General features: G+C 49.5%; 1 protein-coding gene and 1 non-coding gene across 2 annotated transcripts; one reads left to right on the top strand and one right to left on the bottom strand.

Annotated features, from left to right (window-relative positions):
• Positions 1 to 38,508: 38,508 nt before the first annotated feature.
• Positions 38,509 to 53,657, bottom strand: LOC130018387 (basic proline-rich protein-like). Its single transcript, XM_056109073.1, has 3 exons — positions 53,567 to 53,657; positions 40,106 to 40,569; positions 38,509 to 39,966 (listed from the first exon to the last, which is right to left on the bottom strand). The coding sequence occupies exons 1-3, from the start codon at positions 53,655 to 53,657 to the stop codon at positions 38,509 to 38,511; spliced, it is 2,013 nt and encodes a 670-aa protein (XP_055965048.1).
• Positions 42,027 to 42,096, top strand: LOC130018401 (small nucleolar RNA SNORD123). The gene has a single exon (XR_008791572.1). It is a non-coding gene; the product is annotated as a small nucleolar RNA SNORD123 (small nucleolar RNA).
• Positions 53,658 to 71,563: the final 17,906 nt, after the last annotated feature.

The raw sequence follows: 71,563 nt of genomic DNA, 5'->3' as shown, positions 1-71,563 counted from the left end.
AGGGCCAAAAGCAACAGAATTGAAGAACTGGTGGCAGAACTGATGTTCCCAAGACAGTGGTACGTGCAACGAAGGGTGAGGGGAGCCCAAGACAAAGGGGGTAGAGAGAAACGAACACTCCTGTGTGAGTGGGAATGCTTAAATGCTGTGTCTGCAGCATGCTATCGCGGGCAGCATTGTAGAACTATATATCACAGTGACAAAAATTGAAAAATATATCTCCTGGACATCAAGTCTCTTACATTCCTGTTTCCTTCTCACCCCACATCATCTTTATTGAAAGTGGCAATCATATCGGACATGAAGAAAATCTCCTCAATTAGTACCAGATTGCTGGTCTTCAAGTCCAGCCTTTACACTGCCGAAAGGATGGCTTGGAAGTCTCACACAGAAGAGTGCAGACATGAGCCAACCAGAGATGGTCAGGCTTCTGGCTACCTGGAGATACACAGCAGCCTTCCTACACACACATGCCTCCCCTGAAGCATCCTCCTCCTGCTTGGACGTCCACACCACAGGCCTCTGTAAGATCTTTCCCAGAACCCTCCCCATCTCCCCGACGGCCACCACCCCTGGCTGTGTACTCTGGACACTCTCTTTCCATGGCTGTCCATCTCACTGCACTGTAGTTATTCTGGAACCTTCCACCTCCTTTGGCTCACAATGGAAGCTCCTTCAATTTGTCTCACCAAATGCATCTTGTCCATTACCATGTTCTTGTTCTCTACTACTGATACCTTAAAGGAAAAACTAAGAGACACTGAATGATAGAAGTTCCAGGAAAAATTTCACTAACAGCTGCGATGGATGGATACTTATCAGGCCCTGCATGGATCCAATATTGAAAACAATGCTTGATGCAGAAACCAGTGCCTCAGATAGAGAAGACGGGCCAGGCAATAGCCAACTGCTGACCAATTCTGACCAACCTGGGGGTAAGGCTGAGGCAGAAGGAGAAAACACCCACTGCCACATTCCCATCACTAAAAGGAGGTGCAGGTAACATGGGTGAAGACATAAGGAACAGGAAAAGGTAGCAAATACGGGTCAGTACTTTCTCTCACTTTTGGTGTTTTAAGGGTTTCTGGTGAGACTGGGGGGTGGGGGTTGGGCCACACCCAGTGGTGCTCAGGACTTAACCCTGGCTCTGTGCTCAAATATCAATCCTGGAAATGCTGGAGGCTGAGGGATCAACATCCCATGCAAACATGCATTCTGCGCACTGAACTACCTACCTCTTCAGCCTACACATTTCACTGCAATTCACTAGGTATACACGCCTGCCCTTAGTATCAATTTAATGTAAGACTGTTGAAATAATTTATTTGGATTCTAGAGCACTAAGATTCCTGAAGCAAAGTTGTATGAAAACTCAAGTATTGGGGCAAGAGCCATAGTCCAGCAGGTAGGGCATCAGCTTAATGTGATCAACCTGGGTTCAGTGCTCAGCACCCAGATGGCCCCTAAGTAACACCAGGAGTGACCCCTGAGCACAGAGCAAGGAGTAATCCCTGAGAATCACCAGATGTGCTTCTCCCTCAACACCCCCACCCCGCCAGCATTTGGAACCAACATCTTATTATCCTTCATCTAAATTCTTTAAATCTCAGAACTTCATAAAGCTTATTTTCGGGGTAAGTCTATTACAAATCAACAAGTTTTTCTTCAAATGATCTATTTATTCATTTCAGAAATATTTACTAAGAACCTTCTACATGCTTCTCATTCTTTCTGAAATGACCTAATATTGAACAAGACAAGATACCTTCAATCTTGAGCCTTACTGAAAACAGAAAATAAATAAAATATACATGATGAGTAAGGATGAAGCAAAAGGTAGAGGAAGTTGATTTCTCACAGAGAGAGCAATGGATTACTTCAGACAGAATGTCCTGCAAAGAATATATTACACTGAATTGAACATCCATAGAGCCACAATGATAGAAAATTACTATAGAATCAGGAAAGAAATTTTCCCAGAAAAAGGCCTCATTATTGGAAGCTGTATCAAGTAAGCTGCCCCAACACTTAGCACAATGCCTATTCTCAAATTCATACACATTCAATCACTCAGCTGTCTATTCACTTACTATTTTATTCATTCAACAAAGGATACTGATACTGTAGGCACTATGGCAGAGAATAATGTCGTATAATCTATATTGCATACTTGAAGAAATGAATGCAAATGTAATCACAAACCTCAAATATTTGGTAGATTCTGACCCATATAATGAAAATTCCACATGACTCCAATGAAACTACTTCTACAGGGACATAATTTCACAGGATTGAAAGTAATATATTTACTTCTTTCAGACTTAATTTTTCAAGTCTTTTGCAAATGTTTACTTATATATCATACAAGATATTTTGTATCTTTGTTGCAATAAATTCTCATCTGTGGATTACAGAGTTACTTTTAAATAATTCTTTGTTAAATAGATTGCACTTACAGCTAATAGTTGAAAATGTGCATTCTTTTGCTCTGAAAACAATGTATGCTTCATTAGACCTTTCTTCAGTGTTAATACAAACTTTACAATATTTTGCATATATCCCTAAATAATAGAATTATAATAGAATTCCTTCCATTTACTTGTGAACAAAAATTTAAACCTAAAATTATCTTTCCAGGGGCTAGTGAGATAGCACATGGTGTGAGGTGCTTGTCCTGCACACAGCCAGCCTGGGTTTGGCCCCCAGCAGCACAGATGCTCCTTGGAGCACTGCCAGGAGTGACCCCTGAGCACAGAGCCAGGAACAAACCCTGACAACACTCAAAACAAATTAAAAAGGCTTAACTTTCTTACACTGGAGATAAATATCTTAAAATATAATTTCACATATATTAAATATAGTATATATCACTCATATGTCTCATTCATACTCATGCATATATCATTCATATACCAACCTTATGTATAAATAATTATTTATGTTATGTATATGAAACAGACATGTTTGAAAAGTATTTGGGGTATATATTGTCCATTATGACAATAGCAGTTGGAAATGATCACTCTGGACAATAACTAAGTGCTGAAAGTAGGTAAACTGAGTGCTGAAAGTGGGTATTACATACCTGATAACCTTTCAGTATCTGTATTGCAAACCATAGTGCCCAAAAGGAGGGAGAGAGAGAGAGGGAGAGTGAGAGAGAGAGAGAGAGAGAGAGAGAGAGAGAGAGAGAGAAGGAGAGTGCCTGCCATAGACACAGACTGTGGCTGTGGGAAGTGTGGGAAGGAAACTGGGAACATGGGTGGTGGGAAATATGCACTGGTGAAGGGATGGGTGCTGGGACACTATATGACTGAAACCCAATCATGAACAACTGTATCTCACGGTGATTCAATTTAAGGTAAAGGTAAAGGCCCTCCCGTTGATCGTCGATTTGCTCGAGCGGGCCCAGCAACGTCTCCATTGGAGACTTTGTTGTTACTGTGTCTGGCATATCGAATACTCTCGGTAGCTTGCCGGGCTCTCCGAGAGGGGCGGAGGAATCGAACTCGGGTCGGCCATGTTGGCCGCTTGTAAGGCAAACGCCCTACCCGCTGTGCTATCGCTCTGTTTGGGTCACACCTAGCCATGCACAGGGGTTACTCCTGGCTCTGCACTCAGGAGTTACCCCTGCAGTGCTCAGGGGACCATGTGGGATGCTGGGAATCGAACTCAGGTTGGTTGCATGCAAGCAAATACCCTACCCACTGTGCTATTGCTCCAGCCCCAAAATTTTAAATAAAAAGTTTAAAGTATTAAAAATAATACCATCAAAACACACACATACACACACACACACACACACACACACACTCAGTTGTCCCAATGAACCGAATCCCACAGACTTCACAGAGACCTACTCTGAGACTGCTGCCTCTCTGAACATGCAGAGTTCAGTCTACTTTCATAAGCATCAACTATTTCCTTCCCTGACATCAATCTTAAGCGTTAGGGAAAAAAAATATATATATATAACATATATATGCAATATAATAATATGTCTCTTATCTCCATGACATCTAATCATATAATGTACTATTTTCAGTTTACACCAAACCAAGATTTATTCTCTCCAAAGCACATTCTTACTTCCTAACATGACTAATTCAGGAGAATCAGAGAGGTGAAACTGTCTGGCATTCTAACTCCCTGCACCCTATTACTCCATATTACTTAGAATTCAAGGAAGCCCATGTGATGTGCTAGAGAAAACAACATATTAAAGAATTCAGCAGCAGCTGTCAAAAGATCTTTCTCCAACCTTAAAATCTTTCTTTTTATGTTTTATGTATTTTCTTTTCATAAAAGTACTTCACAATAGTTCATTACAGATAATGTTCAAACACCAATCCCACCATTGAGCACCTTCTCACCACAATAAGAGGGAAGTGTGTGATGGCTGTTGTATTTCATTCTGGAGCCATTTAAGCCCAAATATAAGAGAATACAAGCAAGTATGTTAAAATCAAAGAAATGTGTGCTACTTTTGATAAGTAAGTAAGATAGATTGTAAGAAGTCGTATGGCCACGAATGTGGCCACGGGCTCTAGGAAATTCTACGTTGTTCTCTTCCGGGAGATTTAATTTATAGTCTCTGGGTCTTGGCCGTTGATGAAATTAAATGGCCTCAGGGGCAGTTTGTGGGTGCGACTGGCAAGCAACTGGCAAACTGGGGGCCTGGGGGGAGGAGGCCCAGTCCTGATCCAAGCGGGCTTGGAGATCTCAGTCACGGGTTCCCATGTATCTGAGTTTTCTGCGGGTCCACTCTAGGGTGAGGTATATCCCATCTTGCAACCTTAAAATCTTACAAAGTCAAATAACCCTGTGAATGACCATCAATCAAATAATTTGAGGAGAAATGATGAAAATCATAACACAAATGCAGATAATGCCATCCTCACTGGGTATGAGACTTTGCTCCTCTGTAGCTAGGAATTAACACTGCAGCATCCAGAAACACTCAGGGAATGAATAGAGGCAGAGCTACCAGTGTTAGTCTGGGGTTCCTGGCATCCAGAGTTAGCTGAAGTCACAGTTGCAGCTCGTAGAAAAGCAAGGAGCTCAAACAGCCCCATTGCCCTCCTCTCTAGAAGTCTCCCCGCAAAATAAACAGAGTGGAACCTTGACTTTATTCAGACTTCAGTCATGATCCAAAGTCCTTCAGGAGCATTTTATTCTTATAAAGTGTATTTTATCATTTTCATACCTGTAATATTTAGATTTCCCAAACAATCCTGATTGGGAAGTAGAGCTGATGCTATTTTGCAAATGAAGAAACAGAAGCTCAGTACCATTATCTACCGATGGGGGAAGGAGATGAATAATCCCAAAGCCAAAATCCTGGGCTTCCTACTTATAATCCAGCTAATTCATAATAAGACATTTAATGAAACTGTGAACTAACTTCCTTCCTTTGTGCTCTTTCCTTCCCACTTTCCTTCCATTCATAGCAACTGAGCAATCTCAATGCACACAGGATGGACGTAAAAGTCAACACTTTGTGTTCAATTTTGCGGTTCTGTGTACAGTATTCTGGAAAGGTCTCAAGAAGAGCCTGGTCCCATGCCAGGGGAGCACTATTAGGCATCCAGCTTCTCCTTTTAAGGCATTTTAAGTGAGAAGGGACCTCAGATGCCTTCTCGTTCTCTTCCACTCACAACTAGATCTTTTCAATGAAAGTGCCAATTTGGTCTTGTTGGGGGTTATTTTTATCTATTTTTGAAAGACATAAAAACTTAACCTGAACAAATATGTTCCCCTGTATGTTTTTCCTGAATTTCAGTCAAAGTTTTTAGTAATTAAGCATTTTTTTCCTTAGAGTGTTGTGAACCAAACATGGTCTGTGCCCAAGCAAGGAAAACAGTAATGGAAATTAAGGACAAAATGAAGCAAAATCCAACAAGAACACTCTCCTCGCTTCATCGAAATGAGATGCTAAAGGAAAAATACTCAAAGTGAAGATTAAAGTAAGTTCCATGTTTTTAATGTGCCTTTCCCATTAAAACCTCTGAAGAAAACAAAACTCAAGCACTTAACAAAATACAAGGAAAAGGCAGGGGCGGGAAGAGGGAAAAGGCGAAGTGTGCATAGTCCCAGGGAGAAAAAGTGTGTTTTTCAGGAGATCCCAATTACAACAACCAAACTGAAAAATGGACTTGTCCAGGAGGCTGAAGAGAGGGAGAGAAACTGAGAGCAAGGGTGGAGACAAGTTGACACTGGTGACAGAACTGGTGTTGGAACAGTCTGCCTGAAACTCAACAATGAATATCTATAAATCATGGTTCCTTCACAAAAATAAAAATAAAAAATTCATGTGATTTTGCAAATTTAAGGGATTAAAAGATTTATTCCTATAATGCAACTATATTCACTCTTACATGACTAACTTTCATCTCCTTAGAGTGAAGACATAAGCCAGAAAGAATTCCATCACTCCAATTCACCCGAAGGCATCAGATGTTCTCCAGTCCCTTGAATTTCTTCCCAAACAAAACCATCTCTTTCTTCCTAGGATGTCATATATGCTCATTAAATCACAAAGGCACAGAGCCTAGAAGGAAGTCTCCAAGAAGCTTGGGACCCTGGGGACATGGACTCCCGGCCAGGAGGTACAGGAGGAGGCTGGAGAGATCAGAATGTCCCGGTAAGTAAGGCTGACGGCATTGGTGCTGTGGAGGGCCAGTCACAGCTCAGCCCACAGACAGATGGCACAGCACAGAACTGTCACGAAACGCCAAGAATTGAGAAAGTCCCAGATCCTGCCCACATCCAGGGCTTTTCCAAACCCTCCATACTTGGCATTTTAATCCTCCCCTTGACTGGAGCATATACTTGATCCATTGGTGCCTCTGGCACTGGACCGTGCACTGAGCAATACTGAGAGTGACAGCCCACCCCAGCCCCAGCCCCTAGCCAGGAGTGACCCCCAAACATTAATCCTGTGGTCCATAAACCAACAACAAAATAACTAACTCTCCCCTGTACTGGAATCACTATAATAATCACTATAGTGATTATTACAGTTTCTCTTGAATCATTATACATTTAGCTGTTAGTTTTTTGGGGGGAAAGGGATGGGGGGCAGGGTGCCACACCCTGCAGTGCTCGGGGCTTACTGCTGGCCCCTTGCTCAGGGATTACTGTGGGTGGTGCTCAGAAAAACTCATGCGTGCTAAAGATGGAGCTTGGGGCAGACAGGCATGTGCAAGCTAGTGCCTTACTAGCTATGCATCTCTCAAGTGCCGTGACTGGTAAATGTCTTTAAAACAACAATGGAAGGTTCTGAGCCCACAGGCTTCCTCAGGTAGGCTCTCTGTTCCTTAAACAGTAACCTGCTTCGTGGAACCAACGTCTCTGTCTGAAGGCAAGGCAAGCGCCCTGCCCACTGTCCTATCTCTCTGGCCCCTTGGAGCTTCCTGGTCCTTGTCCAATATCCGTGTCATCCCTTCCGTCCAGCACCTTTAAGTCTCTCTGCATCTTTGTATCTGGAAGTCATCGGAAGTCATCCTCCTCTTCTTTCTCTATGGACTTACAAGGTCACCTTTCCAAACAACACGCATGAACCTGCTTAAGCTCCCATGTCAAGTCCCCTGAATTAATCACATCTGCAAAATTCCTCTTGCCACTTACAGTGACATCCAAAATCTTCAGGGAACTGGGGCCTGGGGTGGGAAGACATCTCTTTGGGGAACTATCATATATATGACCCCCACTTAGTCTCAGTCACTTTGGTGTCTCCCAATCAGGAGACATGCTGCTTTCACAGAGGGATGCTGCTTTCCAAGACTTCCTTCAGGAATACTGGTTTTGCTCAGCACGGATCTCACCCACACTTAACCTGTGAGCGTTAGGAAATTCTGGGAGAAAAATAAATTACAGGATGGGACACTGTGATTCACTCTGCCAAAAGAGAAGTTGGGAAGTTTAACATCAGAGTCTTCCGAGTCTTTTTCTCCCAAAATGAAAATGTATTTTCAAAGAAGGAAAAAAAAGAAATAGTGCCTGTTGGGGCCGGATTGATAACACCGTGAATAGGGAGGGACTTGCCTTACACGCAGCCACCTATGTTCAATCCTCAGCACCCCATATGCGACCTTGAGCCCACCAGGAATGATGAACAGAAGCAACCAGAGCCAGAAGCAACCCCTAAGCACAGAGCAGGAGTAAGCCCTGAGCACCACAGGGTAAGCACCACTGAAAACAAAACAAAAAGTGCCTGTAATAGAAGCAGACTGGACGTCAGAAGGGCACCTGGGAACACTGGTGGAGAAAAGTGGACACTGGTGAAGGGATGAGTGTTGAACATTGGACACCTGAAACTCAATTGTGAATACTTCTGTAACTTTATAATTTGCGATGAGACAATAAGACTTCTAATTTTTTTTTTAATGTATTTTGAGGGGTAGAGTGATAGCACAGTGGGTAGGGCATTTGCCTTGCACACAGCCGACCCGGTTCAATTCCCAGCATCACATATAGTTTCCCTGAGCACTGCCGGGAGTAACTCCTGAGTGCAGAGCCAGGAGTAACCCCTGTGCATCGCCAGGTGTGACACAAAAAGCAAAAAAAAATGTATTTGATAACAGCAATCAGAAGCCAACTTGAAAATGGTCCTGTTGGGGCCGGGGAGATAATCTGAGGGCAGGTCGCTTGCTGTGCACCCAGGTTCCATCTCTCCTCACCACTGGTGGTATTCGGGGAACCACGCACGGGATATGATCAGGGTAGGCTGTGTTGCAGACCACCACCTAACCCCCTACATCATTTCTCCAGTCCCAAACTTAGATTCTTCAATTTTCAATGACCTCAACTCTCTGCAGAGTTCACACCAGACTGTGAGACATGTACAGCCTCAAGCCCCTTACGCGGGGAGAGTCTCGCCCAGAAAGACACAGGACAACTCCAAACTATTTCCTTCCTCCCCTCGGGGTGGGCGGGAGGGGTTGCCTGTACCCCAACTGCTGCCTCTAGAGCTGAGTGCCTCTCCCCTCTGATACACACACCTCCACCCTCTGACTGTGCTCCTTCCCTGATCAACAATTCCCCCACTCCAGGTGTCTCTGCTTGTCCTTGGTGATAGGCTGCCCTGTACCCACATTTCTGGAACAAGCACTCTGTCTCTGCAACGACACTGGCCACTCTGCAGGGCAGGACATAAACTCTGCACCAAGCACCGGCCAGATTCTGCAGTCTGTCTGGGAATGTCGTCTCAGAGCAAGCTTCTCATGGATGCTAAGTCACAAAATGAAAGCAGACAGGGTAGGGAAGAAAGAGCGGGGCAAGAGGAAGTCAGCGAGGTACGCGGGGCTGCCCAGGAACCTGGAGCACCTCGCAGAAAGGACTTGTCTCCTGGGCCCCAATACCGAAAGGCATGTCACAGCCTCGATGTCTCAGAGGGTGAAGAATGTCGCAGTGACAATGATCACTGAACACCAGTGGCTCCACAGGAGGTGCAGCAGACCGGAGTCATCCCACATCTGCTGTTCTGTACTGTCGCAATTCTGTATTAATGTGCGGCTCCCTCCCCAAACTCTTAACAAACAAGTATCATCTTTGCCTCCTGGAGATGAAGACTCAGAACACAGAGATGTTGATTCATTTGTCCCATGTCGCACAGCACTGTGAGAGGCAATTCTATTTGGGCCACTGGTGTTCAGATCAGTATCTTTAGGGTTTTTGTTTGTTTTGTTTATGGGTCATACCCAGCCAGGCTAAGGAGTTACTCCTGACTCAGCGGTAATTACTTCCAGTGATGCTCAGGGACCCAGTCGGGTACCAGGGATGGAACTCAGGTCAGCCGTGTGCAAGGCAAGTGCTCAACCCACTGTCCTCTCTCTGGCCCCTACAAATCAGTGCTTTGGAACACATCATTATTTGGCTCGTTTAATAGTGGCACATAAAAAAAAATTCTAGAAGCATAACACAAAGGAATAAAATATAATCGTTGAATAAACATATGATAGAACAGAAAGGGTAACACCTATTTTAAGGAAAATTACAAATAATAGACTTAGGTTTATATTAATTCCCAATACATAAGATGAAAAATATGAAACTATATGCCAATTCAAAAATTCATTTTTTGAAAAAGGTAACCCTGCAGAATGATCTATTTTAAAAACTGTATTTCCAATTCCACTCCTCTACACCTGTGGGACGATGATTTGATTCCTTATACAACAGGAGGAACCATAAAAATATTTTAAATGCAAATTAACTTTTGGGAGGGGCAGGCCACACCCGGCAATGCTCTGGGGTCACTCCTGGCAGTGATTGGGGGACCAAACACAGATCGGCTGCATGCAAAGCCAGCACCTTCACCCACTGGACAGTCACCCCAGCCCCACAATTTACTTTTCAAAGTACATTTTAAACCCTCTTTAGGAAAACACAGTTCTGGAGCCAGGTGTAACGCCAGGCTGAGTCCCGGTCTACTGCTGACTTAGCAAACTCCAGACTTGCCAAGATTTCCCTAATGGGGCTGGACAATGGATGATTTTCCAGCTGAGTGATAATTCATCGGGATGGAGCAGCAAATGCAAGGGTGCAAATGAATCCCAGGGAATCTGAGCAATCTCCCTCCTTTCAGGACACAGAGGATACCCCGGGGTCCACCCTCAGTTCCTCCTTGACTGCAGCCTTTTCAAGTTCCCAGGAGAGGGAGCACCCCGGAACTCAGGACCAGCTTCTCTCCAGGGAGGAGGGGTGAACACTTCCAAGGCCAGCACAGCCCCAAGACCCAGCCCCCCCTCCTGCCCTCCACCCCACGGAGTGAAGTCTGTCCTCCCTGCCTCCATCTTCCTAAGCTTGGCTATCCAAGCCCACATTACGTGGTGCGTCTAGACACAGGCACATCATATGTGTGAGGCTACAATTTTCCAAACCCACTGATCTCTCGTGCAATTGGCAACTGGGCAGAAACTTCTTAGACGCTGATTGTTACAGGCAGCTTAAGCAACCAGGAGAGTAGGTGGAAACTTTCACTGAGATCCTTGAAGTAATGTCAAATAACTCATGCCTAAATGGTTATGGCAACGGAGGGTTAGCCAAAACCTTGGGGAAACAGGCCAGATTTCCAATTAATCCTCAAACCCAGGGGATGTCCAGCTGCAACCACGCAGCAGACACGCTGCCATCAGCCCTGGCATGACACAGGAATAGTATCTATCACCAGGTGCTGGCAGAGCAGACTGCTCACAGAATCAGCCAGAGAGGAAGAAGGCAATATTTTAATGGCTACACCGAATCTGAAATTGACTGACTCATGGAATATTAATATCTGAACCTCCCACCCCCCCAACCAAAATATGAGAAAAATCTAGCTGTGTTCCCTGAGGCCAGCAGGCAACCTCACCTTCCCATCACCGACATCAGAGTGGGATAAAGGGATAACTGAAATCCTGTCCTCTTATGAATTCGTCATGAATTCTCTCATTTGAGACCATCAAACACAGTGGCAAGCATTCAGTTCAGTCCAACGGATAAGTCCACTAATGATGTGCACAAAGAGTCAGGCAGAACCCAACCAAGGAGGCCAGGCTGGACAGGCTCCCCCTTAAAGAAGCGCACACAGACACATACACACATACACATACATTCATATACACACCCCACATTCACACACACACATTCATACATACTGCCCTTTCACACACATGCACACATTCATATACATACCACATATACACACAATCACACACACATATACACACCACACTTTCACACACATGCACACATTCATATACATACCACAAATACACACAGTCACAATTCATATACACACCGCACTTTCACACACATGCACACATTCATATATATACCACATATACACACATTTGCATGCACACACTAAGCCACCTCGATAACCATCTCTGCATCCACAGGGCTCCCATTCACAGCCCACCATGCACACACACAAATTGTTCCCCGGAGTCCAGTCTGGGGGTAGTGGTGGGGAGAGCAGGCCTCTCATCACCAGATAATCGAACACCCACAAGAAAGCTATCCCGTGGCACCTGCGGCTAATTTCCACATTTTTCTTAATAACGAGCAGTCACATTTGGTTTAAAAGTTGCCTGTTTGGTCCACTAATGTATGCTCAGGAGGAAAGGGGGCTTCACTCGGGTTTTTTAATAGCTCTGGGGTTTTGTGTAGCATAACCGCAGCTATTGCAAGTGGGACCCCAAGACCAAAGGCCCCAACATCTTCTGTGCTTATCAGAAATGCAGAAACCTGGGGCCAATACAGCAGGTATAAAAGGGGCCTGTCTTATGGCTGATCTGGGCTCAATTCCTGCATCCCAGATGGGCCCACAAGCCCACCACGAGTGACCCCTGAGTGAAGAGACAGGAGTAAATCCTGAGCACTGCTGGGTGTGGCCCTCAATTTAAAAAAAAATTTTTAAGCCAAATTCGATGCAGAATCTGGGTCAGTTCCACATTTTGACCGGCTCCTCAGACATTCTTGAGCAGATGAGTCGCTGGAAGCAACTTCAGGTGAGAAATCAAGATGTAAACAGACAAAAACACTTGTCCTAGTTCACTTTTTCAAACTGTTGCTATCAATAGTTCCTGGGATTAAAGATATTAGGGACGTCAGAATTAATTCTGTGGCTCATAGAAAGGATTGCATGCAATTAATCTGTGAAACGGCAAATTCTGGACATCCTTCAGCCTTCAAAGTTGACAAAGATAGTTTCCACTAGTGATTATGAAGAAAATGATGTCACGGACGAATTTTCACCAATGGGTTGGGTCCCTCCAACCAGGGTTCCACATGTAACCATAGCAACCACAAGTTTCAAAGAAAAAAATTACAGCTATAAATTTAAAAAAAAAAAGCAACTAACACAAAGGAGTTTTCCCTCTGCTCTGGTTTATGGGTGTAACCAGGAAAAAAGTCGGGAGAAACAATGATTTGTATCATCATGTGAAAAAGTAAAAGCAGTAACTATGGACTGGGGAGTAACTGCAAAAGTGGCTTGCAATTTACAAAGGGCAGAACAACTTTATTTCACTCAAAATAAGAAATTAACTATAGGCATATCCACTGAAACCTTTCCCAGAAAGAGCTGAATTTGCAAAAGACAGACAAACGTGTTACTCACACACTACCACAGAGTGAGTTGCTTTGGAATTGTCAAATTATATGTTTTTACAATTGGGTGTGACTCCACTTAAAATAGATGTTCATGCATTCTGCAGATAAAATTGGTCCTGACTCGAGTCAGCTGTGTCCTTAAGTAAAAGGCCTATTCTTGAATTAACCCTTCACAGTTCATCTAACGGACTGAACAAAAAGGGGAAATAGGTGTAATTTCCAAAGTGCCTAAAGAAGGTGAATGGTCTCAAGAATTCTGCCCATTCTCCATTCAGCAGGTTGGCCCTCTAGAGACTTCCTGGCGAAAAGTAAGTAGGAATCTGCATGTTGTCCTCAGAGAGAAAATAAAGCAAGGCAACTTAAACCACTAACGCCAACCCACTAACTGCAGGAATCTTGCAGGCAGCTCCAGGCCCATAAACAATTCCCTGTGTCTTCCTGGAGATGTGCCTATCTGCCTGCTGCTCACATTAAGGATCGTTTACTCCCTTCTCAGACCAGCCCATGCAGTGGCCCCTACCTACTGGAGGGCCACAAGGGAAAATTACTCCATTAAACAGAGAAGAAGGGGGCTGGAGCAATAGCACAGTGGGTACGGCGTTTGCCTTGCACGAAGCCAACCCAGGTTCAATTCTCAGCATCCCATATGGTCCCCTGAGCACCGCCAGGGGTAATTCCTGAGTGCAAAGCCAGGAGTAACCCCTGTGCATCGCCAGATGTAACCCAAAAAGCAAAAAAAAAAAAAAAACAGAAGAAGGAAAAAAGCTACAGAATCACAACAGAGGGGCTAGGGAGAATGAGGTCAGACTTTTCTAAACCAGAAGAAGAAGTTGGTCTCCCACCTATTATGTTTGCCCCATGCTAAAGTGGAGGATATTTTTGAACTTGATGACAGTCATTTGTGAAGACTGGTGATGGCTCAGCCGGAGAGGGGCTGCTCTATGGCCATCTGTTAGAGTGGGTGGCCTCAGAAATCTTTTAAAGGAAGGAAAAGTCCCCCCCCCATCTTGCCATTGTTCAATTCTCTTCAACAGGATTTACAAAGCAAGGAAAAAAGGCATTTTCAAAATTCAAAGTCCACCCATTACCTTCAAGGGCCACTGTAGGCTCCCCTAAGTGGGTGTGAACTCTCTAAGGTGCCCATTTGTTTTCTTTCTTTTTTCTTTTTGGGTCATACCCAGAGATGCACAGGGGTTGCTCCTGGTTCTGCACTCAGGAATTACTCCTGGCAGTGCTCGGGGGACCATATGGGATGCTGGGGATTGAACCCGGGTTAGCAGCGTGCACGGCAAACACTCTCCCCGCTGTACCATCGCTCCAGCCCCACCCCATTTGTTTTCTGACTGGAGAATTAGTACTGAAAGCACCTTGGGGTGGGGCTAGGGGTTACCACTGAGTACCCCACATCTTCAAACTAAGACACTGTGAGGCTCCGATTCAAATCCCGACTGAGAACGAGCTGCTTCTCGGAGGCTGTCACACGTAAGGTACTCCAAAGTTCGGCAAACAGCCCGCCAAGTCTACGCCATGCCCTATCTGCTTGCTGCCGCTTACGTTCCTCTGATGAGTGACACGGCTCTTAGCAGGCATATATTGAACTCCTGTTTCATGGTCGAGAGAGGCTCAGGACCACAGAGACTGACAGCTGACTTGTTTTGTTTCCTTCTATCTTTTCCCTGGGACTGTATCGACTGCCTCGTCTTGATTCAGAAGCAAACCTTGAGAAACCTACAAGAATTATTGTTCTGTGGGTTTCCTAGGGATAATATGAAAATACTGCTACTATTTTTGGTGAAGAAAATCAATTTCATATAGTTTATTTCCATCTAAGTGTGAATTTCCTTTAAAATAATAATAAAAATAACAACTTACAATTCGCACAATACTAGCATGCAAGGATTCCAAAAGACCCCAAGCTTCTTGGGCTTGCAGGAAAGGTCGGCCCACCCTGCACCTCCCCCCACCCCCACCAGTGCCGGAACCCAGGTCTCCATGCTGTGACTCTTTTTATTCACTGATGTATTCGATCAGTCATGAATTCGATTAGTTCAGTATATTTAAACATCCACTGTGCTTGGAGGCACAGTCGGAGGCTACCTCCTTTCCAGAGAAGGGTCATTATGCACAGCGGCCAATGTCCAGGGAGCGGAATGACAATTCTGGGTGAGGAACAAACACAAAAACTAAGCAGGCCTGGGGAGCAGTGGGGAGCATGAAATTTGCTATGCAATACAGAGGGCAAACTTTATAGCAAGTCCTATTTGGATGAAGGTAAAGGTAAAGGTAAAGGCCCTCCCGTTGATCGTCGATTTGCTCGAGCGGGCCCAGTAACGTCTCCATTGGAGACTTTGTTGTTACTGTGTCTGGCATATCGAATACTCTCGGTAGCTTGCCGGGCTCTCCGAGAGGGGCGGAGGAATCGAACTCGGGTCGGCCATGTTGGCTGCATGCAAGGCAGACGCTCTACCGCTGTGCTATCGCTCCAGCGCACGTGACCATATTCTGAGTTTACTCCTAGCTTTGTGCTCAGGGATCATTCTCTTTTTTTTTATTATTTAAAAAATTATTGCTGAGTTTTTTTTTAAGGAACACTAGGAGGAAGATGGAGACTTGTGAAAATGGACTGACCCCCTTTTAGAGCTTATCCAAAAAAAGTAACTCCGAAATAATGGTGAGCAACATTAACTTTGAAATTAAGCTAGAAAACCAAGTGGGATTGTGTGTGTGTGTATGTGTGTGTGTGTCTGTCTGTGCACGTGTGTGCGCACATGCACACATGTACACTTGAGGAACAATAAGTGTACGTGATTTGCCTGTTGATATGCCTGAGATCAAAGGAGCCTGAGCTTACCGGCCTGGGAACTGCCTACTGCAATGCAGTTGCCTGAATTCATCCAACGCACAGGCAATATCCACCAGCTCTGCCAGCCAGATGCACAGTGCCCAGTGAGGGCATCTATAAAGACGACCTAACTTAGAGAGAATGCCCTCGAACAGAATCACTCCCAACTTTTTGTTTCTTTCTTTTGGTTTGAGGTCAGACCTGGCAGTTCTCAGGGCTTCCTCCTGCCTCTGTGCTCAGGGGTCACTCCTGGTGAGGTTCCCTCAGCCCTGTGGGATGAGGGGGTCAAACCCATGCTGGTTTATTAATAATAAGTATATCAGGCCAGCACCCCAGTTTCTATGCTGTGATAACGCTCTTGCCCCCAGCTTTTCCATGGAAAACGCTCTCCCTCCAGAGGTGATTTTCTGCTGCACAGTCACAGAAGGAGAAGTCAGAGTGCCCCTGGCAGGGTGACACCAGCTGCGAGTTCACAGTCCTTGGTCCCCCCGTCTGTGGCTTCCTCAGGGAGCACCTACTCCCAGTCCCAAGGTCTGCTTTCCCCTCTAGAGTATAGTAAAAGCCTTCAAGTAAGGGGACAGCTGCCCAAAGATACAGTGACTTCAACAAGGCTCGCATATACCCACAAAATGCTCCCTAAGCTTTAGTCAAAGAGCCTGGACCATCCCATCCTCCCATCTGTAGTCTATACAGGGCAAGTTGTCCCCTGGGCTGGAGGGTAGGGGTAGCCCTGCACCAGGTGAGCACTCAGGAACCTCCCCCGGTCTGCTCCCCGCAAGGAGGTGGAAGTGTTTTCCAGGCCCAGGGCACCTAGAGGGACGATGAGCCCAAGAAGACCCCTTAAGGCACGAGCCCTCCTTCCTCAGTCCCCTCCTGCTCTTCCCCGGAGGGAAACCAGGCAGAAGCCAAGGCCAGCACAATTCCAGAGAATCAACACAATAACCTTCACCACCGCCCCCGCACCTGGAACCTCAAAAAAATTCCAGAGAATCTGCAGGGACAAGCAGAGCTCCGGCACAAACAGATACCAGCGTTCCGCCTGCATTTTCCCCCAACCAAGAAACGTTTCCTTTCATGCGAGTCAACAATCCTCAGGCACATTTTTATTTTTAGCAACGCCCACCTGGCCCTCCCACCTCCCACCCACCTGTGGGCATTCCTGCACAGGTGACCTCACAGGAACTCTGGTCCCAGGGCCCTGTGCGGTGCGCTGAGAGGAGAGGCATTGTGGAACCACACCAGGGCTGTGCAGAATCTTCTCACTGACTCATCCTAACAGGAACGCGTGCAGCAGTACAGACTCGCAGCGGCAATTAACCGCCACTAACTCACTTCAGACTACTCTCCCCGTTTAGAATGATTCCTCCAGGTTTTATACTGAACTGAACCACGAAGACGGCCGCCTCCACCCGGAACTGCGTCTCGCATGCATTACCTTGACACTGCCTCTTCGTCATCTTGAAAAGATCTGAAGGCTTTGGAGTTTTCCCTGCAACGAATGCTCCTCACAGAGGAAAAAGAAAGCCCACTTTCCCGAAGGGATGCCCGATCTGTACTCTACACGGGCAAGTTGTCGTGGCGCTATTCCTACAGTGTCCACATGCGTGCTGAGAAGTACAAGGTGACTGAGATGAGCAGGTGAGCCCACACAGACGCCGCCAGGGCTAGAGACTGCACATGAGGCGGCAGGGCAGGTGGGTTTCTCCGCCCTGTGCTCTGAGCATTCTCCCACGCAGCATTGTCCAGCATCTCCCAAGCAGACACCCTGCTACCTCCCCCACCCCACGACCCTAGCTGGGCACAGCTGTGTGAGGTCCAGAAAAACTTTCATCTTGAGTCTCTTCAAGGGGGGGGAGGGGAGAGGAAGAGGAGAAGGAAGAGGAGGAGGAGGAGGAGGAGGAGGAGGAGGAAGAGGAGGAGCACCTACGAGGAGCGGGGGGGGGAGGGTGTCACTAACCAGGAGCCAGGAGCCACAGGAGGCAGACCCATGAGCGACACCAAAGCGAACAAGCAGCTCTGGGAACTGCTGATGAGGGACCCACGGGTGTGAAAAAACCAGTAGGTCCCTCCCAGGAGGCATGGGCACGAGAGACCCACGAGAAACCAGCAGCAGATCCAGCCCTCACCGAAGGAAGGTGATGGTTACTCTGAAGCTACTCTGAGATTCTCGCCACCTGGTCATCCTCACAGAAACACGCACAGGCGTGGACAGAATATGGTTTCTAGGAAGAAGAGTGAGCGGATGAGAAAAGCCCAGGCTTGACATAAGAGAACGACATCGTTGACCCATAAGCCCAAGGAGAAAAACCCTCAAATAAGAGGTTGGGTGCCTGCCAGCCCGAGTTCTCAGGGCCCGTTCAGAGGAGGTGGCCTTGCTCATGTGGAGCAGAAGTTTGTCCTCCGCTTTCTTCACTCAGACCATTCTCTGGATCAACTTCAGGCTGCTGGCGCTTTTGAGCACTGTGTTCCTTCTGAGTCGGGGAACATCCCTGCAGTATCTGTCTCTGACTCATTTGATTCAGTTCTGATACCTTCAAGATCCTAGCTGCAAATGGACAGTTCCCTTCATTTTCACAGCTGAATATAGGTGTACTGCCGGATAATACATAGATGGTTCATATTCAAATATGCATGTCTCTATATAGATGGGTGACAAGAGATGGCTTAGAGGACGTAACAGGTGAGGCAGCAAGCTCCGTGACAGACACGGAGGTCCCTGTTGGTTGCTTCCATGACTCAGCTACTACAAAACTGCTGTAGTGACTACGGGGGTGCAGATATCTTCTGGAGCCAGTGTTTGCATCACTAAATAAACAAACAGAAGTAGGACAGTGGCTCCTACGGTCGTCCTGCTTTTACTGTTCTGAGTTGTCTTCATGCTGCGTCTCACACACTCTCACCAGCTGGGCCCTGGGCGCCCTTAGCTGCACAGCCTCACGAACCCTGTGTCCTCTTCCACTCCGAGTCATCCTAACCAGCATGTGTGTCCCTGCTGGTCAGTGCCCAGGGACACCTTTCCTGTCCTTGGTGACTGGGCCTAAGACTTCTTTAGAAATATTTGGTTCTATAATATGAGACTGACACCCAAGGACAGTAGACACAAGGGCCAGGAATACTGCACCGTAGTTGGTAGCCTGCCTCATGAGCTGGGGGAGAAGGCATCTGGGATAGAGAAGGGATCACTAAGACAATGATGGTTGGAGGGATCGCTCGGGATGGGAGATGTGTGCTGAAAGTAGATAAAGGACCAAACATGATGGCCTCTCAGTATCTGTATTGCAAATTATGATGCCCAAAAGTAGAGAGAGAGTATGGGGGGAATTGTCTGCCATGGAGGCAGAGGGAAGGCTGGAAAGCTGGGGTATACTGGGGACATTGGTGGCGAAAAATGTGCCCTGGTGGAGGGATGGGTGTTCAATCATTGTATGACTGAAACTCAAACATGATGGTTTGTAAGTGTAGCTCACAGTGATTCAATAAAAAAAAAAGTAATAAAAATTAAAATTAAAAAAAAAAGAAAGATTTGGTTCTTCTGCTGCTTTTCAGGTCGATGGTTCACTTCTGGGTTCTGTTCTGAGTCCTTCCCGGACTTCAGGTACACCTCTTTGCAAATACCTCCCTCCCTGCCCCAGGCGGCCTGTGCTGCGGGGTCTCCCCTGCTAAGAAGCACCCGACGCTGCTTCCCGGTCCGATGCTGCCCCCCTGGCCTCCTCAGGCCCGTGGAGCCCCCCAGCCTTCGGGAAGGGCAATGATGGAGACGGACAGAGTGCAGCCTTGGGGGATGAGTGTAGTAGAGTCCACCACGGCCCGGGATCCAAACGGCTCCTTGCATCTTCGAAAGTGACACCAGCTGTGGGCAACAGCTGGGGCTGAGGAACGACATGTGGATGGCAGCCAGGTCGGGAGAAAGAAGCCTCCCAGGGCACCCACCCATCAGCACCTTGCAGGAGGGTCAGATACCCCCAGGCTGGCACCAGCCGCTGCTGCCTCTGCCAGGGAGCTGAGAGCTGGACTCAGCCACAAGCCCAACAGCCTCAGGAGGGGACCTGGGACCTCCAGTTCAGGTTCAGCTTCTGGGTTAAAAGGAAGTAAATCACGAATACTCTCCTTGTGGGTGGAGTGATAGCACAGCGGTAGGGCGTTCGCCTTACAAGCGGCCAACATGGCCGACCCGAGTTCGATTCCTCCGCCCCTCTCGGAGAGCCCGGCAAGCTACCGAGAGTATTCGATATGCCAGACACAGTAACAACAAAGTCCAATGGAGACGTTACTGGGCCCGCTCGAGCAAATCGACGATCAACGGGAGGGCCTTTACCTTTACCTTACCTCCTTGTGGGTGCTCTGTTCACATGAACACATGGGATTGGGCAACAAACGAGTGTGAGTCTCGCGTTATAAAGGAGGAACAGGCATTCACACAGCACCTCCTCTTTCTACTGGGACCCATTTAAAAGTCAAAGGCAGGGGGACCAGAGTGATAGCACAGTGGGTAGGGTGTTTGCCTTGCACAGGACCAACCTGAGTTCTAATCCCGGGCATCCCATATGGTCCCCCAAGCACCACCAGGAGTAATTCCTGAGAATCTTTGGGTGTGACCCAAAAAGAAAAAAAAAAGCCAGAGGCAGTCTGGAAGTCACTGCAAAGTCAGCCCGTAATTAGCACATTCACTCAGTGTAAAGCTATTCATGATGGGGGGTGGGGGGCAGTGGGCAGCCCCGTTGGCAGGACACCGCTGCGTCCACTGCCAGAAGCCCCATCCTCGCGTGCCGTGCAGTCACTGGCACGGAGCCTTCAGAACAGGGATCTGAAGCTTAAGCTCTGTGAAATCCAAATGATCTCATGTTCAGAGACCCAGGACACTCCATATTCAATGGAACCCAGCTCAGCTGAGCGACCTCAGTGGAGGCAGCAGAGGTGCAGAGGGCTGGAGGCAGCTAGGTGGCCCCTGCATGGACAGTACCCCCTGCCCACCCTCAGAACCCAACACAGGCGACTCTGCCATCCTGGGGCCCCATGAGAAGATGGAGTCAAGTGTGCAAAGGGGCTCGGACGGGGACACAGGGAACAAGCAGAACACAGATCCCTAGGGGTTTTTTCTTTTGATTTTTTTGGGGGGTCATGCCCAGTGGTGCTCAGGGCTCACTCCTGGCAGACTCATGGGCTCCTGGGGATCAAACCTGAATCGGCCACATGCAAGGCGAATGCCCTGTCGCAGTACTCTCTCCAGCCCCAAATACTGGATAATTGGGGTTATACCTGGCAACACTCAGGGTTCACCCCTGGCTGGGGCCTCAGGGGACCTGATAGCAGGGGAGCTGGGGCTCAAACCCAGGTTGGTGCAAGGCAACGGCCTTCTGATGCTGCACAATGGCTCCAGCCCTGACCCTAGAATTTGTTTGTTGGGCTGGTCGACTCGGGGAACTGGGAGCATTATCCAGTGGTGCTCAGGGCTTGCTCCTAGCTTGGTGCTCAGAGGTCACTCCTGGCAGCGCTCAGGGGACCATATGGGCTGCTGCAAATCAAACCCACATCTGGGCACACGAGATAAGCACTTGACTCACTGGATTATCTTGCCAGTCAGCCCCATTCCCGTTTTTTAATGTGTAGAGTCTCACACAACAGCATGTGACTATTGATTCTAACAGTTGATTCTAACCTCATTGAAACATAAACACAGGCCAAGCTTCACTGCCCCACATGTGGCTGGCCCTGCCTCAGTCCCCAGCACTGAGCATCACCAGCCAGGAGTAATTTCTGAGCACAGAGTCAGGACTTAGCTCTGAGAACTCCTGGGTGTGGCCCCTGACCAAACATAGCTGTAACCTCCTGCCCACATCCAACCCCCCCAAACACCCTTTCATCTCTCTCTTTCGTATATCTCTTCATCTCCAAAATATCCAAAACGTGCCCCCAAACAAGGCTGATATGAAAAGGCGGTAGATCGTTCTTCAGGCTCGGACACCTATGGCACGAGAAATTAGTCTGTGCAGCCAACTAGAGAACTGAAGTGTCTCCCTGAGGTGCTGGCATTTGCACACTGACCCGGGGCTCAGGCCAGCGGGGCTGCCTCTATCTTCCCCAGTAGGAGACTCTGAGAAGAGGCAGGCGCTGTCACCAGCAGCTCCCCAAGCACCTCAGCCAAAGTTGCTAGCAGCTGCGATGCTTCGGCAAAAGAAGCTCAGACCAGCCTCCAGCGGTGCGGATGCCAGGCAGGAAGGATGCTAGGGTGCAGGAAGGATGCTGGAAGGGCAGAGGGATTGCTGGAGGTTCAGGAAGAATGCTGGAGGGGGCAGGAAGGATGCTAGAGGTACAGGAAGGATGCTGGAGGGGCAGGAAGGATGCTGAAGAAGCAGAGAGGATGCTGGAGGTGCAGGAAGGATGCTGGGGGTGCAAGAAGGATGTTGGGGTGCAGGAAGGATGCTGAAGAAGCAGAGAGGATGCTGGAGGTGCAGGAAGGATGCTGGAGATGCATTGGAAGCAGCTTAGTGATGCTCTGGACTGTCTGCGAGGTCCCTTTGCAGCCTCATTACAGTCCATGCAGGACAGCAGAGAACACAGACCAATGGCAACAGTGACTGGGATTTTGCACCCCGAAAAACACCTCAAGACCCAGGAGAGGTCGGAGACACGGGGCTCACCTAGGAGAGCCGGGACAGGCCCCAGGGGACTGTGAGTTCCCTTCCCGGAGCTGAAGGCTCTTTTCCTTAGGAATTCGGAATTCAGGTCTGGTTTGAGGCTCAGCCTGCTGGCACAGACAAAATCCTAGGGGCCTGTCCTGGACATTCCATGCTTGGACCTAGCACACACCTTTCAGACTCTACCTGCAGCTCCCGTAATCACGGAAGGCACCCAAAGTTCCCAAGCCCGACTCTCCTTCTACCTGTGGCCCTACCAAGCTCACCTGGGTCTGAGGAAACCCTCCGGGGTGGTCGCCGGAGCACTGGTTCGTGTTCCTGGGAAACACTGGAGCAAGGCCAGAGAGATGAAAACAGCAGGTCAGGTGCTGTTCAATAATTGGCACCCCCGGATGGTCCCCTGAGCCCCACCAGGAGTGATACCTGAGCACAGAGCCCCGAGCATCCCCTGCTGTGGCCCCAAAACAAAATAAGAAATGCCAGGGCAAGCCTGGTTCTGTGCCAGGACAAAGGGCATCTTATGGAATGGACCAGAGTCCCCCAAAAAAGTAGGGCCTGGGCCAGGGGGCAATCCGCTGGCCACTCTGTGGCTAATGCTTCACCCTCCTGCTTCTCTCGAAGCCGAACAACAGTAAAAGCAAAGGCCCATGTTCCCAGCCAGGCCTCACAGGGGAGCATCAGAGAACGCGGCCTCTCTCAGGGGCTCCAGAGAAAGGGAAGGCCAGGCGATCAGCCGTGTCTTGCAAAATCTGCGTGCAAGGGCTCACCTCACCTCATTAGAAGGCAGACAACAGCGGACAAAGGGAACACGACTATTCAACCCAAAGGGCTTGCCAGAACCAAGCGATTAAAAATTAGTCCAACTATGTGAAAGCTGTGGATTACTCCACAAACAAATAGAAAAACAAAAATTCTTAGGGGAAGTTGGCGATCAATGAGCAGGAGAGAGGACAAGCACCAGCCCAGCTGAGAACTAACAGCCATGTGTTTCCTCTGGTCCTGGGGACACGTAACTACAAACACGAGTGTCTGCAAGGAGAAAGGTCGTTTCTCCCTGGGGTGGAGCAACAAGGAGGGAATTTTCAGAGGTTTCACTCCAATTCCCCATATTTTCTCCACCCACAAACGATTCCCGCCTGCCTTAAGCTTTTGACACATTTTTCCCCCCATGTAAACCGAACAGTAGAGAAAAAAAATCTTAGCTGCTTTCTCTCTGCCCTTACCAAGACAATAAACAATAGTGTCCCTGCTGCTCAACCGTCCCCATCACGCCAGTCCACCTGCACCATGTAAGCTGTGTAAGCAGCGCCAGGCTAGCCTCCAGAGGCCCCACACCTGCCGGTGCGACATGGGAGACTGTCCTCTTGTTTCTGGGAAGAATGATAGACTGTTTATCACGGGAGATTTAGGCTGACAATTCAAAGGCTGCTGGAGCCCTCGCCACTACCGTCCAAGATCCCAGGACTAATTTTGGGTCACTGGAAATGAGCCACCACACGATACTTCTGAACTCGTTAAAAATAGCCCAGCCGTCTCTTGGCCACTTCAGCCTCACTGTGACACCAGGAGCAACAAGTCTGGGGGTCAGACAGCCTCGCTCCTCTGGAACTCGGGAAAGGGGGAAGGTCTCCAGGAGGGGGCGGGGGGTGTCTGTGAGGCTGTCCTGTGGATTTTTAAAATGGACTTAACACCTGAGGACAAGGAGTTGAGTCATTTTCAGAAGACTGCAAATGTGACACTGAATATCACCTCATGAAGTCCAAAAAAGTCAAGATACATTTCTGCAGCTCAATCCAGGGCAACTGATACTTCTTCCAGAAAAGTCCCAGGATCTCCCTCCATTTAAATGCTGGGCATTTAATTAAATGACTCCAAAGGAATCATTTGGAAGCTAAGACAGGGGTAGGAAACAGCTAACAGCCTCCCAATTGCTCAGAAAAGCAGCAAGAGTACAGCGGGGAAAGCACTCTCCTGGCATGCAGACCACTCAGGTTTGACCCCGGGCATCCCAGATGGTCCCCAGAGGCCTGCCAGAAGTGATCCCTGAGCACAGAGCCAGGAGTAAGCCCTGTGCACCATCGGATGTGCCCCTCACCAAAAAAATTTTTAAAAATTAAAAAACCAAAGAAGAAAAAGAAAAGCACGGTCATTTCCAAAAGGGAGATTCTACAAGCTTCGTCGATGCCCCCTAATTATGCCTTTACATGTGGCCTCTTCTTAAAAGTCTATCACCAGGGGCTGGAGCAATAGCATAACAGGTAGGGTATTTGCCTTGCACACAGCCAACCCGGGTTCGATCCCAAGCATACCATATGATCCCCTGAAGTAACTCCTGAGTACAGAGCTAGGAGTAAGCCCTGTGCACTGCTGGTGTGACCCCCCCCCCAAAAAAATTCTTAACACTAAACTCCTCAAAGTTATCCACAAAGGTCTTTTAGGAGAGCCACGAGAGCCAGCTGGCCCAGAGTGTGCCGAGGGGATCCGTCACCAGGGAGTTATCAAACATGTAATGTGGAACACTATGGGACCAAGCTGTCTCTGTGTCCATCCCAGTGTTGGGGAGGGGGGGTGTAAAGAGACCCCTGACCTGCAGAGGCATTGATACCTTCCGGTCCCAACAGGCTTTGGAATGATTCCCATCAGTTTCCCAGTGGGCTTAATTAAACCCTGCAGACAATCCATGTAAACCCCAAAGAGCAATTAAAAGAGAACCCTCAGAGGGTGCTTGGCCTGGGGCTCCCCCATCAGCTCCCACCCTCACCACTCACTAATTGCGCCCTTTGTTCAGGCCACTTAATAACCATTTTGTCAAACTCCCCCAGCTCACAGCCTTCTCCCCGCGCCCCCCCCCCCCCCCTTAGCTCATGGCCAACACCTCAGGGCAGAGATCTGGGCCACAAAGCCTGTACTTCAGGGAACAGATAATGTTAATTAAAAAATAAATAAAAGCCACTGAAAGGTCCTTAGCAGTAAATACAAAACGCCAATAAAGTTCATGCACAATTAATCACAGACACTGGATTCAGATTCGTAAGGGGGCAGGATGCCCAGTGCTCCGCCCAGAGGCCCCTGTGCCCGGTTGGTCAGAACTCATCCCTGTGCTCTGTGGGCAGGCTCTTTGCCCATGAAACTCCAGGGAGACAGGAACAGTTGCTGTCTGCACAGAAAGGGAAAGAAGAAAGCCAGGGAGATGTGGTGACACGGAACACGGACCCTACTAGAAACACACTCCTGGAAGTCCCTTGGGTGACTGTGACCGCCGGCGGGCCTGGCCTCTCTCTCCTGATTCTTGGCATGAACTGCCAAGCAACTTGCAGATGGAGCCACCTGTCCTGGGGCAGGGAAAGGACCTGAGGTGACCCAGGAGAGGACAGTCGCTGGAGACCTAGGAAACAGGACCTGAGTCCCCTGGGCTTCTCCCTCACCAAACTCTCCTACAGAGAACAAGGATGGTTTCTAGGCTCAAGAGGAAGGAGCCTGCTGGCCCCTGGAAGGAAGCTACGATGTTCTCGGAAGATTATCAAGGACCCCAGAGTGGCAAAGCTCAAGTGAAAGACGTCTCCCTTCTCTTGCCCAAACTCACTCTGAAGCCTCGACATCAGACAAAATGAAGGACCCAAATAGACTTCTGAATGAAGCTGGAGGGGTAACCTTTCCTGCTTCAATGTCCGTTGAATAAGAAAGTTTCCTCTTTGGGTGGAGAGTGGGAAAGACCCTGATTGTCTGTCCCAAGCCCCGAGTGTGGACGCAGCCTTTTCTCCCCAAAGCTCTCCTACCTCCAGCCTTGGCCCAATCCAATGCATTCCTCCCCCGGAGCCTGCCTCAGTAAATACCGTAGGCATTAGTAGACAGGCTCGGAAGCACGGCCTGAAGGTGTTGCAATGACAGACATCTCTGCTCCGGGCCTCCCAACTGTGTTCACTCCGTCACGTTCCAGGGACCTCACTGCAGAGCTTCGTGGACAGAGGCGCGTGAAGATGGTGTGTCCAGGCGCCGTCTGGCTGCCCGCATCTGGAATGTGTCCCTAAGCCCCGTGCTGGGCTTCACTGCACTCCTTCATGGGCTTTCCCTCGGACAGGAGACAGGGGGAAAGTGAACATTTGCACACGCAAGCTTTCGAGTGAATGCATCTTTGCGATTCATCCTTGTCAGCTTGCAGTTTCCTGAATGACTTCTTTTCACAAGCTGGTGAGAGAACCTAGGAATTCCGTCGCTGCTGGCAGACAGAATGCCTGCTTGGCTCCGGGCCTGATTCTGGAGTCTGCTTGGAAGCCTCAACTGCCAAAACACCCAAACTCTGCTGCCTGAACTTGCAGAACTTGACCCCGGGCTGAGCAGCCACCAGCACCCTGTGTCTCCATTCCCTTCCCCTCACCCCTGCACAACTGACCTCCAAGTAGCATTCACAGAAGAAAACGATGACTTTCTCTAAAGATTATCAAGTGAGAGAGAAAGAGAACAAGATGGGATCTGCAAAAGAAAAATAAAGAAAAGGGAATAGGAACGAAAGGGGGTGTTAGAAATACTTTCAACTCAGAGGGTATGCAGGATGGAGAAGGAGCTCCAGGTGGCCTGGTTCATTTCACTGGTATTTTAAACCTCACACGCTGAAAAGGGCCCGTCACAAGAGATAAAGAAAGGGCTGGAGAGATGGGACAGTGGGGAGGGCGATTGTCTGGCACACGGCTGACCCAGGTTCCATTCCTGGCACCCCATATGGTCCCCGGGGCACTGTCAGGAGTGATTCCTGAGTGCAGAAATAGAAGCCCTGAACACAGTGTGACCCAGGAAACAAAACAACAACAACAAAATCAACAAAATAGCTAATGGGGTGAATGCCTTGCCAGAAACACCCTGAGCAGACGCAGAACGGCGGGACTCACCCACCTGTGGCCGCAGAAAGAAGAAAAGCTGAAGGGAGAGAGAGTTGCCAGTCACGGCAGCCACATGCCCAAGGGCAGGTGGGTCCAGATAGTTCCTCGGTGGTGGGTCCCAGACACAGAGCTCCCAGCCAGAGGCCAGATGCTGGGCCGAGATCAGCATAGGCAGAGCAGGCCAATGGACACTGCCTGGGGTGGAACCAGGAACTCACGCTGTGGAACAGGACGAGTGATGGCGTGCCTAGTGAAAGAGAGACCTGGGCACTGGACAAGGGCCTCAGAGCATCTACTTCACCTGCCCATGACACTTGGCGCTTCAACGGGTCTGGCACCCTGCACACATGTGCTTCCCTTCCTCCTCCAGGAGCTGCGAGGGTCCTGACCAAGAGATCTGTTCTCTGGTGGCCTGAGCACTGGCTCAGCCCTGCGCGAGGCTGGGCCAGGTACTGGGCATCAGCACCAGTGGGCAACTGGGAGGCACCGCCCTGAGAAATCCTCCTGCTTTTCTAACACGCCAACACCCTGGGCACCAGGCAGGCGCTGGTCGCTGGCCCCAGAGAGTTCTCCGGAACGTCGATGCACATTCCTCAAAGGGATGCAACGAAAGGGCAGTTCAGATAGAGAAGGGAGCACCAAATAAAGGATGTTTGGAGGATCCTCCCAGGAGGGGAGATGCATGTCGAAAGTAGACTATGGACTGAACATGTTTGCCACTCAATGCCTCTTTTGCAGACCACAACACCCAAAAGGAGAGAGAGAACACAGGGGATTGCCCTGCCACAGAGACAGGGGGGATGGGGGGATGGGGGTGGGAGGGATATTATCCATGGTGGTGGAAAATGGGCACTGGTGGAGGGATGGGTATCTGATCATTGTATAATTGAAACCAAAGCACAAAAAATTGTAAATCTACAACTTTAAAAAAAAATAAAATACAATAAAGGGAAAAAAAAAAGGGATGCAACGAAGGTCGGGGTGCCAGGAAACAGCCTGGAAGGGCATTCCTGCCCATAGAACTGTCTGGAGGAGCAGACTCAGGGCAAAGGAACACGAGAAGGAACTCAGTGCTGGGTCAGAGCACCCAGTCCACTCCCTCCCTCCGCCCAGCGGAGGCCTCAGCACAAACAAAGGGTAGTGAGAAGCTATTTAGTGGGCCAAAGCGATACCATAGCAGGGAGGGCATTTGCCTTCCACGCAGCTGACCCAGGTTCAATCCTCAGCATCTAATATGGTCCCCCAAGCACTGCCAGGAGTAATTCCTGAGTGCAGAACCAGGAGTAACCCCTGAGCATTGCTGGGTATGACCACCCCGCCCCCCCCAAAAAAAAAGAAGAAGAAGAAGCTACTTAGCACTCACCTTGGTCCAAAACATTCAGGGGAAGGAGAAACACAAAGAAAAGGCATTTGTGTAAGTGCCAAGTGCCGTGCGCAGCTAGAGAGTGGTACAGCGGAAGGTGTTTGTCTGGCACACACCCAGCCGGGTTCTGTCCCCCTGGGCATCCTGTGGCCCCCTGAACCTGGCAGTAGTAATTCCTGGGTGCAGAGCCAGGAGTAACCTCTAAGCATCACCAGGAGTGATGCCAAACAAAAACAAAAACAAAAAAAAAGGGAAAGAAAAGATGGCCAGCATAGAGAGAGGAAGTAGAAGGAGAATCCCTCTGATGGCAGAGGGTCATAGAAGGGTGCCAGAGGAGCTGCCCAGCTTCCTCCTTTTTCCCAGACGCCGGGTTACCATCTCTTGGTTCCCAGCTTCGGCTCTGAGCACCCAAGCTACTCTCTAAAGTATGAAGCACACTCTGCCTTTCCCAGGAACAGCCCAGAAGGACAAAACTTAAATACACAGAACCACCACCTTTAGCTCCAAGTTGAGACACTAATGAAGTCGTCCTCCGTGACAGGCTGCCAAGGCCTTACCATGGTCTACCTCAGAACAAGGAGGCAGGAGGAGGTGCAGAGATGGCCAGCAAGGTGGCCCTGAGCGGTCAGCATGCAAGACTCCTGCCGGACTCCTCCAGAGGGGACCCGCGCACCACCAACATCCAAAGTCAATATATGATGCTAATAGCTGGATGCTTTCCAAAAGAGGAAATGCTTGGGGAAAAAGTGAAAATCATCCAAAATAATGGTCTCATGCATTTTCTCCACTTAGGACACTGTCATCCTAATAGTGCAGTAATGCTCTGTGTTGCTTTAATTATGACCAACTCAAGCCATCAGATTCAATACAAATCAACAATTACGCCAGAGGAGATCGTGAAACGGGAGAAAATTGCATCATTTTCTTAATCCTTGGGTTTCAAAACTGAGTATCTGTCCTGCCAGCCTGGTTATTTCTCTAATCATGTAATCAGTCAATCTGTTGAATAAAATGCCTAACTTGTTATCTTTGAAATCTGGAGAACATCAATTAGCTCATTGAAAAGGAAAGCAAACAAACAAAACCACAAAAATTACCACCTAAACAGTACTTTATTGACCAATTAAAGCCATCAAAAGTGACATTAAAAAAACTGCCACCCACTCCGTTGCTCTCTAATAAGCAGAAAGAATTATTAATGCTATCTCATGAATAACTCCTAACCAGTCATCACGGGTGAGTAATAATATAGGATTGGAAATAGAAAAACCTGGCCATTTTATAAATTCCACACAATTCATGTCTCAGGTTGCAAATTTGGGAAGAGGGAATTCAGGACGAGACAGCCAGCAATGACCTTGGGAAGAGGTCAACAAAAATGTAGTTTGGGGAATTTCCAGCTCTGCCCACTGTAATGTTTGCTGGTTGGGAGGGAACACACCTGGCAGACAGGGCTTACTCCTGGCTCTGTACTAGGAATCACTCCTGCCAGTGCTCAGGGGGCCACACGGGATGCCGAGGATGGAACCCAGGTTGGCCACATGCAAGGCAAATGCCCTCCCCGCTGTTCCATGGCTGTGGCCCAATCCAAGCTCTACATTCAAAGGACTCTATGCAGGGCTGGTTACAGGCAAGGCAAGTGCCAAAAGCCCGGGACTAGCTCTCCAGGCCCGGCTATGTCTACTGCATTCTCTGTCCACAATATTCAAACAACGACGAGGATGGAAGACCTTGTTTAAAAGGCTTCCCGAGAGACAGTGCAAGGGACACTGCTTTCCACCCAGAACCCACGCTCCCTGGAGCCCCGGGCACTCCAAGAGATGTGGGTGACCCCCTGCATGCACACCATAGCCCAGGCCCTTACACTGAATCACCCTCCAGCCTCCTACGCACTGCGGGGAGGCCCCAAAGCATAAAAACCCAAATAAAAGGCCATCCTGAGACATCACAGGGCAAGGTGACGATTCTCTCTTACTACTGGGAAGTTGTACGAGCTCCAAATGGAGACAGGCTCAAGCAGGTCCCTGCCAGGGGGTGCTACAGCACGGTCCAGCCATGCCAAGGTAAATATGCCCACAGGAAGTGACCGCAAGAGGACAGCCAAGTGCCCAAGAGGGCCTTGAGGCTTCCCAGGCAGGAGGCAGCAAGGACTGTGATGCATTCAACAGGTGGAAGTGACGGTGGACAGAGCCCAGAGGGCTGCCGGCAGAGTGGGCACAGAGCACTGTGGGCTGTGTTTGCACCCGCAGTTCCTCCCAGCAGAGCAGCTGAGAGAGAAAACAAGCGCACCAGAGGCTGACCTGAGTGAGTCCTGGGGCTCTGGCTACCAGGGCCTGGCGGAGAGAAGGAGCCTGCCAGCTAGCTACCCCCAAGTCCTCGGAGGAAAGAAAGATGGACAGGGCCATGGCATCGGCCCCACCCCAGCCAGAGAGAGCAGCAGCACCAGGGAATGCAGACTGTCTGCACCAAAGTCAAGAGTGCTGTCACGGCACCCCGCCCCCAGGGACGGTTAAATCACCCTGGAGCGGGTGGAGGCCAAGGACTGACGCTCCGGCCAGCCCCTGGAAGTGGAGGTGCAGAGCCATCGGAGCTGGCTGGGTGCCTGGGTTTAATTGGCTGAATGAGCAGCTGTGGGTCTCATCTGGACACAACCTAGAGGCGTGCTTTTCACCATGGAGCTTGGCTCTACCCCACGCAAGTCTCAACAAGTACACAGGACTGCTCCCCCATGCACACGGGGTGCTCCCCATGTACACAGGGGGCTCCCTCATGCACACAGGGCGGCTCCTCCATGCACACAGGGGGCTTTCCCATGCACAAAGGGTGCTCCCATGCGCACACAGGGCAGCTCCCCCATGTACATAGGGGGCTCCCCATGCACACAGGGTGCTCCCTGTGCACACAGGGTACTCCACCAGTGCAGCCAGCAGCACCTGCACCCAGGGTTGTGTCAGAAGACAATTCAACACCACAGGCTCTGTCCGGTCCTGGGGCTGGCTGGTGGCACTCTGACTTTGGAAATGCTGCCCCAGATTCTGCTTCCTTCCGGCTGACACTTGTATTGAGACCTCAGTTACCTGCCATAAAGAAGGGACCTCTATGACAATGATGTTTGGAGGGATGCTGCGGGATGGGAGATGTGTGCTTAAAGCAGGTAAAGACCAGATGTGATGCCCCCTCAGTATCTGTATTGCAAACCATGATGCCCAAAAGGAGAGAGCGAGAGGAAGGAAAGTGCCTGCCATAGAGGCAGACAATGGTGGGCAGGTGGGGTAGGGTGGGGATATCTTGATGGCCAGAGGGAAACTGGGGACACTGGTAGTGGGAAATGTACACTGGTGGTGGGGTGGGTGTGACTGAAACCCGAACATGAAAGTTTGTAACTGTGAATCACACACACACACACACACACACACACACACACACACACACACACATGCTTATCCTCAGAGCACAGCAAACGAGCAGAGGCTGAGGCCACCTCCATGAACCTGTTCCAGGCTATGTCCCTCATCCCCTACATCCCACCCGCCCACCCTCTGTCTCAGGGGCTCAGTGTCGAGACATTCATACTATGACTCATGACAAGTGATCTTCATGGCGACCCGCATCCTCCCAGAGCAGGATGTCTCCAGCCTCATAGACGGACGCGTAGACCAGGAGCCCATTTGCTTTACGACCGGCTGGTCGCACGGCGTGGCTCGCCACATTCCTCTTTAGCCACTCATCTGCTTCAGCTTATTAAATCTATAAATCCAACTAAGTGGCAAGAGTTATTGGCCTAATCTCAGCCATAAAATAAGAAAGCTGGCCATATTTCTAAAATATTCTCAGATTTCTAAAAGGTCGGCAATGTGTGAAAAGATGTCCCGAGGATACAATCTGGTTGGTGGGAATGTGTGCCGGGGTGGGGGGAGGGGGACACCCCTGAGCCCCCACCCCCATCCCCACACCTATACATACACACCCCTGCAATGCCAGGAAGGGCTTCCATGCTCATTTCCGAGACAATCAGCCATTGATTCACAAAGCAAGTAGTGACTTTTTTTTTTCTTTTTGGGCCAGATCCAAAAAAGGTCTACTCCTGGATCACTCCTGGAGGTGCTCAGGGGACCACCTGGGGTGCTGCGTGCAAGGCAAGCACCCTACCTGCTTTACTCTCTCTTTCGCCCAGAGGTGACAAATTTTTGGCACATTCTGTGATTGTGTCAGGTTCCATGAAATGCAGGGTCACTGGCTGGCAAAGGTGGCAGAACTGTGCTCAGCAGTCAGCATTGGGGCACCCCAAGCATGGGTCTCCAGACGAAGCACACATGCTTCACCTCCTTGGATACCCCAAAGTGTTGTTGAAGCCACAGCTCTGGCCTATACCACGCCCCGTACACACTCTAGAAAGTCACTTACGGTTCCAATAACTCAGGACAGACACCAGGCACAGGACATGGGAGATGATCATGAAAAAGCCTGTCCTCCAGATTCCTTTCTTACTGGCTAGAGGCCCATTGCTGGGAGGTCGGGGGTAGAGAGGTGCCCTCCAGAGAAATCTGCAGCAGAAGACCTCAGACATTCGGGTCCTGAGCCAGAATCACGTGGGTGCCCCCACCACCCACAGGCACAGAAAACTGGAAGAAGATTCTCCTCTGTGTCCCCATGGGGACATGGAGACCCCCTACCAAGTCCTTATGCAAACAGACTGAGAAGCGCCAACACCACACGCACACACTGTGCGTGCAAGGAGCCCCATATATCCCCACTGCAGACACATTGAGTGTACATACGAGCCCCAGTGTCCCCATTGCAGATGCACACACTGAGTGTACACAGGAGCCCCACATGTCCCACTGCAGACACACACACTGAGTGTACACAGAAGCCCCCTGGGTCCCCAACTCTGTAAACCCCCTGGCCCCATAGCTGACCCCAGTCCAATTTACAGCACCCAAGCATGGCCACACATGATCCTGGAGGCCAATGAGCACTGCTAGGCTGGCCCCGGTGCCTCCGGGCACCCAGGGCTCAAGCAGCCCTGTGCCCTGGCATCAATCAGACTCCTGCCCAGTTGGCCAAGCATCACTGGAAAGGGCACAAGGGCCTTCTGGGCACCACTTAGGAGGTCCAAAAAACAAAAACAAACAAACAAACAAAAAGAAAGAAACAAACCAAGTTCAATGCCATTTCCGAAGCAAATCCTTATTCCGTGTGACTATGCCAACTGGCAAGCACAGTGGCTTCATTACACTATCTGCCGGACAGGGGGGTTCAACACCCAGAGCGGCAAACGCTGCTTTATGCCCATCACAAACAATGTTCTCAGCTTTACAACCGGTAAACTTTTACAGCAGAGCTAAATCTCACTCCTATAAAAGGCATCGCAGAAGCCAGCTGTGCTGCAGAAACCCACTGGGTTGCAGGATGCCCAACCACAAGTAGCCATCTCCCATGCTCCGCCACGCTGCTGGCTCCCTGGGGGCTGGCCAGGGCTGGCTGGGGCAGCGCTGGAGACCCCCGCAGAACCGGGCCCCCTCTCTGCTTCCTGCTGACATGTCTTTTACAGAACGGAAATTCTCAGTGCACTCTTTAACTTGGAATCAAGTTGTATTGACATCTCTCACAGACATCTCAGTAAAGCGCGAGACATAGTATGCTGACGGCTAACTCACGGGAAAGTGCTCAGGAGAGGGATTCTTTGACTGACTCTTTTGTTGTTGTTGTTTCTTTTTGGTTTTGTTTTTGCCTCAGTCCATCCCGCCCGGATACCAAATGTTGGGTGAATTTGCACCGCTGGAGAGGGGTTATTTCCCATGAGCCATTTGTCCTTGCTCAGTCCTGATTGTCACTTGCCTAGATCTTATTTAATTTCACACATCTCAGCAAATACAGTCCTATTTCTCCAGGAGAGCTGGCGTCCGATAGCATCGCTCTCCTGGTGATAGATCATACATATCGGTAATTGAATTACCTATTGCAGTAATGGGATGTACATAAAAAGGCAACATAAAATAAAATTGTTTCATTGTCGACTCCCCATCATTCTACGTGAACTCCAGGCTAGCCAATTCCACAGGAGCCCCGTGCAGGCAAATGAGTGAGAGATGGACAGACGCCGGATTAGTGAGTCAGTGGCCTTTCAGAAATTGAAGATACTCATCCCCAGGAAAATCTTTGGAAGTCGTGGGTTTTTCAGCCCCAAGAGGTGAAAAGATTTTATGTTTTCCAAACATCACCACCTTGTTATAAGCAGCTGATTTATGTACAAATTCAGAGATGAGATACCAAGTGGGCTCACCTTTGTTCTTGTCAAACAACCCTTAGTCTTGGACAGAAAAAGAAGGGAGGGGAGGAAACAAGGGAAAATGCTTTCTTCAGCCCACTGTTGGGCTCATCCTATTGATAGGGCATGCCCGGGTAAACTCTTTAACTTTTCTTTGAAGTTGCCTGGCTTCAAAATACTTTGTAAAACTCAGAGCCAAAGATTCATTGTTTCAACACCACTACATTATAATAAATTACTTATTACATAGTAGTTTCCTCCAGACCAAGACCTCATTTGCTTTGTTCTGTCTGGCTTAAGTTCTAAATTAAAACAAATTTGGAGCTGGTCCACTGAAAATAAAAGGTGTGTCTAGGTATAGGCCAGCTTATTTTAATTTTTTCCCTTTTGTTTCTTGTCAGAAATTAATTTAAGGGGTAGCCAGTACCAGAAAAATTCATCGAAGAAAGAAACGATATATTTAACAAGCTTCAACATCACCTGTTGAATTTACTTTACAACGCTGTCCTTTTGGGTGGATTACCACAGAGACTGCACTATATGCAGTGCAGATCTGCAGGGGATCAAGCAGAACAATAAAATCCAGCCATTTTCAACAAGATTTATGTCTCAGTCTTCTGAGAACATATGTAAAATGCCTGTGTAGCCAACAACAGTACCCAGGACAGTAAAAACAACATGAAACTATCCTACGTGCTCTTTTTAGAAGTAAATTAACTTTCTCTGCATAAATCTGCAAACAGATGACAGTGAGCATAGACTATACAGTTCCCAATTTTGCACTTTGGTGTAATCCAATTTGTTGGACACTGTAATTTACCTTTTAAAAATTATTGAACACTACCCAGAAAAATGCATCACCTTCATATGATAATTATACTCTAAGCAATCTGTCAGGGTAACTATAGCAACAATTTCAGAAGCATTTTTCAATACAAACTTAGTCTAATTTTAAAAACAAAGAAGTACAGAGTATTGAATGCAGAACGTAAGTGCTCTGTTTTTTTTCCAGCATGTGAACTTTTACCATGATGAAAATGGATTCCTTGACTCATATATTATAAACAAATTAATCTCTTCTATCCTGTCAAACGTTGTGATTGAAACCCAACCCCTGCTTTGGGTTTAGTTTCTATCTGAGCTAAGTGTATGTGTAGCAAATGCAGAGCCTTAATGTCAAAGATTTCCTAATTAAAGAAAAAAAACTTTGGAATCGTGAACAAACATCACTGAATTAATAAGCACTCTATAGCACCAAGTTAATAAGCACTCTACCGGCTCCGGTAAGCAGGTCTCTCTCAGGCACCCCCGAGGAGGCAGTGGGACCTGGTTCCCATTACACTGAGCACCGCCAAAACACTCCATGCAAAGTTTGTTGGTTTTCCATGTCCCTTTGGAGCCTAAAGTGACTCTGAAGCAAGATTTCTTCCTGAAAACCCAAGGATGGAGCCTCCAAAGTTCCAGAAACTCGCTCACCACTCAGGAAACTGTGTGAACAAGAAGCCTAACTAGAGCCCCACAGCTGTAAAAGCTGGTGCTTTGTGTGCTCCTGCGTTTCCCCCCACCGAGAAGCAGGAGAGACATCATTGTAAAAAGCAGTGACAGTGAAGAACACACAGTTGTTTGCTTTCTTCTTTTCTTCTTTCTCCACCATATTTAAGAACTTTCAAACACTCCTTTTGAGACAAGCTTTGCCACCCAGGAGACCAAAGTCTTTGCTCTCGGCAGGGATCTGGCAGCTGTTTGCCATTAAAACAACCAAATAAATTAGTGTAATTCTTAAAAGCCATAGGAGGATCAGCATCGTCCATCTCCGCCCTGTTAAGGAAGGACTCATAGGCACAAAGCACGTGGAGTCAGACAGATGCCGGGGCGTCCCGGTACCTTCCTTGCCCAGAGCGTACAGTCAGCAGGGATGCGCTCTTGCCCCCAAAGTTTTTATAAGACACTCAAGAAAAAGGAAACCTAGGTTTCACAGGGCCCAAATAATTACAGTTCTAATCGCATTTTCATTTAAAACTAACTGGGGGCAGTGGTGGCAATCTTTGGGGGAGGAAGGAGGCAAGAGAGGGCTATTTTCCTTTGGGTAAACAGAGGCACAGTGCTGATAGTAGACATGATATATCTCTATTGGAACTCAGAGGGAGGAGCTGGGGAACTGGTCTCTTGAAAATAAAAATAGGGGATCATAAACTTGACCCTATCTTCTGCAATAATGAAATAAGCGTGAGTGACCTATTCAGCGAGCAATCCAAAGTAGGTGTTCAAAATCCTCCTGAGTAAGACATGCTGTTGCCCGCTGGTCTCTGTCGGAAAGATCAACTTCACAATGCAGAATACACTTTGCTCCCAAACTTGGCCACTGGGCCAAGCAAGCTCTCTGGGTAAGCGAAACATGACATTCATTTCTTGAACTTAAAAATAAGATGTGACCATCATGTTTAGCTCCTGGAGGTCAAATGCACGTGCTCCTGAGGAGCAGAACCTGATGGCAGTAACGGCCATGGTCTTCACTCCATTTCTGCTTCTTTCTTCACTCCATTTCTGCTTCTTTCTGAGTCAACACAAGTGTCACAGGAGGATGGCAGATGGCAGACAGAAGTTTGCTGGGGTGCAAAAACCTTTCTAGCAGGAGGGCTTGGATTTGGCAACCCAGCTCCCTCCAATCAACAGACCCTCTCCCTCGACCTGCCGCGCTTAGGAAACCATTGCACTAGCCGCAATAAAGGTCCCTCTGTTGGCTGCCCGGGACCCCAGCGCCCCCCACCAACACCCACTCAGCCCAGTCCCTGCTCCCGGCTACCCGGCGGAGCGCTCGCTCTCAGCGCCCCCTGCCGGGCAGCTCCGGGACGCCGCGGCGCAGGAAAGTTAAAGCCCAAGTCGCGGCATCCGCAGCCAGGTACAAAGCGAGCCGGGGGCGCCGAGGGGGTCGCGCTTCCCGCCAAAGCCCCGGCCCCCGGGTCCGGCCCGGGTTGGGAGGGAGCAGCCGCCTGCGCGGCGGTGCCCCCGCAGACCCGGGGTCCGGGATCGCTCCCTCCGGGGCCCGGCTGCACCCCCGGCCCCGAATCCCCGCCGAGGCGCATTCCCGGAGATGCCCGCGCAAAGGGGTCGGCGGGGGACGCGGGTCTCGGCCTCGATCTACCCGGCACCAGGCGGCCGGCAGGGTCGAGCTCGTCCCCAAGTGACCCCCGGCTCGGCTCTGCGCCGCAGAGACTCCCCCTCCTCAACGGCCGCGCGCCCAGCCCCCCGGGACGCACCTCCCGGGGCACAGGGGAGGCCGGACCCCGCGCGCCCCATCCCCGCACGCCCAAACTTCCAGCGCTCGCGACCCCCGCGCGCGCCACCAGGTGCCCGCCAAGACCGGCCCGCGGGTGACACCGCCGCCCCCGGCCCCCGCGGCCACGCGGACACCCCCCGGGGGTCACTCACCAGGTGCGACTCGCCGCGCTCCGGCCGCTCCTCCGGCTCCGGGGGTCCTCTCCCGCGCCCGCGGGGGAAGTCGAGGCAGCCGCCGCGGCGCTCCCAGGTCCCTCTCCGAAGGGGCTGCGCTCCGAGCTGGGGTGGCCGCTCGGGGTCCGGTTCGCGCGCACCGGGGGCGAGGAGGCAAAGTTGGGGGTCGCAGCCGGCGGCGCCCCGGAGTTGTGGGGTGGGGGAGCGGGAAGCCCCCCGGGCCGGGCCACAAGGCCGGGCGGCGCGCCCCGGCGGGGGAGGTGCGGGCCGGGCTGCGGGCTGGGGGGCCCGCGGCGGGCCGGGGGGCTGCAGAGGCGCCCGCTGCGAGCGCCGGGCACGCGAGTGGACGCAGCCCGAGCAGCCGCCGCCGGCGCCGCCTTCCCGGCGAGTAGAGCCGCGCGGGGCCGCCTCGCCCCGCCCCGGCCCGCCCCCCCGCGCCCCGCCTCCTCCCCGCGGGGGGCCACCCCGCCCCACCCCGCGCGCACCCCCGGGGCCCGCCCCCGGCGCCGCCCCCCGCCCGGGCCCGCCGCCCCGGGACCCCCCGCGCCCCACCCGGGGCCCGGGTCGTCCGAGCGTTGGGTGTCGGGGTCCCCGCGCCTCCGGGCTCCGCGGCCGCCCTCATCCCGCGGGCTCGTCCCGCCGCTCGGCCGCGGCTCCCGGAGGGGCGCGGGGCGGAGGGGCGGGGAGGGGTGCGGTATAAAGGGCCCGGGGCGGCGCGCCCGGCCCGCGACGTGGCGCACCCGCTCTGCCCGCCGGGGCTGCAGGTACGGGGTCCGAGGCGCGGGCGGGGGGCGCGGGGACCCGGGACGTGGGCGCGTGGGCGCTCGGGGCCAGGGCGCGGATCGGGGCTCGGGGGGCTCGGGGGCACGGAGGGGGCCGCGGGGCGCGGTTTGGAGACCCCTCGGGCAGCTCGGGGGCGTCCGCCTGCACCCCGGCGGAGTTGCAGGTCGGCGCCTCCCGGCTGGCCAAGTTGGGGTGAAGCTCAGCGGAGTGGGCGCGGGGCTCGGGGGTCCCGGGAGGTGTCGTGGGGGCGGCGCCCGCGGGCCGGGCCGGGCCCTGCCACTTGTTGCGCTCCGGGAACCGGTCCCGGTGCTCGCGTGGCGGCGCAAAGTTTGGGGACCCGAAAGCCGAGCGGGCCGCGCCCGACGCGGCGAGTCTGGGACCCGGCGGCGCTGTCCTGCTCCCGAGTCCTCCCGGCCGGCGGCCCGCGGAGAGGGGACGGGGGAGACCCGGCGGGGTGGCCTCCCGGCGCCGGACACTGTCCCTGCGCCCTTTGCGCCATCTTGGCTCCCGGAGGTGACAAGTTTCTCTGGCCACTCGGGGCGCGGGGACAGTCCCCCGCGGTCCGCCCGCGCGCGGGGACCAGGCGGACCCGGTGGTCCCGCGCTCGCATGACCAGGCACGGGGCCGGGGGGTCCCCGGTCACCCAGGCCCTGGTGGGGGCCCCGATGGTGCCCAGGGTTCGCCCGTCAAACAAAGCCCCTCGCCGGCCCCGTGTGACCGGGGCCTCCCCCCGAGGACACGCGGGTCCCCGAGGATACAGCAAAGCCGCGACAACGGGGTTTTCTCCACGTGTTTGTTGCTTTCCAGAATCGAGGGGACGCGGCGGCTCCCGAAAGCTGCCCCCAAAGCGCGGACGCGGCCCGGGATCGCGGCGCCCCCCGTGCCCGGGCTGCAGGCTTTGCGCCCCGGCGTGCCCGGCCGCGCTCGGATTTCCTGCACGACTTCCGGGAGGAAATGCGGGGCGCTAGGGGCCGCCGGGGGTCGGGGGGAGTCTGCCGGGGGCCGCACCCCCCGGACCTTGCTGGGGAGCCCCCGCCGCCCCTCCTGGCCCGGCCCGCGGCCGCCCGCCCAGACCCGACTACGTGGCACGCAGGCCCGAGCGCCCCTGCCGCGGGCGGAGCAAAGGCTGCAGGCGGCCTGGACCTGGCCACCTTGCCGGGCTGCAGCGCTGACCGCGCCCCGGTCCCCCCAGGCAGGGCTGGAGAAGTTGGGTCGCAGAGCCACTGAGCTCACCCCGGCTGTGGCCCAGAGCACTGCATTACAGCGAGAGGCGTAATGGGACACTTAGATCAGTCTTGGCGGAGTTCAGCTGCGGGTGGAGACCAGTTTTCTATCCGACCCAGAACTGCTGATCACAGAACCTTACCCCTCCCCTCCCCTTTTTTTTTCTTTTTCTATTTTTTCTTTTCTTCTTTTTTTTTTTTAATTGGTTTCTGGTTTTCTTACCCCTGGCCCTGCGCTCAGGAATCACCAAACTGACCATGTATAAGCATATTTAAAATCGGGGATGTTTAGAGCCAGCAAGATAGTACTGGGTGGGCACTTGCCTTGCCTGCGTTTGACCCCTGACCTCAGCGTCAGGAGTAAGCTGAGTACTGCCAGGAATACCACCCACCCACCCCCCCAGAAGAAAATTATTGGTAATTAAGGACAGATTAGTAAGCGTGAGTATATCCTTAGCTCTTTCAGTGAAGAGGATTCAGTGGACTACTACTCAACGACTGTCCCTTGGGATCTGTGGGAAGTTCCGTAATTCTTCAGAACTCCAGCCAGGGTCACTTGGAGCTTAGGCCACCCCCACCCCCCACCCCCAGGCAGTCATTCCCTTGGGAACATAGAAGCTGAAATCTGCAGGAGGTGACACTTGCACCCAGGGCCCAGCCCAGACGTTCACTCTAAAAGCAAAGTTTAAGGGGTTGGCTTTATTGGGGTTTTCAGGGGCCCTTCCTGGCTGTGCTCAGGGGTGATTCCTGGCAGTGCATATGGGGGCCATATGCAGTCATAGAGATCAGATACAGAGCAAGCCCTTTTTTTTTTTTGTTTTTTGTTAGTTTGTTTTAGAAGGGTTGGAGGGAGTTTGGTTTTTGTTTTGTTTGGGGGCCATACCCAGTGGTGCTCAGGGCTTACTCCCGGCTCTGTGCTCAGGGATCACCCCAGGCTGGCACGAGGAACCATATGGGGTGCTGGGGTTCGAACTCGCATGCAAGGCAAGCACCTTACCTGCCATGTTATCTGTCCAACCCCAAGGCAAACACCTTAATGCTTGCATTAAGTCTTAATTAATTGCATTTAAGTCTTAAATGCACCATGTCTGTGGTTTCAAAACAAAATTATTTTGAAAAATCCACAGGTGTTCTTCCATATGACATGTCGGGATATTTTTTTTGAAACATGAAGCACCCATGAAGTGTTTCCCATATGAAGGTCTTCCCATTATAAAAGTTGGCATTACGGTTGCAATGCAGAGCTGCCTCTTTCTCTTCCATTGGGTGGGGGATGCTGGGGGCAAGACCCTCAGTCAGGTGTGTGCCCTTATAGTGCTCAGGAGACCAGAGGCCATGCTGGGGAAGAAACCGGGGTCCTCTGCATGCAAGATGGGCTCTGGATCTCCTGTTTTATCTCTCCAGCCTCTTGATTTTCTTCTTTCTAAAACAAAATGATAGCGCTCCCTGAGGGGGTTCGGGTGAGCCCTGCCCGTAATGTAAAAGAAGGTGAATATGATGAATTTTGGGGCGCTGATTCGTGTGACTTGAAAAATGCCATCCATTTCCTGATTCACCTCGATTTCTGTGTGGGAATGCAGAAGTCTCGGGAATGATTAACCAGCTGAGCCTTCTCTTCCCTCCCTCCCTGTGCTTGAACTTCAGCTGCGTCACCAACTGCCTAGGCCAAGCCCAGGAGCAGGAGGGGCTGACCTGCACTAGAGGAGCTGCCGCTGTGTGAGGACGTCACCTGCACAAGAGGAGGTGCCGCTGTGTTCGGGGGAGCCCTGAGGTCTGTGTTCTCCAAGGCGAGTCCAAGGCCACAGGATTGCACTCATCTTCTGCAGACCGGGGGGTCAGGAAGCACACTCTGGCCACGGCTTTTCACTGGTCATTCCTGCCCCTGACCAGAGGCACTGTCCTCCTCCCTTTGACCTGCTGTGTTCCTTCTGTCAGAGCCAGGGCACCTCAGGGCTGAAGAAATCCGTGTCCTCGGAGAGATAGGACAGTTGTAGGGCACTTGCCTTGGGAGCCACTGACCCTGGCTCAATGCCTGGCACCATATGTGGGCATTCAAGTATTGCCAAGGGTCACTCCTGACTACAGAGCCAGGGCTAGCCCCTGGGCACCATCAAATGTGGACCAAAATTCAAACAACAAAAAAAGGGGGAACGGAGCCACAGAGAAAGAGGTGGGGGAGGGAGAGAGGGGGAGAGAGAGAGAGAGAGAGAGAGAGAGAGAGAGCCCCCTTGCTTTGCACACAGGCATCCCAGTCCCAGTCTCTGACACCTGATATGGTCTCCTGAGCCCCACCAGCAGTGATCCCTGAACGCAGAGCCAGGAATAATTCCTGAGCACCATTGGATGTTCCCAAAAAATGAAACAGAGCCAAAACAGTACCAAAGAAGCTGCTTGCTGATCTGATCAAACCCACCAGGTTTGTTTTCTTAGGCCAAACACTGGTATAAAGCTTTGCCGTTGTCAAACTCATTGTCATTGCCTAAGACTCTCACTTGTTTGTGCATTTTGACTATTTGGGGGGCCTGTGACTCTGCGCCCTGGTGGGCACTGACAGGTGGCATCTCCCCAGGAGGGGCGTTCAGGGAGCTCTCAGCCCCAACTCAGTGCTTGAAGCATCCCCAGAAGATCTCTGGGCTTCCTTTCCCTGAGAAACCCTCGCTCCCTGCCGGGGAAGCAGTTTCTTCCCTGGGCCAGGCCAGCAGACCGGTCTGGAGCAATAGCTCAGTGGGTCGGGCATTTGCTTTGCATGCGGCCAACCAGGGTTCGATTCCCAGCATCCCATATGGTCCCCCAAGTACCACCAGAAGTAATTCCTGAGTGCAGAGCCAAGAGTGACCCCTGAACATCACCAGGTGTGACCCAAAAAGGAACAAAAATACCTCTGAGAATTGGCAGCCAAGTGGGGGACCCCAGGCGCTACACAGGCCAGGCAGGTCAGGCCCCTGGCACCCTCCCTCCAGCCCTTCTCTGGGCACAGAGCTCTGCTCAGATGCTCTTTTCTGAAGGCCAGGTTCACCCAAGTCTTCTGGCTCAGCAGCTTCCTGTGTGCTCGGCTGACGATGACTTGGAGGCTGACATGGGGGTCTCTTGCCCCCATGCTTCCAGCCCTTGGTCCACTCATGTCTAAAGCTCACCGCATAGGGAAGACTGTTACACACAAGCAGACACACACACACACACACACATACACACACACATACACACACACCCCAAAGGCCACTGAAGGCAGGAGCGTGCTTGGAGTGATGTACCAAGGGCCTATGAGAACATAGAGTACAGCCAGAGTTTCTGTTCAACAAGTGCTTGCCTCTTTTTTTCTTTGCTTTTTTGGGGTTTTTTTTTTTGGAGGGAAAGGGTCTGGGGCTCTTAGGGGGCCAACCCCAGCAATCATTAAAACAGGGTTTACTCCTGACTCAGTGCTCAGAGATCACTCTTGGCAGTGCTCACAAGACCAAAGATGGTACCAGGGGTCCAGCCTGGTTTGACCAGGCAAGTGCCTCACCCACTGTACTGTCTCTCTAGCCCAATGCTTTTCTTGATTTAGCAGTTTAGCGATTCATCCTCCTCTCAGGAACAACCTATTACTAAAGGACATTGTATTTTACTGCTGGTAGGTATTGAGAAGACCACAGGGTTCTAGAAATCTGTAACTAGTATGCCTTATCTTTATGGTTCCATGTCTGGATATATTCAATGCAGTTTCTTTACAATAAAATCAGTGTGCTTGAAACACCTCAAGTCATCTTATTAGTATGGTGAAAAGAAAAGAGGCTAAGTTTCAAAGACTTTTTGGAATACCTAGAGGAAATGCAAATGCTTTGTGGCATGGAAAGAAAGCGTCTGCCGGGGTCCCCGACTTTTCCCGTGTTATTTTTTCTGACTCTGTGCCCTATATATCTTGAGTATCTGTAAGCAAAGAGTAGCTGGGCCCTTGAAAGACGAGTGTGTGGAGCTTAATAACCAGTGTCCTCTGCGCTCCCCTCTCTCTCTGGAAATAGAACTTTGGTGGAAAATAAGTACCTTTGAAAATGTATTTTCAGTCATAATGTTCAGCCTACATGGATGCCGAAGGAGAAGCACTTTCTGTAATTTATCCCATCACTTACCAGGGACCACAGCTCTTGGTGAGCTTGAACTCAGTGAAAATCATATCTGCTACATGAATTGAAAGCCATAGCTCTGTGATCCCAACACAGACCCCAGGACAAGGAGCTGCGCAGGGCTGTCAGCCGCTGTCCGGCTTCATGTCACACCCTCCTGTCGTGCCCGTGGTGATACGCTTAACTCAGAGTGTCCTTGTCTCGCACCTCGAGCACAATGCTGCTTCTCACAGATTTCCCTACATAGCCCCCGTCTCCAGCAGCGGACCCCGTTCTCTGTCATCTTGAGTATGACAGATTTCCTGCTTTATTATACGCATTGTGATCTCAAGGGAAAGTCTTTTCAGCAGCTTGGGAAGCCCTGGAACTGAGCTGTGGCAAGTGAGGTCCAGTCCCCAGGGCGCCAGAGTGGCCGGCTGGGCACGCCTCTTCTCGCCCTCCTGCTCTGCCTCCAGACCATCATTGCTCAAGATTTTCCCCACTGTGGCCCTTTTCCACCAGATCTCCAGGGTGGATCCCTTAACACCCTTCTGCCTGCACTACTCCCCACACCCCCCCCACACATGTACACACACACACACACACACACACACACACACACACAGCCCTGCTCTGCTCCCGGCAGATGTTTTTGAGCACTAAGACCATCCCTGCCCTGGTAGGGGAATTATAGTTGAAACCAAAACCCTGCACCCCCATGTATCCTCGTCAGAACAAAGATGGGCTCACTAGACTTGATAAAGAAACCTGGAACCCGCAGAGACTGCTAGAGGAGGTGGCTGCCCCATTTCTGAAGCAGCTGTGCAGCTGCAGTCCTGATCGTGGACAGAATGGTATTTTGGTCTCTGTAAGGCTCCAAGTCCTAGACTGGACATAACTCGTCAGTGGAGGTTACAGAGCATAGGGAGCAACCTGCTAGACGCAGCGTTCAACATGACCACCAACTGTGTGGCTTTCCCCAGACCGGTTGTTCAGTTTATGCTCTCGTCAGTTATAGCTAGACATGTTATTAACATGGCACAACATACAATGGACTCTTTGTTCCTTTAAGCTCCCCAGATACAGAAGGCAGGATCAGCACGCAACATTTGCTCAGTGTGAGGTTCCACAGAGCCAGTCCATGGAGGGGGAATTCACCAGATGCTTCTGGGGTCAGAGTCTGGTTCAGCTCCAGGAGGAATGGTCCCCTGACACCTGAGGACATTGGAAAGGCATGAAGTATCCCGCAGACTCTATGGTCTGGGTCCTTCCTCTGTCACACAGTTTTGTTGTGTATGGAAGGTGCTGGGTTGCTTCTTTCCCTTCCTGATTGGTGGAAATTTTACTCTCCTGCCTGATTGGTGGAAATCGTTTGCTTTCATTCCTGATTGGTTACTCCCTTGGGATGCAGTGACTTCACCTTGAGTGGGTGTGGATCCTCACTCTGAAACCGTTTTACATCTCAGTGAGATACTCTCTAAGGGAGCTCAGTGAGCAAGAGTCCTTCCATGTGCTTTAGACTGGTCACATGCTTTCATCACATAGAAAGGCCTCCAGGGCTGACCGCGATCTTTCCTCTCATGACCACATCAAAACACACACTCTTGATGATGTTTCGCCATAGTTTTCTACAATGTCATAAGTGATTATGCACAGTGCAATCAACAGCTCTCCTTCCTGTCCACATATTCTACGTGTCCAAAGCTCACCCTCATAAATACACAAGATTTGCCTTGAGAACTCCTAAACACATACCATAAGAATGTGACAAATATACAAATATAAATATACTTTATATACAGGCTGGAGCTATAGCACAGCGGGTAGGGCATTTGCCTTGCTTACGGCCAACCCAGTCAGCCTGAGTTCGATTCCTTTGCCCCTCTCGGAGAGCCCAGCAAGCTACCAAGAATATCTTGCCAGCTTGGCAAAGCCTGGCAAGCTATCCGTGACATAGTCAGTATGCCAAGCACAATAACAACAAGTCTCACAATGGAGACATTACTGGACCCACTCGAGCAAATCGGTGAACAACAGGAGGACAATGCTACAGTGCTACTTTATATATATATAAATATATGTGTGTGTGTGTGTGTGTGTACATATAGTTACACACATATTTTATCGAGAGAGACCCCTCTACTCTTCAAAATGACATATACTCCCCTTCCCAAAATTTGTTCTATAGCCTGTTAAGGTGAGACTCACTTCCCGACTTACAATCTGTCTACTTGCCAATAAGACTCCTTTTTTTCTATCCATAACACAGTCCACTGAGGGGAGCTCAGATCAATGACTTGCCTGAAAGTATGTAATCATAAATTCAGGGGAAGAGGGTGAGACTCCAGGGAACAGTAGACAGATTGATAAAGTTTATATATTAAAATGTCGTGGATGGCAATGATAATCACAAAAGGACAGTAATAGATAAAAATCTTCTAAAATAGCAGGGAGAGAAATATTAAATGTGGGTCAAAGAGATGATACAGCAGTTCAGGCACTTTCCTTGCACGTGGCTTGACCCAAGTTTCTTCCCGACCACCCAGTATGGAATAATATGGCTATAGATATCCTAGAAAAGTGATTGGCAATGTTATTCGAATGGCTGTATTAAGTGCTCATGCAAGATTTACAAAAATTAAGATCTAGAACCACAGAGCAAACATCGATCATCAATTTGCTCGAGCGGGCCCAGTAACGCCTCCATTGGAGACTTTGTTGTTACTGTGTCTGGCATATCGAATACTCTCGGTAGCTTGCCGGGCTCTCCGAGAGGGGCGGAGGAATCGAACTCGGGTCGGCCATGTTGGCTGCGTGCAAGGCAGACGCCCTACCCGCTGTGCTATCGCTCCAGCCAAACATCAATTAATTAAAAAATCAATCCCATACATTTAGGTTACAAATCAATAATTTTTTAAAAAAACTTTATATGTAAGGGGCAGAGACTGCACAGTGGGTGATGCAGTTGCCTTGTATGTGGCCTACCCCAGTTTGATCCCTGGTGCCGCATATGAATTTTCTGAGCACTGTCAGGAGTGATCACTGAGTGCAGAGCCAGAAGGAGGTGCAGAGTTTCACCATCTGTGGCCCAAAACACAAGAACAAAAAGAAAGCTTCACGTTTGAGGGACCAGAGACTTTGTAAGGGGTCAAGTCATTCGCTTTGTATCCTGCTGACTGCAGTTGAAATCTTCAAACCGCTGCACCAGATATGGGCCCCCAAGCGTGACCAGTGTCGCTCCTGAGCACTGAGCCAGGAGCAGTCCCTGGGAACCCCTGGAGTAGCCCAAATACCTTCCTCCACCCAAAACAGTTAAACTCCACATTTATAAATTGTAAATTACACTTTTAGTAACTCATGTGACAATGAAGACATGATGGAAATCAGAATAATTCATGTGTTTGTATGAAAATACAACATATAAAAGTTAATGTGATACCAACTAGAATTTTCAGAGAAAAAAAGCCATAAAATAGAGTAAGGAAAAACAGCAGAGTTAATATCACATATTATAGAGAGGCTGGAGCGATAGCACAGCGGTAGGGCGTTTGCCTTGCACGCAGCCAACATGGCCAACCCAAGTTCGATTGCTCCGCCCCTCTCGGAGAGCCCAGCAAACTACCGAGAGTATCTTGCCCACACGGCAGAGCCTGGCAAGCCACCCGTGACGTATTCGATATGCCAAACACAGTAACAACAAAGTCTCCAATGGAGACGTTACTGGGCCTGCTCAAGTAAATCGACGATCAACGGGAGGGCCTTTACTTACTTACTTTACTTATAGAGACAAATTTATAAAGCTAGATTAGAGAGACTCAACAATACCAGAGCTATTAAAGATAATTAGGGATTGATAAAATAGACAAATACTGAGCAAGAAAACTTAACTGAGAATGTTAGTATTAGGGAAGATATGAAAATCCATATATATTAATGTCAATATTAATACCTAGCCAAACAGACAGTGAGGTCCAGGTCCAGATGCTTTTCTAGGAAAAGTCAGCCTAATAGTAAAGGCAAGTTAAACTCTATGTCATGAAGGATAGTTTAATAAATTAAAAACTTCACAGACCGGAGTCCTCAAAATCCAAAGGTTTTATTTTAAAATAGGTTAGGGGCGAGAGCAATTGTACAGTGGGTAGGGCGCTTGTCTTGCATATGGCCAGCCCGGGTTTAATTCCCAGCATCCCATATGGTCCCGCAAGCACTGCCAGGAGTAACTCCTGAGTGCAGAGCCAGGAGTAACCCCTAAGCATTGCTGAGTGTCACCCCCCTTAAAAAGCCCTCCCCCAAAAAAAGGAAGAAAAGAGGCTAACCAAGATAAGTACCAGGAAGTTTACTCCATGGCTTGGAGGCCAGCCACACATGCTAGGGGGAAAAACAGCTCAGATAGAGAAGGGAGCACCAAATAAAGGGTGTTGTGAGGATCCTCCCAGGATGGGAGATGCATGCTGAAAGTAGACTACAGACTGAACGTGATTGCCACTCAATGCCTCTTTTACAAACCATAGCACCCAAAAGGAGAGAGACAGAGAGAGAGAGAGAGAGAGAGAGAGAGAGAGAGAGAGAGAGAGAGAGAGAACAAAAGGGAATGCTCTGCCACAGAGGCAGGGTGGGATGGGGGAGGGGGGGTTGGAGGGATACTGGGATCAGTGGTGGTGGAGAATGGGCACTGGTGGAGGGATGGGAACTCAATCATTGTATAACTGAAACCCAAGCACAAAAATTTTAAGTCTGCAACTGTACCTCATGGTGTTTCAGTAATAAAAATTTAAAAAAAAAAAGACTAACATAAACCCCTCATCCACAGAATAAGGAAGAAACCCCATTTCAGGGCAATGTAATATGCTTTGACAAAATTCAGCATGTACTTTTTATCTATTTAAAAATCTCTTGGCTATTAGACTAATAACAGCAGAGGTTTTACCTAGTTTGATAGCTAGCTGTGAAGAAGTTAATGAAAATCAACATTCAATAATAAAAAGTCAGCAACATTCATTTGACAGAGATGACAAGATAGACATATGCATAACACTTGTATTCAACACTGAAACAATGATCTTGAAAAGAAGAAAAACAATTTAATCGCAGAAGATATAATTGTCTTCAGTAAAACCACTTAAGAACATCTACAGAAAAATAATTAGACTAAAGAGAACTTCTGCAAGTTTGCTAGACAGAATCTCAATGCGTGAATCAATTGTGTTCCCATAAACCAGCAGCAAATATAAGAAGATACACCTTGGAAAAAAATACCTAACACAAAAATTATCGATGTTGCCTAAAAATAATTTTAGCCAAAGACCTTTGTGGAAAACTTCTAAGACTAAGTACAGATCCTAAAAAGACCTGAGTGATTTCTATCCACGTGTATGTCTGAAACAATTCAGTATATGTATAAAATATTCATGCAGAAATGTCCACACACCCTAATTTATCCTTAAGTATAAGGCACATGCAAATCCAATCACAATCTCAGACTAATGGAAATTAAGGAAATCTTCAAGTGTGTAACAAGAAGAAAGCAAATGTCTTGAGAATGGTAGCAAAAACCTGTAGAAGTAGGGATCCTACAATGCCAATATTGCTAATAAAAGTAGAAATCAGACATTAAGATGTTGGCAGAGGGCTGGCGAGATAGTACAGCAGTTGGGTTCTGGCACTGAACTTAGCCAACCCAGGTTTAATCCCTGGCACCATGTATGGTTCCCTGAGTCCTGCCAGGAACGATCCCTGGGGGCAAAGGCAAGAGAAAACCCTGAGAACGGCTGGGCGTGGCCCCAAAACAAAACAAAACAAAAGATGTTGGCAGGAGATAAGCCAAGAGAACAGTCCAGCTGAAGGGCTCTCACAGACCCATATAAGCCATCTTTTTATATATATTTATTTTTGCTTACATCTTCCACTTTTTTTTCACATTTTTTCAAAGCACCATGGTTTGCAACGTTATTCGTAGTTGAGTTTTAGACATACTTTATTGCAACATCAATCCCACCTCCAGTGTCAACTTCCCTCCACCAGTGTTCCCAGGTTCCCTCCTGTATTCACACCCCATCTCTCGCCAGCCTGCTCTTTTCACAGGCAACTTTCTAAGCTTGGTTGTTAGAGTTTGGGTCTCTAGATTTCAGTGTTGTTGACTGTGTGGCCTGATATTTGGCTCTGTCATTCCTTCACACCACCTTTGTACCTGACCTAGCCCCCGTTACTTCTCATCTGTCTCTTCTTCCCCTCCCCTCCACTCTTTCTTGCCTTTTACTCTGGGCCAAGGTTGATCAGGACATCCCCCTTTGAAACTTTGCATTCCCTCATACAGTTTTTCTAAATCTCACATACAAATGAGGTCATCCCATGTTTATCCTTCTGGCTTATTTCATTTAACATGATCATCCAGTTCCATTCATGTTGCCACCATTTGCCTGATTTCACATTCCTCGCAGCTGTGTGTTATTCCATTGTGTTCATATGCCACAACTCCAAAATCCACTTACTGTCGTTGGACATCGAGGGTGATTCCAAATCTTAGCTATTGTACTGAGTGCTGCAGTGGATAATGGTGTGTACATGTTATTTTGAGTTATCTTTTTCTGTTCCTGGGATAGATGCCCCGAAGTGGAATTGCTGAGTGATACAGGAACTCAATTCTGAGTTTATTGAGAGCTCTCCACACTGTTTTCCATAGGGGTCAAACCAGAGACCATCCCCACCAGCAGCGGATGAAGGTACCACTTTCACCATATCCTTGCCAACACACATTGTTCCCCATATTACTGATATGTCCCATTCTCGCTGCCATCTTTGATGGTGACAAGGTTCAAGGGGATAGAGGCAGGACTTAATAAATGGGTGGAAGACGACGGATGATGCACAGGTAGAAATACTGAATCAGATACCTCCCTCCCACCCTCCCAGGCCATTCACGAGTTCACTTCAAAGTAGATTAACGCCAAAGTGAGAAGCAAAACATTAAAACATTTAGGAAAACAGAAGAAATACCTATATGACCTCTGGGTGTGAAAGAGTGTTTCTCAAAATAAGACACAGAGTTCAGCCATAAAGAAAGAAAAATCAATACAGGAAACAATATTAAAGCCTAGAACTTTCATATGACAAAGTGCCACTGAAAAAGCAGCCACAGCCCGGGAGAATGTTCACTGCACTGAGCAGTGGAGAACACCAACTAGAAATATGCCCACACTCCTGCCCCCGCAGGCGAAGGAACACGTGCCATGGGACACAAAGTCCAGTGGCCTGGATGTGGTCAGCATGGGATACGGGGTTGTGGGGGGAGATGATGTGAGGGTTAAGGCGCTCGCCTTGCACATGGCCGACCCAAGTTCTCTCCTAAAGCACCCCTAGGTGATCCCTGAACTCATAGAGGGAAGGAAGCCCTGAGCACGGCTGGGTAGGACCATAAAATCCAAACAAAAGAGGAATGAGGAGCTGGGGGAGAGTGTGCACATGAGTTGGGATTAATTCCCCGACACCATCAGGGTGATCCCCTGGATTCCCAGAGCCCTATACCAGCACAGCCTAGGCCCCTGCAGTGAACTGTCAGCCAGTCCCCCCAAGGCCCCTGAACACCATTGGGAGCCCCCCGCCTCCCAACCAGGAATAGAGTTTGTCCTTCCTAATCATCACGGAACTTTAGTCAGAACACAAGGACAGGGGCTGGAGCAATAGTAAGGTGTTTGCCTTGCATGCGGCATGGGTTTGATCCCCAGCATCTGAGATGGTCCCCTGAGCACCACCAGTAGTAATTCCTGAGTGCAGAGCCAGAGTAACTCCTAAGCATCGCCGGGTGTGACCCCCTCAAAAAAAAAATACACAAGGACAGCTGTCACATGGAGGAGCGACAGGAACGAGCCAGCCCAGTGAAGTGTCCGTGCCTACTCAATGCTGGCAGGAAGGAGTTTTGATTTTGTGTCTAAGAAAGGTATTTAGGTCACGCTAAGGAAAAGACACATTCTGTCCCATGCATTCCGATGGCCGCATTATGCAGGACACGGAATGGACGTGCAGTTTACGTGAAATGCAAAGCCTAGAGCGCCAGGCCGGGGAGATGCTTAGAGACCTGGGGACATGTCTTGCATACACAGACCCCCAAATTCCTCCAGGTGCCATGGAGGATGACAAGTGGAGGCCTCCAGTATGGCCAGGCCTCAACGCTGCTGAGTTTCACCAAGTATGGCCCCCAGGTCTGCTGAGCACTGCTTATGAGCAACGCCCTCCCTCCAAAACAAACTTTGCTTCTGCAGACAGACATCCACCAGCACCAAGGTAAATAGAGTAAATACGGAATTCAGGTTGCTTATCTCTGGGGAGGGAGGGAGAAGGGAGATGGCGGAAAGATAAACAGAGGCGGCAGGCTTCCTCTGTGTTAGCAAAAATAAGATGGGAAGCAAATATTGGGAGAGGAGGAAAAGGGGGAGAGCTGGTTCAGGGGGCGTTCATTTGACGATCGCCCTTTGCTGCGTGCTCACAAATTTTCGTAACTCGGTAAAGAAGGTTAATGGGAAGAACGGGGGTGGGTAGAGGGAGCCCATTAGAGGGGTTTCATGGGAAAGGAAACACAGAGGGGGCAGCGGCTGAGGGAGGGACATGAGCACACAGGTGGCATTAAAGTGGGTCAGCCGAAGCAGTTTCGACATTGATTGCAATTCCTTCACGGACTGAGGGAAACAGTACATAGCCGAGGAACAAGATAATCCTGGAACAAAGGCCTTGGCAAGGGCATAAGTTTTCAGAGAATGCAGGGTTATCCCGACGGTCTTAGATTGGACCGGAGCAGGGGTTTCGGCCAACACCCACCCCACAGAGGACTTCTGTTTTCCTTAGGAAATAGGAGGTGAGTTTCCCATGGGCGCAGAGACAGGGCGCGAAGCCGAGAGAGCGACTGCTTTAAAATGCACATCTTGACCAGGAAACCAATGGGGCCCCCATCCGGGCACCTGCCTGAAGTTTGGAGGGCTGAGTGGCCGCCTGGGCGATGTTTCTGCCGAGGTTGCCCAGGTGCCGGTGCACGGATGCCAAAGTCACCATCTCCCAGGCACTCAGTCTCCCTGGGAAACAGACCGAAGTCTGTGGGGAAGCTGAGGATGCTCAAAGACTGTGATGTTCAAGGTGCTGCCCTAGGAAGCTGGACCAGGTGGTTGAAGGAGCTACATGGTGAGGAGACACAGGTAGATGGGATTAAAGAGAAGACCTAGGATCTTGGGCTACAGCAAAAGAACTGGGAGAGGTCAGTGTGGGGGACGCCAAGGTGTGTCCGGGCCAGCAGGGGCTCAAGTGGAGAAGTGAGTGGTGACGGTTGGAGAGGCGGGATGGCAGCTCCCTAGGGATCCAGGTGGTGCTAACTTTTCCATGGTCAATGTCAGAACAGTAGAGCAACGGACAACCAACGGGCCCGACTCAATGTAGAGGCTCTGAAGATGGGGCTCCCAGAAAGATGTCCCGAGCAAGGCTCTTGCAGATCAGAGCAAGAGAATCTTCTGACTCTTTTCTCAGAACCAACCTGAGTGTCCAAGGAGCAGCACAGAAACTTGAATCATTCCTCGGGGGAGTGGACAGTGCTCCATGTTCTCTGGACCGAGCTGCCCTCGTCCCCTAAGCAGTATGACGATATCATGTCCACATCTGGAGAGTGCTTGAGGTGTGCCAGGGCTGGGCTGGAGCTGTGTCCCGCCTGCGACTTTGCAAGAAGCCCCAAGGGGAGTTGGCCACGTGGCCCAGTAACAGCCATGAACCATGCGACAGTGAGGCACTGAAGCTCACCCAGGGGTAGTGCTGGGGGGTGCACCTAGCTCTATAGGGTGGGGGAGCTTGCCTCACTCTGCCAGGGACCCAACTGAGGTGGCCTGCAGCAAGGCAGGCTCTGTCACCCTGGCCCACCTTTCCAGCCCCAGACAGTTTACTCTGTAGGTCCCACTCAACTCGGTGCTCGGCGACTACCAGGTACTGGGGATTAAACCCTGGACCCCCACATGCAAAGCAGGCACTCCAGCCCCCCGCCGTCTTCTGTGGAAGCTTTTCAGCATGCAGGTCCCTGAGAAGTAACCCTGAGGCCTGTCTATGTGTTCCCATCTGCTCCAGGGGCCTTGGACTTAGAAGTCCACACCAGGCTGTCTTTGCTTTTGTGCTTTTTGTTTGTTTGTTTTCTGGGCCACGCCATGCAGTGCTCAGAGCTTCCTACTGGCTCTGTGCTCAGGGATTACTTCTGGTAGGGCTCAGGGGACCATGTGGGGGTCCTAGAACCAAACCTGGGCTGGCCACGTACAAGGCAAGTGCCCTACCTGCTGCACCATCTCTCCAACCCCGCACACTGGGTTTTCTTTGAGTTCTTCTCTTTTTTTCTTCCATTAAAAAAATTTTTATTATCATTTGGATTATTACAATAGCGTTAACGTTTATGGTATAAGGATACAAGATAACTACACCCCCCTCCCAACCACCAAGGGGTCCAAACCCTCCCCTCTTCTTCTGATCTAAATCTCTAATATTCTGGGCTTCTGCACCCTCGCCATCTCCCTGCTCTGTTTGGTGATTAGTTCTGCACTGCAGTGCCCAGGGTCTGCATGTTTGTGCTGTCAGTTCTCTGAGGTGACTCACTATCTCCTGTTCTTATGTAATCACACAAGATTAACATCTGCTTCACTTGCTCAAAGAATCAAGGAAAAAGCAACTTTTATCTATTGATCTCTAAAAAAGATTATTTGGTAACCAAATTTTAAAAGGTTAGCAAATTGACCATTTGGGGGAATTATCTGATTTATGAGTCTCTCTCTCTCTCTCCCTCTCTCTCTCTCTCTGTTCTATCTCTCTGTCTCTCTGCTTCTGTCTCTGTTTCTCCCTGTCTTTGTCTCTGTCTCTGTTTCTGTATCTCTCTCTGTCTCTGTCTTTCCCTGTCTCATACTCTGTCTCTCTGTCTCTTTCTGTCTCTGTCTGTTCCTCTTTGTCTCTGACTCTCTGTCTCTGTGTCTCTCTGTCTCTCTATGTCTCTCTTTCTCTCTCTGTCTCTGTCTCTCCCTGTCTGTGACTCTGTCTCTCCCTGTCTATGACTGTCTCTCTCTGTCTCTGTCTCTCTCTTTCTCTCTCTTTCTCTCTCTGTCTCTCTCTCCCTGTTTCTGACTCTGTCTCTATCTCTGTCTCTGTCTCTCTCTGTCTCTCTGTCTCTGTCTCTCACACACAGATACAGACACACACACACACACACACACAGACCCTTTATGTACTGCTAGACTGATTTCACCCCTGGTGCCTGGTGCAAGAGGCGTTTGGTGGGGAAGGCAGTAAGCAGGCCCCTAGAGCAGTGGGTGGGGAGGCAGTAAGAAGGACCCCTAGAGCCATGGGCCCACGGCTGGCACCTCTCACTCAGCCTCAAGCAGCAGCTACAACGATCCTGACTTCTCCTGCCCTGGCCCCAAGAGACAAGGCCATTGCCCACTCGGGGAAGCATGTGGGCTCTGGGCCGGCTGGGGAGGAGAGAGCCCATAGGTACCTTGCTCCCTGGAAGCCTCCATGTCCTGCTGTGGATGGGCTCGGCCTCCCCTCCCTGAACCCATCACCTGTGTGGGGTGGAGCGTGGGACTGGTCTCTCAGGCACACAGCAGGAGGAAGTCACGCGTGGCTGTAGTCAGTGAAGTGACCAGCCATGTGTCCTTCATCGTGGACAGGTGACAGATTTGAATACGGTCTGCTTGCCAGTCTGGGCCTTCCTCGGAGGGCAACTCATGCAGGTCATGAGGCACTGACACGGTGAGCCCAGAGGAACAGAGAAGGAGAGAATTAGACAGTGAGGCCATCAAGGGCACTCAGCAGCCATCACTGCTGGTGTCAGAAGCAGGATGCCCACCGCAGCCTCTGGTGGGCAGGGAAGGCGAAGTCTGGTCAACTGCCCCTGTGTTGGGGAACAGCTTTCCCAAATAAGCCCGGACTCATTGTGCACTGGGTCCAAGCAGATGTGGGGTGAAAGATGACAGGCGCGTGGAGAAACACCCTCCAGGAGCAGCCAATGGCTGTTCACTTTATTACCAAGTACACACATATTTTGTAGAGGACCTTGGCTTACAAGAAAGTCCAATCCCTTAAAATTCAGCAAAATTGGCCTATTCCCTCTCCTACTCTGTTTTGCCCCGGTCCAATCCCAATCAAAGCTACATTTTGCGGTCTTTGGTGCATATGAGTAGGAGGTTGAGTGAGGCTCAAAGCTGAACACCTGGTGCTGACACCCTGTTCTTGCCAACTTTACCCAGAAACTCCCGCTTGTGAGGCTTCGTTTCTGGGCCACTTTGCAAGGTCGGGTCTTATCTGCTCCAGTGCCAGTTGCCATGCTTCACACTCCTGTCTAGGTCAGATCCTCCATAGTTAGGTTTGGGGAGTCATGGAGTCTGTTAACTGGATGTAACTGTTGAGTACAGACAAATGCCATGTTCCGATAAAACTTCGTTAACAACAACAACAACAAAAACTTATGGCAGGCCATGTTTGGTCCACGGGTGGTGGGTACATGTCCTAGACCAGCAGAGCTCAAAACAAAATGGATCTCTACGTCACCAGGAAGGGCTTATTCTAATCAGATGGGTTCTGATCCAGTAGGTGTTGGGGCTAGAGACCAAGACCCTTTGTACAGTGTCCAAGTGATGCTACAAGTTGAGGACCACACCCAGAGAACCTGTACTAGAAGCACAGGCACAGAGGCAGGTATACATCACCTTCTAATGCAGTCAGCGTTCAAGCTGTCCTCTGATCCCTCCCCGCACCTGCCCTTTCTCTGCTTCAGCTCAAAGCCAAGCTTATCTTCTGGGTATACACGGTGCCCAGCTCCCTGGTAGAGTAGCAGTTGTTCCACGCTGTCTGCTGGTAGAATGAAGAGACTAGGAAGAAGGGTAGCTGTGGACTTCTGTCTCCAGCTAGGTTTCAAATGCCAAGGCCTGGGGCCAGTGGCATTGTTCCAGAAGTGACCGAGCCTGTGGGCAGTTGTGAGGAAGGTGTAATGGAGTGGGGGGGGGGGGAGAGAGGGGGAGAATCCATCAAATTGGTTGTAACTCATTTGCTCCTGCCACCCACATTTTAAGAGGGCTCTGAGTTTTGTGTGGATCAAATTCAATGTGGCTTCACCCAAGCAAAGATCATCCATTAGATAAATAAGTCCCTGGCCTGGTGCCTAAGAAACAAATGGTTTTCTTTAGAGCTTAGAAGTTGTTCTTGAGTTAGGGTTTCAAAGATGAAATTTTCTGATCTTTAGAGTTTGAGGATTGGGATTGGGCTGACTGGGCCTCTCTAGAAATAACCACATCTACCCAAACTGGACCCCTGGGGGGAAGTAGCCAGATAAAAGGCAACGAGGAATCAGGAGATGGTTCAGGAGGTAAGTGCTTGCTTTGCATGCACCCCAGGTCCATCCTAGGCATTGGGTACCCCAGCACCACCAGGAATCTCTCCCGAGCACAGGACAGGAATTGCCCCAGCGCTGCCAGAACCCCCAAAACCCCGCCAAGAAGGCAAGAATCAAGCACCTTACAGCTCTCAGGGTGCAGAAGGAAATGCAAAGGCATCTTTCCACACACCTCCTCCCTTGCCTCGAATTAGAAAAACAGGTGAAAAATTAAAATGTCCTCCAAGGTATTCTGCAATTTTTTTTAGTTTATTTGATTTCAGAGCGTGGCTTCTACCCCCACCCTCCACCCCAATTCTGAGGAGATTGGATGGCATGCAGAATGAAGACTGCTGACTGCCTCTTGCACCAATGCATCACGGCTTTCCCGTGTCCAAATGTTAATTTGAACTGATGAAACACTCTCGGCACTTTAATTTTTTTTTTTTCACTGTGCGAAAGAAAACTTAACTTGTAAGCATTTCTGGTTCCAAGTGCAATGGTTCACACTGCGAGGTCTGCAAGCAGATGGAGTGGAAGGTGAGAATATCTCATGGCAGATTATGAAACTGCAAAATTAATATTACTTTGCTAATTCCAAGATAAGATTGGAGAGTTGTGGGGATTTTCAAGATCATTGGTCTTAAACCTCACCATCCGGATATAGAGGGCCAGGAGACCGGGGTGACTCTGTGTCCTTCTCAGATCAACAGAGCCGGGGGCGTAGGGGGGGGGGGGGACACAGCTGATGCCTAGACTCTTGGACTATAAACCCGACCTTGCCCCCTCACTGTCCCTCCATACTCCTCTACTCGTGCCAGCCCCTACAAGAAAGGAGCACTAACTTATCCTTTGCTGCTTCACCTTCCAATGTTTGAGAATGTGTGTGTGTGTGTGTGTGTGTGTGTGTGTGTGTGCAAGTCCATAATAGTTATTTGACTGTAAATGTTAGTTAAATCCACCCTTTAGAGATGCTTCCAAATTTGCTTGGATCTCTTAAGAAAACAGTGTGCAAAGACCACCAGGAAATTAACCAAGAATGCCTGAGTCTCACAATGGATGCTAATAAAGGGTTAGGTGGGGCTGTCTCTGGCAGACTCAAACTAGTAGGGGCCACAGCACTGGCAATTTCCTGGCAAACAGCAAGTGAGAGGTGGCACGATTTACCAGTTCACCAGTCCCTGGAAAGCCTGGCTCCCGCTCTCCAGAGCTCTCCCAGTCCTGGGGAGCTTCTCATGCCTCCATGGTTCGATGTGGGTATCCACCTCTGTCCCAAATTTACCAGGAAGGAAAAGAGAAGAGAAGGGGGAGTTCAGTGCATTGCTGTCCCAACCAGTTTTGTCTCGGGAAATTCTGGAGAGCACTGTGGATCCATTACCATACAAGGAGGGAGGCTAGTTTTTCTGCCCAAGTTTTTACCTTACTTAACCCTCCTGAACAGCCAGCCAACTATTTGCACCTACTCATCTTCTCACTCAAAGAATGCACCCCCCCCCACACACATACCCGGGGAAAGAATCCCAGAATCCTTACTGCTACTTCATTCACCCCCAGATTTGTTGGGGTTTCATGCTCTCTTTCTTAGGTCTACCCACCATAAACCAAAAGATGACTTGTCTGCCTGCCCATCACATTTGATATTCAGGAGTGGAGGAGAATAGAAACCCTCATAGCCAAAAATATATCCCGCCCCCGGGGGCCAACTGCAAAAGCAGCCCACTGTCTTTTGAAGAACAGATGCCTCTGAAGATCCCTGAGAGGGAATGAACACTTGGGTACCATGGCCTCAGCTCAGAAAGGGGACTCTGGCCACCAGCTCCCACGGGCTCTCGTTTTGCCAACTAAGCACACCTGGCCTGTCTGCGGGCTTTGTGGTAAAGCTGGGTAGGGCATGGTCTCCAGAGAGTCCAGAGACCCAGCCTCCACCATCACAGTGGCCTGTGGCTGTCCTGAGCAGCACAATGTCCCCAGAACTGCGCCGTGGCTGCCATTCTAAACCTTCCGTTTCTGTGTGTCTGTTTCCAGGATTCTGTGTTTGGACAGAAATCTTCTTAAGTTTGTGGTGATGACCATGAAAGTGTGTGGAAGAACAGGTTTTAAGGGGAGGATATTTCCTGCATTGGTTGTCCTGATGTCTGTCAGGAAACTCATCCCTGAGGAACCCGAGAGCAACTTCCAACTTCCACCACGACCATTCTGTCCCCAGCTTCACAGTCTTCTGTGAACCCCTGTCACTGCTTCTATTTAGGGGTAGAGTTTGACTTTGTTGATCTTCCAAGGCCCTGAATGACCCTCCATCAGTACTGTGTGCTGTGGGAGTCTGTCTGCAGCTCCAGAGAATGTTGGTGCTTCCATATTTTGCCCAACTTCCAGCTGGTCTGAGCGTAATTCAGCTCTTCCATATGTTTTCTGTACCAAGGAACAAGTCAGAGCCAGAATGCATCAACATACTGTATTTTCCAGGCATTTCCCAGAATGATGGTGATAAACTGGGTTCTACCTCTCTACCTACTCCAAAATGACAGTCACCAAGCGTCTGTCACAGCCTTGTAGTGACCGGCTCATCTAGCTCATCAGTGACCTGGCTGTAATCATCAAGGTAATTCCTGGCAGTACTGAGATGGCCATATAGGATGCTGGGATCAACCTGCATGCAAGACAAGCACTGTACTGTGACTTAGGCCCAAATTAAGTTGGAATATGAATTTCTTCTTCTTCTTCTTCTTCTTCTTCTTCTTCTTCTTCTTCTTCTTCTTCTTCTTCTTCTTCTTCTTCTTCTTCTTCTTCTCCTCCTCCTCCTCCTCCTCCTCTTCCTCCTCCTCCTCTTCCTCCCCCTCCTCCTCTTCCTCCTCCTCCTCTTCCTTCTTCTCCTTCTACTTCTCCTCCTTCTTCTTCTTTTTCTCCTTCTCCTCCTTCTCCTCCTCCTTCTTTTCTTCCTCCTCCTCCACCTTCTCCTTCTCCTTCTCCTTCCTCTCTTCCTCCTCTTCCTCCTCTTCCTCCTCCTCATCCTTCTCCTTCTTCATCTCCTTGTCCTTCTCCTCCTCCTCTTCCCCCCCTCTTCCCCCCTCCTCCTTCTCCTTCTCCTCCTCTTCCTTCTCCTTCTCCTCTTCCTTCCCCTCCTCCTCCTCTTCCCCCCCTCTTCCCCCACCCTCCTCCTCCTCCTCCTCCTCCTCCTTCTTCTTCTTCTTCTTCTTCTTCTTCTTCTTCTTCTTCTTCTTCTTCTTCTTCTTCTTCTTCTTCTTCTCCTCCTCCTCCTCCTTCTCCTCCTCCTCCTCCTCCTCCTCCTTCTCCTTCTCCTTCTCCTTCCTTCTCCTTCTCCTTCTCCTTCTCCTTCTTATTCTTATTCTTCTCCTTCATCTCCTCCTCCTCCTTCTTTTCTTCCTCCTCCTTCACCTTCTCCTTCTCCTTCCTCTCTTCCTCCTCTTCCTCCTCCTCATCCTTCTCCTTCTTCATCTTCTCCTTGTCCTTCTCCTCCTCCTCTTCCCCCCTCTTCCCCCCTCCTCCTCCTTCTCCTCCTCTTTCTTCTCCTTCTCCTCTTCCTTCCCCTCCTCCTCCTCTTCCCCCCCCTCTTCCCCTCCCTCCTCCTCCTCCTCCTCCTCCTCCTTCTTCTTCTTCTTCTTCTTCTTCTCCTCCTCCTCCTCCTCCTCCTTCTCCTCCTCCTCCTTCCCCTCCTCCTCCTCTTCCCCCCTTCCCCCTTCCCCCCTCCTCCTCCTCCTCCTCCTCCTTCTTCTTCTTTTTCTTCTTCTTCTTCTTCTTCTTCTTCTTCTTCTTCTTCTTCTTCTTCTTCTTCTTCTTCTTCTTCTTCTTCTTCTTCTCCTCCTCCTCCTCCTCCTTCTCCTCCTCCTCCTTCTTCTTCCTCTTCCTCTTCCTCTTCCTCTTCTTCTTCTTCTTCTTCTTCTTCTTCTTCTTCTTCTTCTTCTTCTTCTTCTTCTTCTTCTTCTCCTTCTTCTTCTACTTCTTCTCCTTCTCCTTCATCTCCTTCTCCTCCTCCTTCTCCTCCTCCTCCTTCACCTTCTCCTCCTCCTTCTCCCTCTTCTTCTCCTTCTCTTCCTTCTCCTCCTCCTTCTTCTCCTTCTTTTCCTCCTCCTCCTTCACCTTCTCCTTTTCCTTCCTCTCTTCCTCCTCTTCCTCCTCCTCGTCCTTCTCCTTCTCCTTCGTCTCTCCTCCTCCTCCTCCACCTTCTCCTCCTCCTCTTCCTCTTCTTTTTTGTTTTGGGGCCACACCTGGAAGTGATAAGGACTTAGTCCTGGCTCTGTACTCAGTGATCATTCCCAGTGGTGTTCATGGGACCATTTGCAGTGCTTGGGGTTGAACCCAGGTCAGCCCTGTGCGTGGCAAGTGCCCTACCTGTTTTCCCATCTATCTGGCCCCAGCTGTAAAAGATTTGATGCCAGCAAAATGTAGAAGGACTGTTTGGAGAGTAAAAGTCACTCTGTGACGGTCACACCATAACAGACTCACCTAGGTGCATGACAGAAGCCCGCAGGAACAGCTTGAGCACCAAGTGTGGGTCTTTCTCACCCAGAGCAATAAGCAGTGTCTGTGTCAAAGGTCACCGGCCACCCAGTGCCCTCTTATTGCTGAACCCCCCACCCCAGTACTTGTTTCTTGTCCTCACCAACTTGCATTTCTTACCGCCATGACCACCACTGAGGAGGCATCCTTGCCTGTCTAGGCACAACTAAAGATCTCACACATCACTTCTGTTCAACCCGTCTCTTTAGAACTTAATCTGCAGAGAAAGGCTACATTTTTCATTATGGCTTAGTGCCCAAACTAAACTCGGGATTTTTCTTGCTGGGGAAGGAGGGGAGTTAATATTGTGAAACATGATCCATCTCTGCCACTCTGCCAAATCTTTTTAACATGAAGCATAAATGCCTATGAAACAATTGGTCTGTAGCTATACTTGCAATGTATAGTTGTGCTGTTTACTTCTTTCATTTCATTTTCATTTCATCATCCTGTTATTCGTCGATTGCCTCGAGCAGGCCCCAGTAACGTCTCTTTCATCTTAGCCCTGAGATTGTATTCAAGGCTCTTTAGGAGAATGAGACCCATCATTGTTACTGGTATTTGGCATATTTGGTACGCCACGGGGAGTTTGCCAGACTCTGCCCTGTGGGCAGGCTACATTCGATAGCCTGCAAGTTTATCCAAAGTAGGATGTCCTGATAAGACGTCGCGCGGCCGCAAAGGCGGCCGCGTGGTTCCGGGAGCTGGATTTTATAGTCTCTGAGTCTTGGCCGCTGATGGGATTACACGGCGCCAGGGGACCAGGTGGTGGGTGTGACCCCCGCCTACTGGGAGGATCTGGGTGGAAGATGCTCGACTCCAGTCTGAGTAGGCTTGGAGATCTCAGCCCCGGAACCCGCGTGGCTTTGTCCCTCTGCCAGTACCTTCATGTGTGCGGAGAGTGGTCTCAGCATGGTGGTGGCTGGTCCTGGAGGTCTTCGGCTGCCGGAGCCCTGGTCGGGGCGGGGAGTCTTCTGCCCCTGTGCCTGGCTGTTCCTTGCCGAGGCCCCTTGGAGGGGAGCGGGTTGAGCTTTCCTCCCCGCCCCGACCAGGGCTCCGGCAGCCGGAAGCCGTTTACTTCTAAATCTCCTTAATCTAGAAAATCAGGAATTACAGCAATTCTAGTATCCAGAATTTGAGAAGGTTACTCGTCCAGTGAATTTAGGCCCACCTACCCTATATTTGGACCTCCCCTGATTTCTAAACGACAGTCTTCTACATGGTGTGAAGTCAGAGCCAGCACTCTTTGTAATGGAAACGATATTAATTGGAGTGAATGAATCTTTATGTAACTGCTCCACCTTGACCTTTTGGATGCATCTGGTTTAAGTCCTGATTTTAATTTGCTCATTAAGCTTTTATTTTCAATGAGTAGAGTTTTCTACATTAGAACTCATGCAGTCTGTAAAACCACTGACCTTTTCTTGGGAGCTCTTGTGTCATCATCAGCCACTTCAAGGTGGTGATTCTGTCCATATCCTGTTCTCTTAGAGTCTGAATTGGCTGTTTTCAGCTGACCTTTGCACAAGGTGGATTGCTCTTTTTTGTGATTTTTAAGATTAGGTTGAGAGGTGTACTCAAAGGGGCTTTATCTGTGAAATCCTTGAGTGCCATGGATTAAAATAAGTCCTTTGGAGAATGTTTGGAAGCATAGTAGGAATGAACCCAGATTGTGTCATGGTTTTGTTGCTATGGCTAATTTTCTCCCTTACAGGGTAGTCTCAAGTACTGTTATCAAGTACAACTTTACATTTCCTTTTTTTTTTTTGCTGGGGGTGGGGCTACAACCAGCAGTGCTCAGGTCTTACACCTGGCTCTGTGCTCAGGGATCATTTCTAGGTGCTCAAGGGGCCATCCACAGTGCCAGGGATCAAACATGGGTTGATCATGCATAATGGTGTTTCTTTCAACCAGTGTCGGATGGCAGATCTCCCTGTCCTGTTACCTGGAGACATCACAGCACACATGACAGGGCACCAGAAGGAGTAAGCAGTCATGTTGACCAGGGCCTCTACCTCTTCTCATGCCCTCTACTAAATTGCTAGGACAACCAGTTGTAGAGGGCACTTTGAGAAGAACATACATGATGCAACTTTCACATACTGACCAAATCACTCCAAGATACATTCCTCAGGAGTCCCTCTCATCAGATGGCTATGCAGTTAACATTGAACCCAGAACCTTGACAAGAGCATCTTAGGGGATTTCTAAAGGGAGAGTTTTTTCCCACCACAAACCCTGCAGAAACTCTTACACTACTTTCACTGCAGGCAAAGCTGATCCACAAGACTGGCTTTTGCACATTCCAAAGCCTTAGTTCCTCTGAATGTTAGAGTTCATGTCCCTTGCCTTGTAATTCCCAGGATAGACCCACCCAAACTCCTCCCTCCCAGAATTCACCCAAAGCCGTAAGCAAACTTTTATCATCTATTTGGCTACCTTGAAAGTTTCCTTACTTTTGTGTGTGCTCAGCTCTGCATTTTAAAGTAGATTTGTTTCTTTTATCCAGTGTCCTCAGTAGGAGTGGGTTAAGCACATCCAGTGAGTTCTTTTGTAAAGGGAAGTCAACCCCTGCCTCATTTACAAATCAGTTAACTACTCTCCTCCAAGTATCAACCTAATACATCCCTACCGACAGAACAGACTCAGGGAAAATGGCCACATTTGCCACAGCGGTCAATAGGCTTGTTTTCTAAGGCATCTCTGGCTGTTTGAGTGGACCCCGATGCCACTTACTCTGCCTTATCATTGGAACTTCCTCCCCTGGTTCTTCACCCCATCTTTGGGAGCTTGGCAAACTCTCGCATCTCAGGGACAGGTTCCCACCACACAACAGGAGTGGTATGAATGTTCCCCTGCCCCAGTAAATGAATTATCTCTGAAAGGAGCTATGGACATGGTCGCAGCTGTGTGCCAAGAGTAGACATGGGCTAATGGTCCTCAAGCGGGATTGACCAGGAAGGCAGGGGTGAGCATGACAGGTCAAGTGAGCAGGGAAAGGGGTTCCTGAGGGGACCCTTGGGGACCCCTCAACCTAAATAACAGTGAATGCTCTGTAGTGAATGAGTTGATTCTTGGGCCAGGCTGGAGTGGGCAGTTGGAGCTCTATAAATTGAGTTCCTCAAGGTAGCAAGACTTTAGATTGCCAAGATGTGGATTATCAAAGTGATACTAAATATATGGAATGTGTGAGAAAAAGACAGTTCCAAATAAAAGATTATATATAGAGAGCGATAGCACAGCGGTAGGGCGTTCACCTTACAAGCGGCCAACATGGCCAACCCGAGTTCGATTCCTCCACCCCTCTAGGAGATCCTGGCAAGCTACCGAGAGTATCTCGCCCACACGACAGAGCCTGGCAAGCTACCCGTGATGTATTCGATATGCCAAACACAGTAACAACAAGTCTCACAATGGAGACGTTACTGGGCCCACTCGAGCAAATCAATGAACAACGGGAGGACCATGACCATGATAGGGCTAGAGCGATAGCACAGCGGTAGGGCGTTTGCCTTGCATGCAGCCAACATGGCCGACCCGAGTTCGATTCCTCCGCCCTTCTCAGAGAGCCCGGCAAGCTACTGAGAGTATCTCGCCCGCACGGCAGAGCCTGGCGAGCTCCCTGTGACGTATTCGATATGCCAGACACAGTAACAACAAAGTCTCCAATGGAGATGTTACTGGGCCCACTCGAGCAAATCGATGAACAATGGGAGGGCCTTTACCTTTTACCTTTACCTTACATATGTATATAATTCTGCTACTCTACTAAAGGGCTGGAGTGATAGCACAGCGGATAGGGCATTTGCTTTGCATGTGACTGACCCGAGTTCCACTCCTCTGTCCCTCTTGGAGAGCCTGGCAAGCTACCAAGAGTATCCCGCCCACACAGCTGAGCCTGGCAAGCTCCCCGTGGTGTATTCGATATGCCAAAAACAGTAACAACAAGTCTCACAACAGAGATGTTACTGGTGCCCACTCGAGCAAATAGATGAACGATGGAAGGACAGTGCTACAATGCTACAGTGCTACTCTACTAAAAATAAAATGAGGTGTTTTGCTGGAGAGACAGTACAAAGATGAAGGCACTTGCCTTATACGCAACACCGATTTGATCCTAGTACAGCATATAGTCCCCTAAACACTTCCAAAGGTGCCCTCCCCTGAGCACAAGGCCATGTGTAACCCCTGAGCAGCTTGGGTGTACCCTCCAAAAGCAATAATCACTTTACCCAATTGACAAAGGTGATCAAATATATATTTTTCCCGCTTATGTTTTCTGGCGGATGAGCACATAAGTCTGTAAAAATGCCAGGAAGAGAAATACACAGTAAGAGGTTTTAAAATAAGCAAACCATCTTGCTTCAAATTAATCGAAAGAAATGGGAGAGAATTACAAAAAAATGGGGACAATGACTGTCATTGTGAAGCTCCTACACGACAAGGAGATGGAAACAACGTGAAGAGCTCACAGTAGAGAAATAATAAAATTAAGTTGACTCCAGCCATTATATAGCTATTAAGGAGTCACTTAAATTCCACTATTGTCTCAGTCTATTTCAACAGATGGGAAAATGGTTATGACATTCTTATGGAAATTGTTTATAAGACACTCATGGCATAGGTAAAAACTCAGGAAGTAAAGTAATATGTAAAATACAAGGGTTTTGTTTTGTATACTTTCATACCTATGGCTGGAGCGATAGCACAGTGGGTAGGGTGTTTGCCTTGCAAGCAGCCAACATGGCTGGCTGGAGTTCGATTCTTCCGCCCGTCTCGGAGAGCCCAGCAAGCTACCGAGAGTATCTTGCCCGCACGGCAAACCCTGGCAAGCTTCGATATGCCAAACACAGTAACAATTGTCACAATGGAGACATTACTGGGCCCGCTCAAGCAAATTGATGAACAATGGTGACAGTGACAGTGACATACCTATGTGTGAATAAAATGAAAGAAAGCCCTTGTGCTGTTAAATGGGGCCGAGATCTCCCCAGAGAAATCATACAAAGACAAATTGTGGAGCAATAAGCAAAGGGTCTTTATTGGCTAGATCGAGCTAGGACCCTCATCTGGCTCACCAACAAGTGGCAGCCTTCTCAGAACGAGTGGCCTAGAGTCTCAAAAGTGTGGGGCTTTTATACCATAGCATTATAACGGGGACTTTCTGAAGACCACCCTTTTGGTCTCAGTCTGAGAGGCTTTTCACCACTTGTACTTAGGTGATTGGTTATAAGTCGAGTTACATAAGGGCTACATAAGGGTTACATGGGGGGAGGGCTTTCTGAACCTGCAACTGATTGGTAACTCTAGTTGACCTCACCATGGCTATCTCACTTCCGGGAAATCATTTCCAGGTATCTGTGCTCAATTCCAGGAATTCTGGAACCGAAACCTAGGCCCAGTTTCTTCTGTCTTCTCCATGAGCCTGTCATAGTGTTGCCTTGGCTTCTCTATCTCTCAGTACAGGCGAGTGATTAAATCTTCCTCCATTATAAAATTCTCTATGTTCTATACCTTCCACAATGAATATAGACTGTCCTGGTATCTAGCAACAAAGAGTATCACAAGCCATTGTTATGACTATCCTGCATTTATCAGTGGATTTTGAAAATTCTGGTGTTTTCACTCCTCTTTCCCCAAATACCTGAACAGATGGTCATGGGTGGCCCGCCCTATGTCCCCCTGCCAAACACTAGACCTCCCGGCCAGGAGGAGCCCTGGAAAACCCTGTTAGCTTGAACTTGGACGAACCCACTCATGATGGCTATTCCTCGAGCTGGTCTTCATTCTGAGGACTTTGGTGGTACTCATTCTTTTTATTTTGTTTTTCTTTTTACTTTATTCTGAATCATCCCTTTTGGAGTGGTTCTGCTGGCTAGCAATTTCATCCTTCATAATAGGCTCAGCCAAATGAAAGTGGCAATATTAAACCTTTTTTTTTTTTGGCTTTTTGGGTCACACCCAGGATGCACAGGGTTTACTCCTGGCTCTACACTCAGGAATCACTCGTGGCGGTGCTCAGGGGACCATATGGGATGCTGGGAATCGAACCCAAGGTGGGCCACGTGGAAGGCAAATGCCCTACCCATTGTGCTATTGTTCCAGTCCCAATATTAAACCATTTTTAAAAATCTCCAGAAGGAGCTGGGGTGATAGTACAACAGGTAGGGTGTTTGCCTTGCATGCGGCCGACCTAGGTTCGATCCCTGGCATCCCATATGGTTCCCCAAGCACAGCCAGGAGTGGTTCCTGAGTGCAGAGCCAGGAGTAACCCCTGTGCATCACCAGGTCAACCCAAAGAGCTAAAAAAAAAAATTTTCCTTAAAAAAATATTCTCACCTGTTTTACCCTTCTTTTTTGTTTGTTTGTTTTGTTTTGTTTTGTTTTACCCTTCTTCAGTTACCCTTATGCTATCCCATGTAGTGGAAGGAAATGGTTTTTTTTTTTTTTTTGGTCAATTGGAAGCTCTAGCTAACTGGTTGTACCAGGTAAAAAGTGATGCTCAGTGTCCTGACTTTCACATGGGAAAGAGTGGTTGATTTTTACGTAGTTATTTTTAGCAAAATATTTTCCCACTAATCTAAACCATTAACTTTAAGGATCCAGTTGGAAAAATAACATTGAGCCAAACTTCATTTACACAAACAGGAACAGCTTCCTCCTGCCTTCCAGTTTAAAAAAAAAAAAAAGAGCCTAAAATGAAATTTTTTAAAAAGAGACACTTTCACAATCTCTTATAAATTGATTCGATTTGCAAGGTATTTCAAAATAAATTTTAATTCAAAATGTTAAAAGCTACAGATGACTGGAAATAATGTAAAAACAGAAAATCCAATTTAAAAATACATATTTCATGTTGGAGCACAAGCATGCATCTCAGATTGTTCCCTGAGTTTTCAAAGTAACTGAATACAATAAAATGTAATCCGGAAACAAAAGCAGAAACACACCAGCAGCTCCTGGGCAATGATTAACAAACGGGTCAAGTCATAATTACTTTAAACAAGCTTCATCCTATTTATAAGATTATACCGCTTTTCATCTCGGTTAAGAAATGAGAGTCCCTTGTCGTAAGAGTGATGATAGAAAGTACTCCTTGGGCAGGCAGTTGGATGGGCAAGGCTGAAAACAAAGGAGAGGTTTGAAAGCTCTAATTCAGACCTGATTAGACAGAATGAGAACATGGATGGGGAAGCCATGAGTGGCCAAGGACTCAGAATTTGGGTGTGGGGAGGGAGGGGGACCCATGACCATATATGAATTCAGGAGGAAAGTTTCAGGACTGCTCCATGATTTGGAATCCCAGAAAAGGAAGTGGGTTCAAAATGAGTGAGAAACATTCTTTGTGTGCAGGAAAAAGGATTGAGGCATGCCCAGCGTGGGAGACCCCAGTTAGGAGCAGAGAGGGTAGAGTGAGGGGGGGTGGAAAAAGGAAGGAGAGTATTCATGTTTGTCTCTAAAGGGCAGTAGGAGTCTTAACATTTGTGGGCATGTCATAAGTCATCAGCCTACTTAACTATCTAGAAAGCAAATGCAATTATAAGCTATTACAGAAAAGATTCTCCTCTGATTTAATTTGTTAGAAGAAACCATGGCATTGGAATATAAATGTATGGACGAACAGTGGGTGGATAGGGCCAGAGAGGTCATACAGCAGGGAGGGCACTTGCCTTGCTCCCTGCCAACCCAGGTTTGATGCCAGCATACCTCTGAGCCAGGAGTGAACCCCGAATGCAGAGACAGGAGAAAGCCCTGAGCACAGCTAAATGTGCTCCCCAAACCAAACCAAAACAAAAGGGAGTGGTTGCAGTGATCATGAAAGATAGGGTGGGTGGGATTAGCTTAACGACCTGGGTGGCCAATCTTGGGATGGATATTAAAAGTCTTTCAAGTTCTGTTGAGGGTTCTGGAGAACACGCTGCCTATCAAATTTGTGGGACTCGGTGAAATGAAATCCCGGATCCTCTGGAGGGAAAGGATGCAGAATTTCAAGTTGCAAGGATGATGACATGGGATCCCAGCATTCCCCAGCTGGCATGGCCATTCAAAGCAGCTTGGGTAGACACCCTTCCTGCCATCATCACCATGAGTGGGATAGAAGAGGGACAGGAAGGGCTGGAGTTATCAAAGATCAAAAGCGGAGTCAGATCGCAGGAGCAGAGCTCAGGTGCTGGCCTTGTTGGGTCTGGGCAATGGGAGAAAGAATTTACCAAGAGAGATGGTTAGAGGAGCGCCAAGTAAGTTTTTTAAGAGGGGCCAGAGCAATAGCACAGCAGGTAGGGCATTTACCTTGCACACGACCAACTTGGGTTCGATTCCCAGCATCCCATATGGTCCCCCGAGCACCGCCAGGAGTTATTCCTGAGTGCAGAGCCAGGAGGAACCTCTGAGCATCGCTGGGTGTGACCCAAAAAGAAAAAAAAAAACAAAGGTTTCTTAGAGAAAGAGCTCACTGGTCAGACCGACAGTGAGAGAGAAAGAAAGAGACAGACAGAGATAGAGACAGTAGCAGAGAGACAGAGACAGAGAGAGTTATAAGGAGAGACAAAGTGTAAGTGAAAGAGGAGAGAGAGTGCAGATGGAGTAGAATTTCTGCTTTCTAGCTTTCTATAGATTAGTCAGTTCTGAGAAGTGGAAGTGCTGGAGAGCTGTAGGCGATTCTGGGATTCCAGATAAAATGTTCTGAGTCAATCTAGAGAAGGGAACAAATGAATTTAAAATATTTGAAGCAGGGGAGGAGAAAGAGAGAGAGAGACAGAGACAGAGACAGAGACAGAGACAGAGAGAAAGAGACAGAGAGAGAGAGCCAGAGTCAGAGACAGGGAGAGAGAGAGAGAGAGAGACAGAGACAGAGACAGAGACAGAGACAGAGAGAGACAGAGACAGAGAAAGTCTGGGCCAGTTGTAGGGGCTGAACAGAGAGTCGTGTGTTCGGTATCGGGCACGGCCGACTGTGTTAGCTGGGCTGAACTCAGCTTTTGGGGGGAGTTTAGTTGTGGGACTTGAGTTAGGCGCCTCATCCTGGGGGCCCATGCCAGACCCCTTCAACGGACGTTTTCTG

Source organism: Sorex fumeus, unplaced genomic scaffold (assembly GCF_029834395.1).
Source record: "Sorex fumeus unplaced genomic scaffold, SorFum_2.1 ptg000264l, whole genome shotgun sequence".
In the NCBI taxonomy this organism is placed as follows: Eukaryota; Metazoa; Chordata; class Mammalia; order Eulipotyphla; family Soricidae; genus Sorex; species Sorex fumeus.
Note: the sequence above shows the minus strand (reverse complement) of the source record. Positions and strands in the feature narration are given on the sequence as shown.

Bases quoted from the DNA above. Each gene is read 5' to 3' on its own strand.
- LOC130018387 (XM_056109073.1), bottom strand. From the start codon at position 53,657: ATGGTGACTTTGGCATCCGTGCACCGGCACCTGGGCAACCTCGGCAGA. The intron at 40,570-53,566 runs GTGCCCGGATGG...GCTGTAATGCAG, and splicing joins GCCCTCCAAACTTCAGGCAG to TGCTCTGGGCCACAGCCGGG. The intron at 39,967-40,105 runs GTGGAGAAAACC...GGCCCCCACCAG, and splicing joins TTCTGGAAAGCAACAAACAC to GGCCTGGGTGACCGGGGACC.